Source organism: Gracilinanus agilis, chromosome 2 (assembly GCF_016433145.1).
Source record: "Gracilinanus agilis isolate LMUSP501 chromosome 2, AgileGrace, whole genome shotgun sequence".
NCBI lineage: Eukaryota > Metazoa > Chordata > Mammalia > Didelphimorphia > Didelphidae > Gracilinanus > Gracilinanus agilis.
This window is the reverse complement of record NC_058131.1, coordinates 48,875,412-48,947,500: the sequence shown is the minus strand read 5'-3', so window position 1 is coordinate 48,947,500 and position 72,089 is coordinate 48,875,412. Positions and strand designations below refer to the sequence as shown.

Below are 72,089 nucleotides of genomic sequence, written 5' to 3'. Positions count from 1 at the left end.
TATCTTAGATATGAGACCTTTATCTGAGAAACTCTGCAAAGATATTTCCCCAGTTTCCCACTTTTCTTCTAGTTTTAGCTATATTGGTTTTGTTTTTGCAAAACCATTTGAATTTTATATAATTTTAATTACTTTAAATTACCTATTTAATTTTATGTATTATTCATTTTGCTTCCTATGAACCTCTCTCTTATTTGGTCATAAACTTTTCTCTTATCAATAAATCTGACAGGTAATTTCTTTCATGTTGTTTCTTTCCTTTGTTTCCATCAACCTTATATTTAAATCACATACCCAAATCAAGGCTTATCTTGGTGTATGGTATGAAATGTTGGTCTATAGCTAGTGTCTTCCAGAGCACTTTTTAGTTTTCCCAGTAGTTTTTATTGAATACTGAGTTCTTGCTCCAATCTTCAGATCTTTGAATTTTTCAAATAGTATGTTAACAGTGATCATTTGCTTCTGTATATTAGATCCCAAATCTGTTCCACTGATCAATCTCTCTATTTCTTACCCAGCACTAAATTTTTTTGGACAATTATGGATTTTAGTATAGTTTGAAATCTGGTACTGCTGGGACTCTTTCCTTCCCAGTTTTTTAAACTGCTTCTCTTGATATTTTTGACCTTTTTTTCCTCCAGATGAATATTATTCTTTTTTTCTAAATCTTTGGTAGTTTGTTAAGGCACTAAATAAATTAATTAATTTAGATGGCATTGTCAGTTTTGACACTTATGACATTCTGTATCTAAGATTGGGTTTCTAAAGTATTCTATTTCCTGTTCTGTTAACTGGGAAATTTATATTTTTGTAAATATTCATTCATCTAATTTATATTGTTGATTTTATTGGCACAGTTGATGAAATAGCTCCTAATAATTGCTTTTTTCTTCTTCTTGGTTGTCAATTTACCTTTTTTACTTTTGATGCTGGTGATTTGGTTTTTTCCTTTTTTTTTCAATCATATTAGCCAATGACTTATCTATTTTATTATTTTTCCCTAAGAATACTGGCACTTGAATTATTTAATTTTTTACTTTCAATTTTACTATTCTCTCCTTTAGTTTTCAGAATTCTTATTTTGGTGTTTAATTGGGAATTTTTAATTAGCTGATTTTCTACTTGTTTAGGTTGCATGCCCAATTTGTTGATCTACTCTTTCTTTTATTGATGAAAACATTTAGAGATATAGATTTCTCTCTATTATTTTGGCTACATCTCACAAATTTGGTATATTGTCTCATTGTTTTTATTATTTTTAACGAAATTATTATTTCTGTGGTTTGTTCTTTGACTCATTTATTCTTTAGGATTAAATTATTTGGCATCTAATTAATTTTTAATTGAATTTTTTCAATTACATGTAGAAACAATTTTTGACAACTGTTTTTTGACATTTTGTCATTCAGATTCTCTCCCACCTTCCCCCGTTCCCCCCGAAACAATAAATGACCTGTTACAGGTTATATCGGTGTTTTCATGCAATACATATTTCCATATTTCCCATGCTGTGACAGAAGACACACATCATACATGCAATAAAAAAATCATGAGGGAAATAAATGAAAGATGTCATGCTTTGATCTTCGTTCATGATTCCAATATTTCCTTCTTTCACTTTGAAAAGTGTTTTATTTATTTATTTGTTTTTTTAAAACTCTTAACTTCTGTGTATTGGCTCCTAGGTGGAAGAGGGGTAAGGGTGGGCAATGGGGGTCAAGTGACTTGCCCAGGGTCACATAGCTGGGAAGTGTCTGAGGCCAGATTTGAACCTAGGACCTCCCGTGTCTAGGCCTGACTCTCAATCCACTGAGCTACCCAGCTGCCCCCTGAATAGTTTTTTTTTTAAATCACAAGTTCCTTGGGATTATCTTGGGACCGTGCTTTGTTGATAATAATTTAATCCTTCACAATCGATCATCAACATATTTATGTTACTATATAGATTGTTCTCCTGGGTCTGCTCATTTCACTTTGCCTCAGTTCATATAAGTCTTTGCAGGTTTTTCTGAACTTAACCTGCTCAGCATTCTTTATGGCATAATAGTATTCCATTATAACTATATACTATGATTTGTTCATCCATTCTCCAATTGATGGATATCCCCTCTGTTTCTAGTTCTTTGCCACTACAAAGAAAGCTGCTAAAAATATTTTTGTACAAGTAGGTCTTTTTGTGATAAACATTTGCCCAGGTGAATAAACAACTATTAAAGGTAGTTTAATTTAAGCCAGTCCTTTCACTCAAAACCTACTGAGAGCTCTTCTGTTTTTCTTTCTCATCCACATAAATATGGACTTTTTTGTCACCTTCCTCTCCACTTTGCTGCCTTGGAATTCAGATCCACTAGTGATATTACTGGGTCAAAAGGTCTGCATAGTTTTATGGCCCTTTGAGAGTGGTTCAAAATTGGTCTCCAGAATGGTTGTATCAGTTCACAGTTCCACCAACAGTACTTTAGTGTTCCAATTTTCCACATCCTCTCCAACATTTATCATTTTACTTTTTGGTTATATTAGCTACTCTGATAGGGGAGAGGTGATATCTCAGAGTTATTTTGATGTCCATTTCTCTAATCAATAGTGATTTAGAGCATTTTCTCATATGACTACAGATGGTTTTAATTTCTTCACCTGAGAACTGCCTGTTCATATCCTTTGAAGATTTATCAATTGGAGAATATCCAATTAATTTTTAATCTAAGCTACCAAGGTCTTTTACTGAAGATAATTTTTATTGCATTATTTTTTAAAGATGCATTTTTTTGCTTTTCTGCATTTGTGATATTTTTATGATTTAGTGGTCAATTTATGAAGGTACCATGAATGACTGAAGAATGGGTATATTCCTTTCTATACATATTCAATATTCTCCAGAAATCTATAATATCTAATTTTTCCAAAAAAATCTATTCATATCCTTAACTTTTTTCTTGTTTATTTTATGGTTAGCTTTACCTAATTCTAGAAGGAGGTAAATTGAGATGCCTCACCTGTATAGTTTTGCTGTTTCCTCATTTAACTTCTTCCTTAAAAAATTTAAATGTTATGTATTTTAGCAAAATGTCATTTCCCTGTTTATCTTTTTAATTAGGTTTATTTTTGCTTTTGTTTTGTCTGAGGTTATGATTATTATACTACCTTTTTTACTTCAACTGAAGCACAATAGATTCTGCTCCAGTCCTTTATTTTATAAAGAATATATTGTTGGGGGCAACTAGGTGGCTCAGTGGATTGAGAGCCAGGCCTAGAGATGAGAGGTCCTCGGTTCAAATCTGACCTCAGATATTTCCTAACTGTGTGACCCTGGGCAAGTCACTTGACCCCCATTGCCTAACCCTTACCAGTCTTCTGCCTTGGAACCAATACATAGTATTGACTCTAAGATGGAAGGTAAGGGTTTAAAAAAATTATTTTTAATAAAAATAAAGAAAAGAATATATTGTTGGGAGAAGCTAGGTGACTAAGTGGATAGAGAGCTAGGCCTAGCAATGAAAAGTTCTGGGTTCAAATCTGACCTCATACATTTCCTAGTTGTGTGACTCTGGCCTAGCCCTTGCTACTCTTCTACCTTGGAATTGATACTTAGTATTAATTCTAAGACAAAAAGTAAGGGAGTTTGGAGGAAAAAAAGAATCCATTCTGCTATCTTCCATTTTGTAGGTGAGTTTATTACATTCATATTTACAGTTATAATTACTATGCATTTCCTTACATCTCATTCTCCTATACTTTTCTTTCTCTTTTTGCCCCATCCCTTCTTTAAGAATATGTTTTGCTTCTAACTACTCTCTCTTAATCTATTCTATGTTCCTCCTTTTCCCTAACCCATTTCTTTGATCTCTATTGAATAAGATTAATTTCTGGACCCAAATGGCACATAGTAGTCACTATATAAGTGCTTATTCCTTTCCTTTCCCCCTGTCACATTAACATTGAATCATAAAAGAGTTTCTCTTTAAGGTGGACAACTCAACCAATTCAGAACAATTTATCTAGTTGTATTAAGATCTTGTCCATGTTGCCCCATCTTCTCTACAAGAACAGGACAAAATGCTTTATCAAATGCTTTATTTAAAGTCCAGGTAAATGGTATCTGATTCCTCTGATCCAAAAAAAGAAAAAGAATGGAAAAAATAGAAGAGAACTATAGATCCCTATCTCATTTCTGTCACATATTATCCATGTATCTCATAACCTATTTTTAATGAAGTCACACCAGCTTCTTTGTAATCACCCCAACCCTTCTATATATTTATTATTAATGATGTTGTAGAACTTCCCCAGGAATTAAAATTATACTAGCCAACCTATTTATAGATATTAGGATTAACTCTTTTTGAAAACTGGAGAAAAATGTGCCATTTTTCATATCTGTGGTGTCTTCTCCATGATTTTTGAAATTTCACCGCTGGGTTCTTGAGCTAGTAATCCCAGTACTTTCAGTACTCGAGAATGTCTCTCATTTGGGTCAGGTGGTTTAACTTCATCAAGGGCAGATAGGTTATAGGAGTAACTTGCCACAAAATTCTGTCTGTGCTCCCCTCTCACTCCAGTGCCCCAGATATTTTCTACTTACCTTTTAGGGTTTTCTCTTCTTGAAAGTTGCTTCACTCTGTCTCCCTGTAGGTTCTATCACTCCTGTATTCGTCTTATTTTAAGACTGGTTGGAAAGGATTCTCATGGTGGTTTCGAGCTTCCCTGCTTCTACTCTGCCATCTTGGCTCCGGAACAGGACTTGCCACAAAATTCTAAACTCAATGTAGCTCTCTAATACTGAGTTATCTTGTTCCAACCTTGTCCAGCCTTGAGGGTTGCTTATGTTTATGAAGAGGGAGTCTGTAGGAGAAAAGAAGCCTGGATTTTTGTGTCAGAGGACCTGGTTTTGAGTCTTTGCTCTGCCCCCTCCTGTGTGTCTTTGAACAAATCACATGATCCATTTTGGCCTCAGTTTCCTCATCTGAACTGGTTAAATTAGATAATCTCTACAATTCCTTCCTATTTTAATCCCTGCTAGTTGTGTGACCTTGGGCCAAACCCTTCACTTTTATGAGCCTCAGTTTGCTCATTTGTAAAATTGGGGCAATAATAACCTCCGAGGATTGTTGTAGAAAGTGTTTTATAAATCTTAAAGTGCTGAAGAAATTTAGTATTATTATTATTATTTATTCATTTGTGGAGGGACGTGGGAGCTAAAGATCTATCTCAGAGATAAGAGACAAGGCAAGAGAATTTCCATTTGGCCCATTCCACCTGTATTTGTGTCTGTCCACACTCTGGACGCACTCTTAGATTTCTCCATTTCCTGTAACACTTTAGCTTATGGGCCATACTCACAACTTGCTTCCTCAGCATTCTTGCACTGTTGGGCAGTGACTGTTGTTCTTAATGAGAAACTCAGTTCTGATGCCTGGCCTCCCTTCATCATGGCTGGCAGGTTAGGAGTGTGCAACAAGTAGCAGGAGTCATAGCATCATTACTCAATTTGCCAAGAATTGGAGTAGAGAAAGACTCTGTCCCTCAATGAGATCCTTTTGGGTCCTAACTGGACTTCAAAGTCTTTTCTTCAAAAATTAAAAAAAATTGTTTTTGTTTTGTTTTGTTTTTGCTTTTAAATCAAGCAATACAATCTCTAGTACATAAAAGGTACTTAATAATTATTGACCGTATCACCATTATTTCCCTCCTTTACCCAAAGGATAGTTTCTTTTAACAAAAAAGAAAAATGAAAGCAATTCAGAAAAAACCAACCAACAAACCAATCAAGTGTGAGACAGGAAATGCAATGTTCCATACCCATAGCCCACTCACTTTACAAAGAAGGGAGAAGATGCCTTTTCCTCATTTCTTCTGGGCTATGTATATCTAAGCAATGCTACTTCTGGGACAAAGGCACTTTTAGGCACTTTCTTAGGATTTTTCCAAATTACTTTCTAGAACGATCAGACCATTTTGGAGACCTACTAACAACAGTGTCTTAGTGAGCTTGTAATTGTCATGCACCTCCAGCATTTTTTTACTATTTCCACTTTTTCTCAGCTTTGCTAATTTTCTGAGTGTGAGGTGAAACCTCAAAATGACTTTGATTTGCATTTTTCTTATTATTTAGGATCTGGAGCAGCCTCTCACATGGTTATTAATAATTGGCAAGTCCTCTTTTGGGAACTTTTGAGAACCACTTATCCTATTAGATAATAGCTCTTTGTCTTCTAGAGTTGTGTTTGTTCCCTGTGTAGCTTGAATAGCAGATTCTTATTTGAGATATTGAATGCAAAGATTCTTCCCTCCCCCTAACCCCTAATCACTGAATTCCTTGTTATTCTAGTTGCACTGATTTTGTTCCATCAAAAGATTTTCAGATTTATGAGAAAGAACACTGTCCACATCCAGACAAAGAACTGTGGGAGTAGAAACACAGAAGAAAAACATATGATTGATCATGTGGTTCACTGGGGATATGATTGGGGATGTTAACTTTAAAGGATCACTCTATCACAAATATGAATAATATGGAAATAGGTTTTGAACAATGATACGTGTAAAAACCCAGTGGAATTATTCATTAGCTCTAGGAGGGAAGAGGGAAGAGGGAAGAGAGGAGGGAAGGAATCATGGAATCATGGAAAAATATTCTAAATTAATTAATTTTAAAAATGAATAAAAATAAAATATTATCAATATCATGTCATTGGAATGATCTAATTTATCTTTCATGATCATATCAAATTCTTGTTTGGTCAAAAACTTTTAATCATTTAACATTTGTACAACCCAGTGGAACTGCTTGTCAGCTCTGGGATGGGGGGGGAAGGGGAGGGAAAGAAAATAAATCATGTAAACATGGAAAAATATTTTCAAAATAAATACTTTTTTAAAAAAATAATTTTTAATCATAGCTGTGAAAAGTGCCTGACTTTGTTCTCTTTTCATTTTTTTTTAAACCCTTAATTTTGGTGTATTGTTTCATAGGTGGAAGAGTGGTAAGGGTGGACAATGGGGGTCAAGTGACTTGCCCAGGGTCACACAGCTGGGAAGTGGCTGAGGCCGGGTTTGAATCTAGGACCTCCTGTCTCTAGGCTTGACTCTCACTCCACTGAGTTACCCAGCTGCCCCCTCTTTTCATTTTTAATGGTGCGGTCTCCAATATTCAAGTCACTTATCCATTGGGATGTAGGTGTCAAAATGATGATCTAAACCTAATTTCTGTCAACTATTTTCCAATTTTACTAGCATGTCTCATCAAATATGGAGTTCTTCTCCAAAGAACTGATGTTCCCAGGTCTACTAAACTCTGGTTTATTTTGTTTAATTCTTTCTAACTCTTCCTTATCTGATCTTTTTGCCTAATTTACATTTCTATTTTTTAACCAGTACCAAATAATTTAAGACAACTAGTTGGAACAATGGATAGAGAGCTGGCCCTGGAGTCAGGAGGATCTGAGTTCAAATTCAGTTTTAGACACTTACTAAGACTAAGATTTCACTGAGGACACACTTGGGTCTTCTCTTATCCCCCTGTTTCCCCAGCACTTATTTTCCTGATTATCAGAGGATGGACACCTCTAGTTGGTCCATACATACATAATATATACACTGATCTTGAAAAGACCTTAAAGTTGAATCTGGAATTAAATAGGAAGAAGATGGTGGACTGGATTACCTGTGAGGAAGCGTGTAATGCTTTTAATAACTCCAAGCCTCTCTCAGATCTATAAGCCCATCTTTTTAATGTCCCTCTTCTTCCAGAGATGCTCTAGTAGCAGCGTCTGAAGAATCAAAGCTATGGGTCATCCAAAGGACTGTGGAAGAACATGTGAGTGGCAGGTTCTAATGCCTTGCCAAAGAAGAGATGTTCAAAAGAGTCAGCATAAGGGAGAGATCATCAGAGAAGTAAATGCCAGGAAAGGATGTCAGTAAAAGGAACAACGGATAATCAATGAGGCAGCCTGCACGAAACATTAGTATCCTCTCAATGTCAAGAGAGTTAGAAGAAAGCTTATATAGCACATCGAGGAGGCGGGGTGTGCAGAATTTAAGCTAGAACATGGACAAGAGTCTCAAAGGATGAGGAGGAATAGAAGCAGAGCCATAAGTAACAACTTGAACGAAATCTGGGAGCGGAGCATCACTGAAATTTCTACTTTGTTGCACAACCTCCTGCTGTTAAGGATGACATAATTATGAAGAGAAAATGTTCCCTCTGCTCCTCCCCAACACAAACCAAATGTAGCACAGGTTCAAATCAATCCCATATTCAATCACTTTTATTTACCACCTACTATGTGCCAGGTACTGTGCTAAACACTGGGTATACAAGTAGGAAAATGAAAGACAAATCCTCAAGGAGCTAACAATCTAACTGGTCAGGCAGGAAAGAAGTTGCAGATGGGAGGAGGAAACTTAGATAATTTCTTTTATTGTTTTTTAAAGTTATAATCAGAATTTATTTTCTAAGAATGAAGATAATTTCTGGAACCTCTAAAATTCTCCACCCTGTAGCAAAACTACACTGATGGTCCCACTCTAGTTTGTCTGAAATAGGAGGAAATCCTCACATAGATGGCATTCCCAACACCCAACCCAACAATATACAGAGGAGCTGCAGAATAAATGTTGAATTTGAATTTTTCAGGTTTTCAGGAGCAATGATTTTTGAAATCACTCTTGATTCAGCTTTTTTTAAATTTTATTTTATTTAAAACATTTTTTCCCCACAGTTAAATGATTCTTGTTGTCTCCCTCCCTTCTCTCAAAGTTGACAAGGAATTCCACTAGGTTATACTCACTCAAAGCCTATATCCGTGATATTCATTTTTGTAACAGAGTAATCTTTTAAAACCCAAACCCCAAATCATATACCCATATGAATAAGAGATAAATCATATGTTTTCTTCTGGATTTCTACCCTCATAGTTCTTTCTCTAGATGTGGATAACATTCTTTCTCATAAGTCCCTCAGAATTGTAGTTACTGTGTAGAAGGTTCTCCTGGTTCTGTTCATTTCACCCCACATCAGTTCATGCAATCTTTTCATTTCTTATAGAAATCCACCGATTCATCATTCCTTACAGCACAATAGTGTTCCATCACCACCATATACCACAATTTGTTCAGCCATTCCCCAATCGAGGGACATCCCCTCATTTTCCAATTTTTTGCCATCACAAAAAGTGTAGCTATAATATTTTTGTACAAACAGAACCTTTCACATTTTTTAAATCTCTTTGGGATATTTGGTTCTACTTCTGATTGGAACATTCGTCCCATCTCTGGGCAGTAGGAGAGCCACCAATTAAACTGTTTGTTTAGAAAAGCTTCCATTGGGGAGTTCAGCGTAGCTCTTGGTCCAAAGGACACTCAGGTATGCCACACACTAGGAAGGAAGCTGATAGAAATAAGACACTTAAAACTTGAAATCGTACCTTCTACTGGAAGCCTTTCCTGCTCCTCTCTTACTGCTACTGCCTTTCTTCTATTCATGCTCTCCCATTCATCCTCTCCATATCTCATTTGTTCAGTTATTCTCTTTTACCTGGTTTTGTAGCCCCATCACTTAACTCAGTGCCTGGCACATAAAAGGTGCTTAATAAATATTTATTGACATACGTGTCATGTGATTTCTGATGATGGGAGGCATGGAGGAGGGGACGAGTGGCCAAAAAGGTGATTTTTTTTTTTCATTTTGTTGGTTTGTTAAATGGATCTCCCATCTGACCACTGAAAAGGATCCGAAGTATCTGGGAGGAAATGAGAGCTCTGAATCTCTCTCCAGCTGTGTGTTTACTTAATGACTGCCATTTCACCAGCCCCAGTTTATGTTTAACTATCTGGCTAATGGCTTTAGCACCTCCCCTTAGAGGATGGAGGTGGGTCAGGAATAAGCAGAAAATATAACTGCAGGGTCCTACTCCTGGGGGATGGACTACTTGAGAGGAGGGGGCTACTTTGCATTTATTTAACATCTTTCTCTGGCTCATAAAGCTTCCCCCAGGTGGGAAAGGGAAGCACACAAGTTTTCTGTTCCCTTTACGGCTGGCATTCTGTGCTCAGGCACCCTGCACAAACTTCATGCATTTAATGAGGCTCCTGCAAGGATCCAATTCTACTTCCTCCCCAGAAGCACAGATTTATGATGCTTTCTCCTAGAAGCCCACTCAGAGTCTCAGAACTGGAATCTCAGAGTTGGAGGAGATCCTCAAGGTCAGCTGGTGGCTTTCGGGGGATCCCCCAGAACCCCTCTCTCTCAGGTTGTCACCTAATCTCCATGTAGTTAGCCAGTGAGGATTGGATATAAATGGAAGCTTCAAGGTAGTAAACGCAATTGAGTTGACACGTGTTTATTAAATGTTCACTCTGTGTCAGGCATATAAAATAAGGCAAGAACTCTAACCTTGCCCTCACGGGGCTCACATTCTTATGGAAGAGACAACTCGTGTTGACGGGTATTTTTATACTAGGGACAGATAGAAGATATATACAGACTGGATGGAAGTAATCTGAAAGAGGAAGGCTTTAGCAGTTGAGGGGCTTCAGGAAAAGCCCCCCATAGAAGGTGGGATTTGATTTACAAACCATTAGATTGTAATCTCCTTCATTAAGTTGTAAGCTCTGGAGGGCAGGAGCTGTCTTTTGCCTCTTTTGGCAACCCCAGCACCTACTGTGATGCCTGGCACATAATAGGCGCTTAATAAATGTGTAGTAATTAATTGATTGTCTTGAGTCTTGAGTCTTGAGGGAAATCAGGGCGGGAAAGGGCTCCTGTTATTCTTTACTCTCCAGGCAGTTATTTAACTTTTATTTATTTATTTAAAAACCCTTACCTTCCATTTTATTTTTTTTATTTTAATCTTGAATATTTTCCCATAGTTACATGTTTCATGTCCTTTCCCTATTCCCCTACCCTCCCCCCCCATAGCTGATACACAATTCCACTGGGTTTTACACTTATCATTGATCAAGACCTAATTCCATATTATTGATAGTTGGACTAGAGTTATCATTTAGTGTCTATATACCCAATAATATCCCCATCAGCCCATGTGATCAAGCAGTTGTTTTTCTTCTGTTTCTCCTCCCACAGTTCTTCCTCTGAATGTGGCTCGTTTTCTTTCTCATAAGTCCTTCAGCTTTGCTCTCTTACCTTCCATTTTAGAATTAATACCGTGTATTGGTTCCAAGGCAGAAGGGTAGCAAATGCTAGATAAAGAGGGTTAAGTGACTTGCCCAGAATCGCACAGCTAGCAAGTGTCAAAGCTCACATTTGAACCCAAGATCTCTCATCATGAAGTCTGGCAGTCTATCCACAGTTAACTCTCATTTATTAAGTGCCTACTAAATACTAAGGCATGCAGCACTGAAGATACAAAGAAACCCCAAAACAATCCCTTCTTTTAAAGAGTTCACAGTCTAATAAAGGAGACAACTTATGAATAACTGTGTACAAAAAGATCTACAGCATAAATTGGGGGTCATCTCGGAGTAGGACACTAAGATTAAAGAGGATTTTAACTGAGTCTCTGAGGAAGGGAAGGAAATAACTAATATTTATATAGTGTAATTAAGGATTACAAAGTACTTTACATAAATTCAATCTTTACAAATAACCTTCAAAGCAGGTTTTATTATTAGTATTTTAAAAACCCTTACCTTCTGCCCTAGAATCAACACTTGGTTCTAAGGCAGAAGAGGGGTGAGGGCTGGGCAATGGGGATTAAGTGACTTGCCCAGGGTCGCACAGCTGGGAAGTGTCTGAGGTCACATTTGAACCTAGGACCTCCCATCTCTAGACCTGGTTCTCAATCCACTGGGCTACCCAGCTGCCCCCAGGTGTTATTTATTAATATCCCCATTTTACAAAGGAGGAAACAATCTGAGTAATTAAGAGACTTGCCTAAGGTGACACATCTAGTAAAAACATGAGAGTATTATTTGTTTGGTCATATCTAGTCATCTCTTGTCCCATTGTTGTAGTTGTTGTTTTAGTCATTAACAGCCATGTCCAATGCTTCATGATCCCATTTGTGTTTTTTTTATTATCATTCAAAACACATTTCCATATTGGTCACTATTCTAAAGCACACTCATGCAAAACCAAAACCATTTTGCATTTTCTTGGCAGAGATACTGAAATGGTTTTCCATTTCCTTCTCCAGCTCATTTTACAAATGAGGAAACTGAGGCAAACAGGGTAAAATGATTTGCCCATGGTCACCCAGCTAGGAAGTGTAGGAGTTGAGATTTGAACTCTGGAAATTGAGTCTTGCCTGACTGCAGACCTGGTACTCTAGCCACTAGACCACACAGTGGTATTAGCAAGTACTAGAATTCTGGTTTCCTTGATTGTCAAGTCCAGCATTCTGTCCACTACTCCACCTCACTGCTGGTTCAAGTTTAAATGTACCCTAAATCCATGCAATGACTAACCATGATTCCAGAGAGAAGATCAGTGATGCTCCCTCCTCCTAGGGTGCAGAAAGAGCCCTGCTTTTTGACTGGAGCAACACTGGAATTTGTTTTCCTTGTTTATACTTATTTGTGACAAGGGCTTTGTTTTTCTTTTGAATTTTAAATTGGAGATGGGGAGAGAGGGAGAGAAATTTCATTCTTGCTCATTGAAAAGTAAAGCAAAATGGAAAAAGATGTTACAAACCAAAGATCATTTAAAACTTCATTTCAGCCAATGTTTTCCCCAGAGAGCCATATAGATGAAGGGCTCACTTTTCACTTTCTTTTCTCACGAGACTAATCTCGACACATAGAAACCAGCGTTCACAGGCACCGTAAAGGCTTTCCAGTTTTTAAGCCAACTCTATGAGGGCATAGATCCTGGCTTACCTCCCACTTTCCACATAGTTACTGCTTGTTGAATGAATCCAATTTCTAATTCTAATAATGAATCAAATGAATGAACTCCCCATTTTAAAGAGGGGGGAAAGACTTATGGCAGGGAGCAGTAGGAGCAAAAGGCAACCTTCCCTTCCTTCTATCACCCTTTTCTCTCATTTAGGGAAGGGACATTTTTGGAGAGTTTGCTAGGGCCCTGACCATTGTATTCTTAATAGTCAGAAGATTTAGAGCTGAAAGGACCTTCTCATTTTATAGAGGAGGAACATGAGGCCCCAGAAAAGTGATGTGACTAGTCTAAGGTCACACAGGTAGAATGACTGAGCAGAGGTCAAATCCAACCCTAAAAATCGAAATCCCAGAGAGGCGATCAATTTATTTTATTTTATTTTTTAAATTCTGAACTTAACACCAAATAAAGTTAGCAATTCTGCATCCAAAATAAACTGGGGGAGGCAGGGACAGGGGTAAGGACCTTAAGAGAAACTAGGAATCTCTAGTACATACAGTTTGCTTATAAATAGGAATAGAAAATTAATAATAATGTAAAGAATACAAATTCAATATGCAACTTTCCTTTTTTGTGGTAATATTTTATTTTTTCCCATTTACATGTAGAAACAATTTCTTACACGTTTTCTCACATTTTGAGTTCCAAATCCTCTCCCCTCCCTCCCTTCTCTTCTACCTAAAATGGTATGCAACTTGATATAAGTTATACATGTGCAATCATGCAATACATAACTTTCAAAGATAAACTACTTGTTGGTGATTCTTTCTTTCTTCTGTTACCTTCTGTCTTAGAATCAATACTGTGTACTGGTAAGGGCTAGGAACTCGGGTTGATTTGCCTAGAGTTACACAACTAGGAAATGTCTGAGGTCAAATTTGAACCCAGAACTTGGTTCTCAATCTGAGCCAACTACCTGCCCCCCCCCCCCAGCATTTTTTCAAAAAAATACTTCAATTGAGCCTCTTTTATTTCTTCTATTTTTTTTGTTTGTTTCTTTGGAAACCTTAATCCCGCCCCCTTTTCTCCCTTAACCCTCCCCCAAGGAAAAGAAAACCCTCGTAAATAAATAATATGCATAGTCCCACCAAACAAATTCCCACATTGGCCAAGCGTGAAAACGAAAACGTACGCCTACTCCTCCCAATCGAGTCTATCCCCTCTTGGGCAGGAGGGAGGCAATCTAGTTCGTTATGCTTCAGAAATCACGGCTGGTCCTGATCAGGGTTCTTGGGTCTCTCCAAGTTATCTCTTTAAAGTGATGCTGTTTAATTGGATAAAACTGATCCAATTCTGTTCTCTTAGCTCATAGAAGCCTTCCCAGATTTCTGTGAAACTGTCGCTTCCATCATTTCTTACAGCACCATCCTGCCCTTATTCATATGCTATAACTTGTTCAGTCATTCTTCAGTAGAGAAAACGCTGGCCTTGGGAATAGTTTTAGTCCCTTCTCTGCTACTAACTAGCCATGAGACTGGGCAAATTTCTTAGCTGCGGGTCTCAGTTTACCCTGGCGTCGAATCTTCCTGGCTTCTCCATGGATCACATGACTGACCTTACTTTAGAAACCCGGAGAGCTAGGGATGGTCAGCTTTGAAGTGGCTGGGGATGGGGTAGGGGTGGAGAAGACGCCGGAGCCTCATCAGAGCGGGACCGAGAGCCAACAGAATCCCCGCCGCCTGGCGCGGGATGAATGGGGCTCCTCAGTTTCTTGCTCTCATCCCAGACGTACACACACTTCCCACCCAGGTTTAGCAAGTTACCCTTCAGGAGCCGAGGCTGCGGGGAGCCCGGCGGAGGTCCGAGCATCCCTCTCCGGTCCCTGGCCCAGGAGGGACGGGGGAGCGGCAGCTTTCTAACCCTCGGGTTCCCAGAGACCGGTACTTGGCCCCAGCCCCGGGTCCAACTCCAGGAGCAGGGGCCCCACCTGCGCGCCCCTCTAGCTGGGGGCGGGGCCTCGCAAGGCTGGGCCAATCACGACGCTCCTGGACGCTTACCTGATTCCCTCCTACTCCCCGAGCTCTCACAGGAGCCCGGAGCTGGAGCGAGGGCGTGCGGCGCGCTGCCGGAGTCCTCAGCGGGGAGTCGAGCTGAGTGGAGCCTGAGAGCTGAGCCCTCGGGGTATCTCCGGAGCGCCCGCCGCTCCTCTTCCAGTGCACCATGAGGATCCTTCCACAGGGCTCCTTCTTTCTCGTCCTCCTCCAGGTAGAGAGCTGCTGTCCCCTGGCCCGGCCCGGGGAAGATCTTCCCCTCGTGGGCTGGAGGGCGCTGCCTTCACGGGGGCTCCCTACGCCCAACCGAGGCGCCCCGCTCCCTCAGAAACAGTCTTTGGAGAGAGGTGGGGGATTTGGGCGACTGAGGAAGATCAGGAACCCCTGAGATCTGGGAGGCTTCTTTCCAAACCGGGGGTGGAGGGGATGAGAAGAGTTCATGGGGCACTAGATGATGTTTGGGTTCTGATTTCTCCCTCTCCCCAACGCAGTTTTGCAGGCTTCTTTGCGCGGAGTCCGAGCCATGTCGGGAGGGCTTCCGAGAGACGGAGGTCACCTTCGCTGTTGGACGAATGGGGCTGGAGCCAGGCCAGGAGCTGGGGCAAGGTAAGACCATTCTCCCCCCTCCCCCCAAACCCGCCAACTTCGCCTCGTTCTACACCTAGCGTGGGACCCGGATCTGCCCCCACCCCCACCGGACTCAGTCCGAGACTGGGGGGTAGGGTGTGAATGGGACCTTTTCTAACACCTGGCGCAGGTGCGGGGGGGGGGGGGGGAGAGGGGGGCGGGAAGAAGGTTGATGGCGACTCTTTTCTCAGGCCCTGGATAAAGCCCCTGGGATCCCGCCCCTGGGAGGTGGCTGCTGTCAGCCCCCTCCTGCCCTCCTCGAGGCTCAGGGTTGGTGGAGCGAACGGAGTAATTGCCCGACACGGGGGGGAAGTAAGCCTCTAGCTCCCCACCCCCCCAATAGTAAGATCTGTCTCTAGAAGGGGTCCCTGGAGTCACTGCCTTGCCTCCGACGGTTGAACCCCGGGGGCCCAGCTTTCTCCCCGAACTAGGGAAACCCCGGGGGCGCCCCTACCAGCTTCCAAGCCTTGGAAGCTCTGTGCCCTCTCTCTTCCAGACCCCCTTAAGCTCCCTCAGCCCACCCCCGTCCATGGGTAGCTCTTCTAGTCTTTGGCTCTGTCCCAGGACTGCCTCGCGTGGGCTGAATTGAACCTCCTTGGGCTTTGATCCTCTGTAGAGGAAACGGTTTATCTTTGCCTCGCCCTCGGGGTCTGGCTCGGGCAGCTCTGCCCAACATTCCTTTCACAGCCTCCAGGGGCGGGCGCAGACCCAAAGTGCAGGTGTGGGGATGAGCACAGCCAGGCTCCCCTACTAGGCTCCTAATTGCCACAAATGGGGGCCCGGGCTTTGTGAAATGTGCATTGTGTTTGAAACAGAGGAGGTCTGTTTCTGCTCTCGCACCCCCTCCTTCCCCAGCAGCTGGAATGCACTTTTAACCCTACTCTTGCTGGAGTGACTTCTCACCCACAGCCATAACTGGAAACTTGCAACAAGACACCTTTCTCTGGGTCTGGAGGAGAGCAATTACTCACCCAGCAGACCCCTCCAGTGGCTCTACTTTGGCCATGTTATGTCAATAGCAGAGGGCCTGGAAGGTTTCTGGGGAGGGCTTGTCTGCTAACAGTGGTTAATGTAAAGAAATGGAGATCAAAGAACACCTTTGATCTCCCAGTTACACCATCACTGGGCACCCTAACCTAGTCTAAAGTTGGGTCTGGGGAGGGGGGTGGCAGAAAGCTTGTGGCCTCAGGAGAGGTCAGCCCTGGGGCTGAGAGCCCTCTGAGTTGGGAGCCCCCCAAATCTTGTTTCTGGTTTAGATTTATGGTGGCTGCTTCTTTTGAACCCAGTTAAATCTGTATTCAGAGATTTAAAGCCCGAAGGGACCTTAAGAGGCCATCTCTAGTCCTGTGGCCTTATTTTTACAAAAGAGGAAACCTTTAAGTTGTTGTCTTGACCAAGATCACAGGATACACAGCTGGAATTCGAACCAAGTTCATCTATACCACACTGCCTCGAGTGTTTCCTCTCTCCTTGTCCCAGGGAAGCAACTTGCTTTGAGTTTTCCTAGGATGCAAAAAGCTGGGGAAAGGAGACCCGACCCCAGAAAACATCTAGTATAACAGTGCCTTCATTTTAAAAATAATTTACATTCTGCAATGCTTAAAGGTTTTCAAAGGGTTTCCTCCTTAACCCTGCTGAGGTAGGTTGAGGTACTGGTGGCAGGATGTGTTCCTATTTTGCTGAAAAGGAAACTGAGGTCCAGAAAAGAGAATCAAGCGGCCCAAGGTCACACAGTAGCAAATCTGGTTTGGGGCCACTCTGGTGCTTCTGGCACTCAAATGTGACTGGTTTTGTGGGTGCCCTACGCAGGAGAGATCAGAATGAATATATCCTTTGTCTTCTAAACACTGGACTGCAAGCTTTTTGAGTCTTTGCAAGCCTTTCCCTAAATAACTTAGCAGATTGTCAGAACAATTAACACCCTTGCTAGAAAAGTTCCCTGAGCCCTCTGCTGTGGGGTCTAGAGGAAAGGCATTAAGAGGCCATGCCTCATAAACTTTGAATTCTTGAGTGCTGGCTTATTACTGGCGGGCTAACAAACTGTAACCACGCCAACCTGTAAAATGTTAACTTGGGCAACGTCCCAAATCAAATTCCGGCTCCCCATGGAAGCTTTATTGCTAACCAGTCTAAGGCTTTGCCAAATCCCCGTTCAGAACTGCAGATTGGGTCCTCTTTGTCTTTTTTCGGTCCATAGAAGTACCAGAGAGTGTGCTGGAGTGGCCTAGTGGGAGCCCAAGCTATTATCTCCCCGTCTTATCTTCATTACACTCTCCGGAAGGATTTGAATAACTGTCACCTCAGACAATTTGAAGTTTGGAGAAGGGCCTGGGGAAATCGAGGTGTACGTTTCACACTTGGCTGAGAGAGGCAAGCCGAGGTTTGTGCTGGAGAGCCTCCGCATCACGTCAGGCCTTTTATACCTTTTGAGGAAATACAGTATTCTTAATTGTCTGCTTTATGGTAGTGAAATGGGTACCAGCTGCCAGGAAAATGGCTTCACAATAAAACAAAGACTTGTCCAGCCAGCAAGCTTGATTCACTTCTCACCCGGAACTTGTTCTGGGCACCCACGTCGGGATTCTGGGGAAATTTTGTGTGATCTGAGGAGAACTGCTTTGCCCCAAACTGGCTGTGACCTGGAAACACATTGTATGCTGGGCATTTTGAGAAGAAAAGAACAGTAACTTCTTGGGGTCATTGCATTAGAAAGAAGCTGCTTATTTGGCTAATGGGACAGGATTCTAAGTTTTTTCATCAGTCTCTGGTCCTAGACTACATCTGTTTCTTAGTAGATTAGTCTTTCAGAGTGTCACCGTGTAATCTGGAGGACTCCAAAATCTGGGTTTATTCGGGATCTAGCAACCCCAAGTTTAGTTAGCTTGAAAGATGGAGACCCCAAGTTTGCCCTTTTGTCCGGGGGCGGGGGGGGGGGGGACTTCGCCTCTAGGGAGGTCACAGATTCTGCCAGTTTCAGACTGAATAATAGACCCTAAGGGAAATGATAATCCCAGTTAGGAGTATCTTATTTATGGTCACAGAGCTAGAATCCAGGTAGAGGCAGGATTTGAACCTGAGACTTTGGTTTTCAAGTGCATCACTCCCTCCATTTGGTAGTAGATCCTTGATTAGAGATCCCTCTCATTGCTGAGTTAAGAGATTGATTTGCCCAAATTCATCATTTCACAAATGGGGAGAAATGAAAGCCCTGAAAGAAGTGACTTTCTCAAGGTCAAGCACACAGCCGAAGGGCTAGAACTCTGGTCCCCTGAACTCTATGCCCATGCTCCTTTGCTCCTATTATGCTGCCAACTGGTTAATTAACTGCCCATGTGCCTGTACAGGGACCCACTGTTCGGACAGCCCAGTCCTAGTTGAAAGCGATTATGAAAGCACCCAGAAAGCATGAGTTCCCAATTTGGCTCTGAAAAGCTCACCTGTTACCCTTCTAGCTAGTGAGTAAGAATAAATTCTTTGGTTCCTGGTAGCCTGGAGGCTACACATGCCACCTTTGTTCCACAAATTGAGCTAAAAGCCTTCTCCAGCATAATAATACCTTGCATTTGTGTAGTGTTTCTTATTTTCCAAAGCCCTTTAACTGCTGTGATCCGGTTTTGTTTCTCCCCATCTGCCCCCTCAAAACCTCCTCCCTCCCCCACCAAAAAAAAAAAAAAAAAAAAGCCAAACTAAGGGCAGAGACATAGAAATTAGAATTCAAAGGGCTTAGACTAAATGGGATCTGAAGTCTCTTGTTCCAAATCCCATGCTCCTGCGTCAGGAGTTTAGGGAAACTTCTACTGGCCCACTTACAGATCCCTGAAATTCCTTAATTAAAAGGTTCATTCTTTGGGCATTAATCTTTGTTCTGTTAAAGTAGTAGTTCTCAAACTCTGAGGTCTCAGTTTTACCCTCTTGTACTTAAAAATTATTGAGAACCCTAAAGAGCTTTTGTTTATATGGGCTACATCACTATCTACTCTATTAGAACATAAAGCATACAAACATTTAAAATAGTTATTAATTCCTTTTAAAATAACAACAAACCCATAACATTTCAACCCAAGTAAAATATTTTAAATAAAAATAACTTCCCAATCAAATCAAGTGAGAAGAATGGCATCTTTTAGATATTTTTACAAATCTCCAACACTTGGCTTAGTAGAAGGGCTAGCTGGCTTTTCATTCTCTGCTCCTCTATTCAATCTGCTGTGGGTAGGTGGTTTTGGTTGAAATATAATGAAGAGGGGCAGCTGGGTAGCTCAGTGGATTGAGAGTCAGGCCTAGAGATGGGAGGTCCTAGGTTCAAATTTGCCCTCAGACACTTCCCAGCTGTGTGACCCTGGGCAAGTCATTTGACTCCCATTGCCCACCCTTACCACTCTTTTGCCTTGGAGCCAATACACAGAAGTTAAGGGTTTAAAATAAAAAAAAATTAAAAAAAAAAAAGAAATATAATTAAGAAAATTTAGCCTCCTGCAGTGATGCTGTTTTGGTTGAAGTATATGAAAAAGATTTGGCTTCATAAAAATCTCATTGGAAAAGGGAGGAGTATTTTAATAGGCAAATAAGGTCTTAGCACTATTATGAAAATAGATTTGATCTTGGGACCCATGTTACTGTCTTGGTGGACCACACTTTTTGAGAACCACTAGGTTAAACCACAGAAGCTGGAAGGTTAATACTCTGAACTTTATCAGTCATTGACCACATAGTATAAATGAGTCTGTCTTTTTCTGAAGCCAGGCTGTGGGAGATGGGGGTAATGAAAGAGTCCTGGGATACAAGGACCAGGTACTTGTGTTGGGAAGGAAGGAAGAAAGGACGTTGAAGGTGTATTTTTTTTTCTTTTAACTAAGAAGAGAGTCTCTAGAAATAACACTTTATTAAAAAGGGCTCTCTGCTCTCTTCCTGAAGATGGTATTCTCACTGACCCGGATCAGAAAGTTATAATATTCCTAAGCAGAGGAGGAAGTTGGGAGGTCTAGATTCCACTTGTCCAAATGAAGGCTAAGATGAGGGTCTGGGTTAAATCACCTATAAGAAATGAATAAACTGTCCCAATCCACTGGGGAGTTCCTGAGATTTGGTAGGAGAAGTTAACAACAATGGTCTAGAGCAGTGATTCCCAAAGTGGGCGCCACCGCCCCCTGGTGGGTGCTGCAGCGATCCAGGGAGGCAGTGATGGCCACAGGTGCATTTATCTTTCCTATTAATTGCTATTAAATTAAAAAAAAATTAATTTCCAGGGGGCTAAGTAATATTTTTTCTGGAAAGGGGGTGGTAGGCCAAAAAAGTTTGGGAACCACTGGGCTAGAGGCAAGTACTTGTTTCCACATCAGTTGGGGGACCCACAGAGAACTGAGAGCCTTGAATTCTGGTAAGATTGTCCAGATAGATTTGGAGTGACCCAAGCTATATATTGGAGCCCTTGAAACAAGCCAGAAGGAGGAACGCCAACGTGAATTGATCGGTACTCCGATTGAGTAAAATGTCTTTTGATATTATCTCACCGGGAGAGGGTAAGTCCAGAGAAATTTTTCATAATGACAGTTAAAAAAAAGAAAGGAAGAAAAGCCTTTTATCGATGATGCTGAATCGTGGCTCCTACCCTGACTGGCTGGCCAATATGGGGTTGGTGCATTATCACTAAACACGACTATTTGGCCAGAAGCCTCCAGCCCTAAGAACAGGAAGAGAGCTTCCAAGCGATTCTTCCAAAGCCCCTCTGGAATACGAAGTCTGCCTTCCAGCCTCGGATGGCTTCAAGATGTATTTGCCGCCTAGGCTGGATTTTTAGCTTGAGTAACTGAGCCCTGTAAATCTGCCACGCCGGAGTCGGCACCTTAGCAGGCATCGTTCTGCAGCTTTGCCCTGGGAAAGTCACGCTTTTCAGCCAGCACTGCTGTTGATTACTCTAAACTCCTTCCTGTCTCCTCATTAGATGGGTGCCTCTGGGAGCAGGTCCCAAACCTCTGGTCTTCCTTCCCGCCCTATTGTAGGGTTTCCTGTTTCTAAGCTACGGAGTCCTGGGTGCCTTTCATTTCCCACTGGGAAGAGAAAGGAAGGAGTTTTCTCCGGAACTTCTGGAGCTGGCGACTGAGTAGGTGCCTTCATAAAATGGTAGAATGGGTAGAGTAGGGGCCACCATAGAAATGGGTCCTTGCATTCTGCTTTTACCTCTATGCCAGATAGCGTAGCATCTGGGACTCCCAAATTTCAGTTCTCCTTAGGATGATTTGTGTATCCTGATCTGGGTCATCGAGACCCCACACTCTTTAGGAAGACCTAGCTTTAAATTCCTTATTGGACATTTGACCAATTCTGTGATTCTCAGATGGAGTGAATGGTACCTTTCCACAACCTACCTCCTACGGTTGTCTTGAGGTTCAAAAAAAGAGATTTGCTAAAGCATTTTGCAAACTTTGAACATTTTAACTAAATATTGGTTGCTATTATCATAAGAAGTACATAGGGAGATGCTTCGGGGAGGGCGTTTTCTCTCTTGACATTATTCCATTTCCAGAATATTTGGTACTGAGAACAAATTGTCTCCATTCAGAGAGCCACGGTCTGAATAGCAAAGGATGAATTTTTAATGTTTTTTTCCTATGCACCTCCTGGCCCAGGGCCATATGCTAGGAAGTAGATTTCAGGGTTTCTGTGCCCAGTCTGGCTGTGTAGATCTATTTTCTCCCAATTCTACAAAACATTCTGACTAGGCCTCTCCCCACCCCACCCCCAGCATGTATGTTCACATCCTTGTTTACTGAAGGTTTCTCCTTGTCTCTGGGAGAACTTAACCATTACTTGCCCTTGTGACTAGATACCAAGAACTCCTGGGACTTTTCCTAAAGAAGAAAAGTAATTCTCATTTTCAAGTGGCCTTGGATTTTTTTTCCCCAGGGAAAAACATTTTCCTAAGTGATGCATTATCTGGAGAAGAGGGTGTTTTGTTTTGCTAGTGTTTCTGGGAAGGTCATGATTCTTTCATTCAGCCACTGTAAATGGGAGAAAAGAATTATTTAAATGCTCTGAGACTCTTGTTTCTTAGGGTCCAATTTGGGAGTCAAAAGAAGGGGTTGGGGGGCAACTGGATAGCTCAGTGGATTGAGAGTCAGACCTAGAGATGGGAGGTCCTAGGTTCAAATCTGGCCTCAGACACTTCCCATCTGTGTTACCCTGGGCAAGTCACTTGACCTCCATTGCCTACCTTTACCACTCTTCTGCCTAGGAGCCAATACACAGTATTGACTCCAAGATGGAAAGTAAGGTTTTAAAGAAAAAAAAAAGAAGGGGCTGTTTGAGTTTTTCCTGGATTTGGAACTGGGGTCTCCTCTACTAAATAAGGTCTGGGCAGCCTGTAAAGGACACTAATTCCAGAGACCTGGACTCTAGGCTAAGATTTGTTGCTGACCACCTAGGTGATGTAGGCAGGCCACTCCATTTCCTGGGGTCTCTGTTTCCTTATTTGTGACACTGAGGGTTAGATTAAATCAGAGAGGGGCAGCTAAATGGCTCAGTAGATTAAGAGTGCCAGTCCTGGAGTCAGGAGGATGTCCTGGGACACTTCCTAGCTGTGTGACCCTGGGCAAGTCACTTTGCCTGGTCCTGGCCCTTCTGTCTTAGAGTTGTTACTGAGACAAAAAGTAAGGATTTTTAAAAAGAAAGATAAATCAGGGATTCTTAATGTAGAGTCTGTGAATTTTTTACTTTGATGATTATTTCAACATCATTGGTTTCCTTTATAATTCTATGTATATATTTTATCTTGTGCATTTTAAAATGACTTCCTGAGGATGGACTTCATCAGACTCCTTCCTAAAGGGTTCAGTGTCCCACAAAAAGTGAAAAATCTCCCATCCCTTCTCCCATTAGACAGCGGATATCTAGGGAACATTTTAGCTCTAGAATTCAAAATTTAAATATAAGAACATATTCTTTACTTTGGATTGTTCCTAGCCCACAGCAGCCAGAGCTCCATAGTCAAAAGCTTTGTGGTTTGGACAAGTGGAGAGATTAAACTGCTTCCTGGAGTTATATGCTTTTCCTATACCATCTCTAAAGGATTTTAATAGCGATAAACAGCCTTAATTGTCCCAGGCAGGCTTAACTATTGTTTTTTCTTTACACCCACCCACGAGCTTGTCCCTCACTCCAGGCTAGTGTTTTCCTCCTCCTCTCCCCATTAATCACCTGGCACTACCCATGTCCATGGCAGAGATGCCAAACAAGGGCTCTGGTGCCAGTCCTGTAACTTCAGTTGCTTATAGCACAACGGTTGGGGGGGAGCATCTAAAGTGGAGTCCAGTTTCCCTCATTTTACAAATGAGGAAACTGAGGCTATCAAGATTAACTATAAAGAAAGGGCTGATCTCGTGTGGGTCAAATATTAAGACACACTAGAGAGCTTTGGAGAGTAGAAGGGAAGTTGGGGGAGAATGAAGTCAGAGCATGTTCCCTCTCCAAAGGCAGCTGCAGAAGGTGAGACTATTCTGAAAAGGTTGGAAATGGTTAACTTTTGGCTTGAAATTCTAGCCCTCCTTGGCCCCCTGACTCACATCATATCCCTTCTGCCACTTAAGGCATGAAAGCCCCTGCATTCCAGTTTCTCAAGCCTGGGGACGGGGTTGGGGGCCCCCCGTAGCCATTTTTGTGCTTATCTTGGGAGCCATCAGCAAGAGGGATCGGATTGCTGTTGGGAGCAGGTCATCGGCCATTAACCTGGGGCTTACTGCAGTACCTGGGGAGGAAGGGGTGAGAAGGGTAACTGGGGTGGGAGCTGAGCTGGATCTCACGCCTTGACAACTATTTAAACTTGCATTTGTCATCCATGCCAATATCCTTCCAAAGCACTATGGGAAGGGAACTCCGGGGCTGCCTCCCCCCTTCTCCCCTCCGAGCCCCTTGCCTGAAGGACGCCTCAGAGTTCTTGCTGACATTTGAGGGAAGGAACTTGTTCTTAGGGGCCGGAGTATCGGTACTGGGGAGCCAAGAACAAGTTCATTGTTACTCTGCCAGTCATTTCCCTGGTGGAATATCCATCGGCCCTGGTCTAAGAGGAGCCCCTGATGCTGGGGATGTGGAATCCAATTAAGGATGCTTGGAGAAACCCGAACTTTTATACTTGGTCCAAGACTTGGATGCAACAACATGGCGACTCATCATCACTTCTAAAACTTCACTTTTGTTTCTTGAGGCATCTGTGTGTGAGGTGGGCTTTAACCAAGTCTGTTCCTAGCTGTACCCTCCTAAGGAAATTTAAAAGAGCAAGACCTACGATTAAGTTTTAAACTAAGGAAGTGGAGAGCCTAGTAGATATTGGGTGGCCACGAGCAAATGATATCATTTGAGCCTCAATCTGACCACTTGTAAAATGGGTCTATCACAAAATTGTAATTTGGGGGCCGGAAGGGACTTTATTATTTTTTTCTAGATAATTATTTGTTCCATTTAATTAAAAAAAATTTTTTTACCAATTACATATAATAACTACATGTAATTTCTACACAAGTTTTCCTAAGTTATGTGATCAAACTTACCTCCCTCTTCCCTTCCTCCTGGTGCTGGTAGGAAATTCAATCTGGGTCATACATGTATTATCATGCAAACATATTTCCATATTGTTCATTTTTGTGAGTATTCTTATAAAACCAAAACCCTAAAACAGAAATCCAAATAAACAATTGGAAAATCACTAGAAGGAACTTTTAAAGGCATTGAGTCCAACCCTTTCATTTTATAGATGAAGAAACTGAGGCAGACGAAGTTAAGTGTCTTACCTACTACTACTTAGTGTCTGGGGAAGGATTTTAACCAAATTTTCCTGATTTTAGGTGCAAGGCTTTATAATAATAATAATACTTATTATATTAATATAATAATAATAACTAATATTGTACTTATAATGTGCCAAATTTACAATTATTATCTCATTTCATCCTTGTAACAGGTAGATACTATTATTATCTTCATTTTGACAGAAAAGGAAACTGAGCCAAATGGGTAAAATGACTCACCCAGAATCACAATAAATGTCTAAAGTGCCATTTGAACCGAGGTCTTCCTTTTTTGTCATGTTAGCCAATTTGATTGATGTGAGGTGCTGTCTCAAAATAGTTTTAATTTGCATTTCTCTAATCAATAGAGATTTAAGAGTATTTTTTCATATGATTATAGTTAATTTCTTTATCTGAGAATTGCCATTCATAGCCTTTGACCATTTATCAAATGGGAAATGACTCGTGTTCTTATATATTTGACTTGGTTCAACTGAGGTCTTCTTGATTGCAAGTCCAGAGAGCTGTCAGTATAATAGCACAAGGGGGAGTTTTTGGACCTATAGTCAAGAGAGATTTGTGTTTATTTTCTGGCTCTCAACCTTTCAAGATGGGTGACCCTTGGCAAAGTCCTTCATCTCTTAAGTTTTAGTTACTTCATCTGTAAAATGAGCTTGTGTTTCCTACGTCATTGCAAAGAAAATGCTTTGTCAACCTTAAAATGCCTCAGTCTTAACAAGCAAGTGCGTGTGCCAGGTCCTGTGCTAAGTGCTGAGGCTACCAAGAAAATCGAGAAACAAAAAACATACCACCCTGCTGGTCTGTGCCCTCAAGGAGCTCACAGTGGAATGGGGAGGAGACGATATACAAATAACTATGAAGAGACAACAATAACTAGCACCTCTGTAAATGCTTATAAGTTTGCAAAAAGGTGTGTGTGTATTTGAAGAGTGGGGTGAGGAGAGGGAGAGATAGAAAAAGAGGGGAACTGGAGAGAATTGGGGGGAGAAGAAGAAACACAAGGGTTAGAGGGAAGACACTGAGGAAGGGACCCAGAAAAAATCTCTTACAGAAACTGGAACTTGTTCTGAGTTCCTGAAGGAAGCCGGGAGAGAGTGTAATCTAGGCATGGTCAGAGTCAGGGAAACATGAGGTAGGAGAGTGTAGAAATAGATAAAGGGTTAGAATACTGGAAAATTGGGGGCAGCTGGGTAGCTCAGTGGATTGAGAACCAGGCCTAGAGATGGGAGGTCCTAGGTTCAAATCTGGCTTTAGACACTTCCCAGCTGTGTGACCCTGGGCAAGTCACTTGACCCCCATTGCCTACCCTTACCACTCTTCTGCCTTGGAGCCAATACACAGTATTGACTCCAAGATGGAAGGTAAGGGTTTTTAAAAAAAGAATACTGGAAAATTATGAAAAGGAAGGGCTGGAGACCTAAAGATGGGAGATCCTGGGTTCAAATCTGGCATCAGACACTTACTAGGCTTGTGATCCTGAGCAATTAACCCCCATTGCCTAGCCTTTACCCATCTTCTGCCTTGGAACCAATACACAGTATTGAGTCTAAGATGAAAGGTAATGGTTTGGTTTGGTTTTTAAAGAAAAGCTGGGCTTGTGAATTAAATGCCAGAGGATTTGATCCTCCTGGTAACAAGGAATCCACCCCTGGAGTTCATGCTTTTTGTAGCCCCAGCATTTAGCACTTCGCCTGGCACATAGTAGGCACTTGAGTGAGATACCATTTGAAAAATGCTTAGCACAATGCCTGGCACACAGTAGGCACTCTATAAATGTTAGCTGCCATGATTGAAAAATGTTTATTGAGCTGATTGACCCCTGGGTGGGGATAACACGGGCAGACCTGGGCTTTAGAAGCACTTAGAGAAATGTGAGCTTTTGTTATTACTACTCTGATGTCAGAGCCTCAGTCCTGAAGTGAACGTTTTGGGAAAATTGTTTTTACTTCTCTGGTGCCACTCCTCCCCTTCCCCCCAAATAATCTAAAAGCAACAGTATCTGGTGTCCCCCCACCCCACTGTACCCCCAGGGTGTCATCACCAACTCCCTTTGTAAGCTGGGAGATTCAAAAGGCTTAGAAAATGACCAGGCTTGTTATAAGTCAGGGAAAATGAAGAGGCTTGTATCAGAGCCCCTAGAAAATGACCAGAGAAGCCAAGGAGTGACCCTAATTCCAGCAGCTTCCAGCAGCAGCCTCGGGAGCTTTCCCCTATGGAGATTTTGAGGGTCTTTTCTTGGGTTGCATCCCATGCTTATGACTTAGTCTGTACTCCTCAGCTCCCCTCAGCCTGGATGGACCCCCTGCCCACTCAGGCTTGCCTCTCCCAGTAGGAGAAAAGCTCACTTTGTTTTTTCCAGATTGGACTTCCATCATCCCCCACCGCCATTCTCTGCAGAGGATGCTTCCACTTCGGAGGTGGGGGGCAATGGTTCCTCGAGCTCCTTTGTTTACGACAAAGACTCGGGGACTCCCTCAACCCCTCCGGATGTGTCCATCCAACGGCTCTGATGATTCCCCCCAAACTTGCCATGCCGAGTCAACACAAGAACCATACTTGGAGCTGTCCAATGGAGTGGGGCTTTGAGGGGTTCCCTTAAGGTTTCTGCTAATCTTTTGTTGCCTTGGACTTGGAATTAGGATGACTTGAGTCCAAATCGCACATCAGGCATTTTTTTGACTCTCTGAGTAACTGATCTCAGCCTCCATCTCTTCACCTAGGAAATGGGAATCATAACCTCACAGGGTTGTTAGGAGGACCAAACAATAATATGTACGCCCCTTTACAAACCGTAACTGTTAGTTGTTATTATTATTACTACTAATAATAATATTTTCTCATAGATTATCTCAATCTCCATGTCCAGGGATTGTTGGGAAAATGCAGACAATCAGGGTATAGTTCCATGAAGACTGGCATAGTAGGTGGGGCTGGGGATGAGGGAAAGCCAAGCACTTCCCCTTCATAGATCAAGGAAATTCCGTAGTTCTTCTTACGTTATTATTGCGTAATAGGTGCTTTGGAAAGTGCTACATATACACAAATAAGGCTGCCTTAGGTTTAAATCCCTGTTATTCATAATTAACGAGAAAGCAACGGGCCTGAGAAGTGGGAGAGAGGAAGAGGCTTCTTACTCGTAAGGACTGTCCACGGCAGACTTCTGAAATCTCGGCCAGCATTTCCAGCCTTGCTGCCTGGGTCTGGCCTCAGAGCAGGACCAGTCTCATCATGTTCCTGCAGGCGGGGGGCAAAACCCCCATCAGTCTCTATGGCTCATCCCACGCAGGCAATTAAAGAGAAAAGGCTTCCTTCCTCCACCCTTGCAACAGAGACAGCCAAGGGGAGAATGAAGGTGCCCCAGACCTCTTACACAAGGGGGTCAGGGCTCAAGTGGAAAATTGGACAGATTTCAAGCAGCAGACGGGAACGGTCCGTGGGCTAGAATCTGACTTTGGGTGACTTTCCCTTCTTTTCTGCTTCTTCCCATCTTCTCTTTTCTGGTTCTCCTCCGTTTCCTTGATTTCTCCTCTTCTACTTTCCTCCCCCATTGCCTTCTTTCTCCCCCAAAATACAAGCTCCGTGATTATGTATAAAAAGGAAGTAGCCAACTTTTAAAAGCAGGGCTTGACTTTGCCATTGTATACATTTGGGTTGGCAACCAGACTCAGCTCATCTGCTACATGATAATGTATTGAACAGATACATATAAGGACAGGATTTTAGATCTGGATAAATCTGAGAGATTACCTAGAAATCTTAGATTTTTTTTTCTTTTAAAGTTTCGTTGATGGCTTCTTTTGTTGTTGTTGAGTCATTTTTCAGTAGTGTACAATTCTTTAAGATCCTATTTGGATTTTTTTTTTTAAACCCGTATCTTCCTTCTTGGAGTCAATACTGTGTATTGGCTCCAAGGCAGAAGAGTGGTAAGGGTAGGCAATGGGGGTCAAATGACTTGCCCAGGGTCACACAGCTGGGAAGTGTCTGAGGCCAGATTTGAACCTAGGACCTCCCTTCTCTAGGCCAGGCTCTCGATCCACTGAGCTACCCAGCTGCCCCCCAATTTGGATTTTTAAAAAATGTTATTTTTATTGTCATGCATAACATACTTCCACATTGGTCATTGTTGTAAGAGCAAAGTCATGTATAACTAAAACCCCGAAAGGAAACCAAAAATACACTAATGTGAAAGATGGTTCCAACAGTTCTTTCTCTGCAGGTTGGTAGCATTCCCCATCACGTCTTTCAGGATTATCTATTTGGGGTTTTCTTAGCAAAGATACTGGAGTGGTTTGCCATTTCCTTCTCTAGCTCATCTTACAGATGAGGAAACTGAGGTAAACAGGATTACATGACTTATCCAGGATCACACAGCTAGGAAGTTTGTCTGAGGCTGCATTTGAACACAGGAAGAGTCTTCCTGATTCCAGGCCCAGCTCGGGCCACCTAGCTGCCATTTTGTTTTTACAACATGGTTATTTTTGCATATGACCCATCTGCTCCACATGCCCTAAGGCCCTCCAGTGGTGTTCTCTTATATCAAAGGAATAAAGGTTAAGCAAAACTAATGGAGAAAATCCATCTCATCTGACAGAATATATTGAATTTCATATCTTTGGCCCACCATCTTTCTTTTTTCTTTTCTTTTTTTTTTTTTTTTTAAACCCTTACCTTCTGTCTTAGGATTAGTACTATGTATTGAAGGCAGAAGAGCAGTAAGGGCTAGGCAGTTGGGGGTTAAGTGACTTGCCCAGAGTCATGCATCTAGAAGTGTCTTGAGGTCACATTTGAACCCAGAACCTCCTGTTTTTAGGCCTGGCTCTCAATCCACCGGGCCATCTAGCTTCCCCTCCTCCTTCCAACAAAAAATGCAAACCCCCTTCATTTTACAGAGCCAGGAGGTAGTGTGGTATATAATAGGAGGCTTTGCTTTTGAACTTAGGAGATGGGATTTGAAGCTCTTCCCTGATGTTATTTTTATCCCTGGGTGACCTGGTGCCGAGTTAATTTACCTCTTTTTTTAAACTCTTACCTTCTGTCTTAGCATCAGCTCTTAAGATAGAAGAGCACTAAGGGTTAGGCGATTGGAGTTAAGTGACTTGTCCAGGGTCACGTAGCTAGGAAGGGTCTGAGATCAGATTTGAACCCAAACCTTCCAGATTCCAGGCTGGTGCTCTATCCACTGTGCTATTTAGCTGCCACTAAGTTAATTATCTTCTCCAGTCTTTAGTTTCCTTATCGAGAAAATGAACGTTCTGAAGTAGAACATCTCTAAGTTCCTTTTTGAGCTCTAAATCCTGTGATTCTATAAAATCAGATCAGAGAAGCAAAATCAGGTCAGGGAGTTAGTGAAGCTAGAATTCAAACCCTTTGACACCCCCGCCTCGCCCCGTCTTCTTCCCGATGTGCCCAGCGGCTGCCTCTTGGTGTTTTAAACATCCAGGTACCTAATGAATAGCTCTGCTTCCTCCAGCTTAATGATCCCCAGAAAAGACTAGAGCTTTAGGCTGTGGGTCTTGCATGAGCTCTTAGCAGACTTTGCTCTGAGCTAGGAGATGGCAGCAGTCCCGCAGGGGCTAAGTCTAGCTTCACCTGCAAATCTCAGAGGGCTGATAGTCCATGTGCTCCGTGTCTTCTGTGGTTCCCTTATCCCCAGCAGGGAATAAGAGGGGTGGCCCAGCTCTCTGGGGGTCAGGGAGGGACGGCAGTGAGGAGGGTACCCTGAGGATGCTACTCTGGAGAGAAGGGAATCTTCCCAGGGAAACTACCCTTCTCTTCCTCCTGTTTTTCCTGTGAGTTAACCTAACTGAATTTTCTAACAGTTAAGTTGTAATGCGGAGGAAGTGCTAGGATCCCCTCTCCAGTGAGCCCTGGGTATCTTTCCATCCCTTCTCCCCCCCTCCCCACTCCCAATATAACTTGAGGCACTGATGTGTTTAAATGGATCCATCTGCTTGTTTGGGAACTATGTGTTACATACACAATGTAGCACAGGAGATGAGAGCCAAGACCAAATCTTGACTCAGATGCTCCTGGGATGACTTTGGGGAGCCATACTATCTCAGACCTCAGTTTCCCCATCTGTAAAAATAAGGTAATACTCTTTTGTATCTCATAGGACTGCTCTGAGGAGCAGAGAAGATGGATATACAGGGCTTATTATGTAGAGGTGAGCTCTTCTGCGAAAGGAAGTCCAGTTCTCCCTCATCCTTAAAATATTCCACATTTGCTGGATTTGGCCCGTTGGGCTGTAATGGAAAGATTTGGAAGTTGGGGGTCTAGATGATGACTGAGAGATTTTTAGCAAGTTACTTAATGCCTTCCAGCCTCTGTTGACCTCTCTGCAAAATGAGGGGGGGTTGGATCATTTCTTAGATCCCTTCTTGAAAACCTATTTGTCAGAAGGAACATCCCTTCTTTCCCCTCTCCCTTTTGCCCCAGGGAGGTTGAGCTAGATTGTATGCCCATATTCGAGCTGAGAAGGCAGAGGAAGTGCCCTGTCCAGGATCTCTGACTGGCCAATTTCCTGGCTAGGGAGCAGTTGGGGGTGTTTATGTAATACCAGGATAAAAAATATGTAGCCCCAGAGCAGAGAGTTTGGGTGAGGTCTCGCCCCCTGGTTTTCAGTGCTGCTAAGCCCCCAAGTGCTTGGCACTCCCTTGGGGCTCTTTTCCTCCAGGGATTTGTGCCTTCTTGCCCAAGTTGTGTTCATGGCTCCAGTTCAGGTTGTGGGGCCAAATTTCACTGGATGGGTGAAGGAGCCCTGCATTATTTAGAGGGGAGCTTTGAAAACCATCCAGGGACTTCAAGGTCCTTTGGCTTCCCCTTGTCTGGGTGGATACATACTGCTCTGATTTTTTTTTTTAAGTTCTCCAGGAGAGTTTGTCCTAGGAGTAAGCCCACCAAAGGTTTGTTTGGTTTTTTAAAAATCCTCACCTTCTGCCTTAGAATTAATACTAAGTATTGGTTCCAAGGCAGAAGAATGGTAAGGGTTAGGCAATAGGAGTTAAGTGACTTGCCCAGGGTCACACAGCTGGGAAGTGTCTCGAGTCCTGATCTGAAACTAAGATGTCTGTGGTTCTCTTGTTCACTGAGCCACCTAGCTACCCCTCAACAAAGGGTTTTAAGAAGTTGTCCAAGTATTCAAGTCTTGGGTCACAAAGACCCCCAGCACCAATTACCCTACTTTTACACAGGGTGTCTAATCTCAGGGAGCCCTGAGATCCCTCCAGCTCTAAATTCTATGGTTTTATTTTATAGGATTGTATATTTTTGAGGCAGAAGAGACCACTGAGGTCATCCAATCTAGCCCTGTCATTTTATAGACAAGGAAACTGAGGCCCACTGAAATTAAGGGACTTGCCCAGGGTCACATAGCTAGCAGGATTTGAAATCAGGTCTTCCTAACTCCCACCTCCTCTATGACACTCATAAAAATCCTGTGAGATAGATAGGGCTGGTCCTTATAGCCACATTTTATAGATGGGAAGACTGATGCATCATAATATAATATAAATATATGATATAAACATATTAAACTAAATTTATATATGAATGTAATATATATAAATAATATACTTTATTAATCTATAACTGGATGGTAGATAGAGCAGTGGACTGGGAGTCAAGAAGGGCTGGATATTCCAAGTTCTGCCTCAGTTACCTATGTTAACTGTGTGACCTTGGGCAAATCTTGTGTAACCTTGGTTTGTTTGTTTTTTAGGGGTAGCTAGGGGGCATCATAGTGCCAGACCTGGAGCCAAGAAGACTCATTTCCCAAATCCAAATCTAGCCTCAGACACTTAGCAACTGTGTGGCCCTGGACATGTCACTTAACCTTGTCTGCCTCAGTTTCCTTTTCTCTAAAAATGAGCTAGAGAAGGAAATGACAAACCCTGCCAGTATCTCTGCCAAGAAAACCCCAAGTGGAATCAGAAGAGTCAGCACTTAGCAACTGTGTGGCTGTGGACATGTCACTTAACCTTTTCTGCCTCAGTTTCTCTTCTCTAAAATGAGCTAGAAAAGGAAATGGCAAACCACTCCAGTATCTCTGCCCAGAAAACCCCAAGTGGGATCAGAAGAGTCAGACATGACAGAAATAACTGAATAAAAACAAAAACCCCAGTTGACCCATCTGTGATGTGGGGCTAATAATAGCACTCACCTCCCAGGGTAAGCTTTTTGAGGATAAGGGCTATTTTACTTTTTATTTTTATCTCCAGGGCTTGCACAAAGCCTGGCACTAGAGGAGGTGGGTCCTAAAATGCTTACGGATTGGTTGATTGATTGATTGATTGATTGATAGATAAAGTGACTTGGCTAAGGTCACACAGGTACAACGTGTTTCCCACTTTCCCAGGCAGAAAGGACCAGCCGAACCCCGGGTTCTCCTGCCTTGGCTCCCCGAGGTCTGGCCTTTGATCCCGTGTTCTGTGAATGCTCTTTCTCAGTGGGAAGGCAGGCGGCAGAAGTGGGGCCCCATGACTCCGCTGAGGTTGGTCTGGGCTGACTGGACTTGCTTTTGCCCAAGGCTGCTGGTGAAAATAGACGCCTGGTTTATTCACGGCGTTACATCACTGGCTGATGGGAGAAGAGGGATGAGTGATGCTGAGGGCGGAATTCAGATCAATTCCATCTATAAAGGAATGATGCAATCAGATGACAGGAAATGGAACTGGCACAAAAGGGTAGTAAATTGCCCCTGAGGCTTCGCGTTTACCATCAGCCTGCCTTACCAGTGACTCAGTGGTTGGCCTTCAGGGAAGCAGCTCTTGTTCTTACAAGTGTCTGAGCAAACATCCTGGGCAGGGCTGCTCCTGCTGCTGAAGCAAAGCCTCTCTTGGTCTGTCCTGGCTCCCCTCTTTCCCTTCCCTTAGGACCGTTTTTCTGGGGGCCAAAAAGCAGCTCCAGGATCCTAGGTGTCCCAGAGTTCTAAAAACAAGCCCTCGCTCTTCTCTGGTCCTCCAAAAAGGTAGACTTACTACCTAGGGGCAGGGAGGAGAGGCTCACCATTCACTTATTAAGCACCCACAACTTTTTGGCCAGGTTCTGTGCTAAACGCCCTTGAGGAGAAACACGTCAGCTCCTTGAAGAGCTGCAGTGGGTCGTAATTGAAAGTGAGAACACTGGGTCCCCCAGTTCATTAGGTTTTTAATTTTATTATTTTTTTAAAAATATCTTCTGTTAATAAGGAAAAAGACTTGTCCAAAAATATTTATAGCCACACTTTTTGTGGTGGCAAAAAGTTGGAAGATGAGGGGTGTTCATTGATTGGGGAATGGCTGAACAGTTTGTGGTATATGTTGGTGATGGAATATTATTGTGCTGAAAGGAATTTAAAAATGGAGGAATTTCATGTGAACTGGAACAACCTCCAGGAATTGATGCAGAGCAAAAGGAGCAGAACCAGGAGAACGTTGTACACGGAGACGGATACACTGTGGCACAATCGAACGTAATGGACTTTTTTACCAGTAGCAGTGCAATGACCCAGGACAGTTGAGAGAAACTTAGGAGAAAGAACTGTGGAACCAGAAATGCATTAGAGAAACATATGATCGACCACGGAGTGTGATAGGGATGTGATTAGGGTTTTGATGTTAAAGAATTACTCTACTGCAAATTTGAATAACATGGAAACAGGTTTTGAACAATGATACACGTATAACCCAGTGGAACGGCTTGTTGGCTTTGTGTGTGTGGGGGGGAACAAAGCAGGAGGAGGGGATCATGAATCATGTAACCATGGGAAGATATTCTAAATAAAAATATCTTCTTTCCAGACACTTCTCAGCTATGTGACCCTGGGCAAGTCACTTAACCCCCACAGCCTATCCCTTAATTCTCTTCTGTCTTGGAACCAATACATAGCATTGATTCTAAGACAGGAGGTAAGGGTTTAAATATATATATATATATATATATATATAAAATCTTCTGTCTTAGAATCAATAGTGTGTATTACTTAGAAGAGCAGTAAAGCCAGTAGAACTCCGGGAGAGAGGAGGAAGACAATATGAATCATATAACCTTGGAAAACTTATGTGGAAATTTGTTATTGAAATAAAATAAAGATGAAATTTTAAAAAATAAAAAGCGATAAGGGCTAGGCCAGGCCATGGGGGGTTGTGACTTGCCTAGAGTCACACAGCTAGGAAGGATCTGAGGCCACATTTGAACCTGGAACCTCCCATCTCCAGACCCAGCTCTCAATCCACTAGAGCCACTTAGCTGCCCCCCTCTTTAGGTTTTTCATGCTTGGCTTGGGGGAAGGAAAAAGGATATCGCCCCATCTCACCACTCTCACTTCTCTATCACAGTGGTAACCACTTCTGCCTTGTGGATTCCTTGGACAGTTGTCTGGTATGGTAGATGTCCAGAGATCCAGCCTGACTGACTGTATAAACGAGGATGAGTCCTTTTACCTTCCCTAAGCTGAGTCTGTAGCAACAGGTCTGAGTAAACTGTATCTGTTGCCTTGTTCAGGCTAAGAATGACAGACTTTCCCAGAAGGATTGGGTTCTGCTCTTAATCCATGAACTTTTCCTGGTCTCTCCAAGCTGTAAGAGCCTTCTGCTCTAAGATGACCATCTATCTACTTTTATTTATCTGATTCTTTATCTTCTGGTTTCTCTTTCCTCTCTATCTCTGTCTCTGTCTCTGTCTCTCTGTCTCTGTCTCTCTCACTCTGTCTCTGTCTCTCTCTGACTCTCTGTCTCTTCCTCTCTCCCTCCACCTTAGAACATAAGTTTGAGGGCAGGAAATATTTGTACCTTTTTTGTTTTGGCATCCACAGTGCTTAGCATAGTGCCTGATAAACTGATACTTACTGTAAGGTCTTAATGGTTGGTGCTTGATCAACTGATTTACACGGCAGCGTGAAGGACAGGTGGCTCGGGACCACTTCCTGGAAGAGCTGGTTAATCCACTAACTTTAACTTCCTGCTGGGCTTCTTGAAAAGGCCAGCTTCCCAGTAGTAGATTTAGAGCATCTTAAAAGCTGACTAGACAACCTCTACAAATAGCCGGGGCCAACACATTACTTAGAAAAGAGATGGTTTTAAAGAGGAGGAAGGTAATTAGAACTTTAAGTTGGGGCATCAGGGAACACTGGAAAGAGTCCGAGGAGAGGAGAAAGAGACCCGAGTTCTAGATTCTATCATTAACTAGGTTATAGAGCTATTACTAAGGTGGGGGAGACTGAAGCTTTGTCTCAGGGATCCAATATACGAGGAGAACATGTCCCCCAAGTGGTATACCAAGCTGTTGCACTCAAGCCGCCACCCTCAGGTTCTTTTCTGGGGTAGCCAGTCATACCTCATGCTCTTTGTGCTGGCTCTCTACCCACCTTCCCCAATTGAGTTGGCCCCAAATTCTCAGCTAGTTAGTTTGGGCTAAAGGATTTTCCAGCAAATTCTATATTCTCTCCATTAACAGTTTCCTCATCTAGTTGAAGATTTGTGATCTTCGCAGTAGAAGTACCCCCTTCTCCCTCAGTCCTCACGAGTTGCTTTAGCCAAGAAATTCATTATCCTGTGGCCAACCTGGTGGTAAGCCTTTCCCTAACCTTAGCTAGTTTGGCCCCCTGCCAAGAGGCATTGCCAGCCCCCCCCCCCTCTAGAAACCTTCCCAGCTTGGCATAGAACTTGCCATAACTTGTGTCCTGCTTGGCATAGCCCTTGAGAATCCCGAAGCATCTCCATGCCAAGATGAGGTAACTGAGGGCTTTAATGGAAATCACCCATAAAATGGGGATAATAACAGCTGCTTTGCTTAAGTCAAACATTATAAATAGAGTAAGGCTGGCAGCCTTTCATACATCTGACATTTTTTGGGGGGGTTACTAAGGATCCCGCCTGCGTGGGAACAACTTAGGTTCCAGTGTCCTTACAAATCAGTTGGCCAACAAGGATTTAGCCAGTGCCAGGCACTGTGCCCAACACAAGGAAAGACAAAAAATAGAATCCTTGCCCTCAAGGAGCTCGCCTTCTAATGGGAGAGACAGCATGTAAACAAGTATGTGTATATATAAGATATATACAGTATAAAGGGAAGATAATGTCAGAGAGAAGGCACTAGCAGTAAAGGAGGACCAGGAAAGGCTTCCTGCATAGTGTAGGATTTCATCTGAGACTTGAAGAAGTCCACAAGGGGGAATATTCTAGGCACTGGGGCCAGTCAGCAAAAATGCTCAGAGATGGGAGAGAGGTGGCGTGTTGTGTGAAAAGAACAGCAAAAATGTCAATCGGACCATTTGATATTTGGTCTTGGAGATAGTTGGGAGTTACAGGAACTTATCAAAAAAGGGCATAACATGATCAGATCTCTTCTTTTTCTTTTTTTTTATTTTTAAACCTTTACCTTCCTTTTTAGAATCAATACTATGTACTAGTTCCAAGGCAGAAGAACAGTAAGGGCTAGGCAATGGGAGTTAAGTGACTTACCCAGGGTCACACAACTACGAAGTGTTTAAACCAGATTTGAACTCAGGTTTTCCCTTCTTTAGGCTTGGATCTCTATCCACTGAGCCACCTATCTGTCTATTCTTTAAGGAAGAACTATTTAGTGGAAATTGGATTAAAGTGGGGAAAAGATTTGAGGCAGAAACCAACTGAAGACTTGCAATAGTCTAGCCCTGAGATGAAGTGGTCTATTAGGGTGGACACAACATTAGAAGAGAGAAAGGGACAGATATATACAAAGTGGAACAAAGAGGAAATCGCTACAGATCGACTATGGGGATATGAGGAGAACTGAATTGAGGATGACCCCTAGCTTTTATACCTGGCTGACAACTCTAATAGGAAAGTTTGGAAGTGGGGAGGGTTGGGAGGAAAGATGAGTTCAGTTTTGGACATATTGAATTTTAAGATGTCTATGAAACATTTCATTTCAGATGTCTAATAAGTAGTGTGAGTCTGAGGGTTTGAAAGAGAACCCAGAGAGAGGGGTGTCCAGAAATCCTAGAGAGAAAGGATTATCGAGGCGAAAAGTGTGAACAATACTGTCAAAGGCAGCAAAGAAGTCAAGAAGGATAAGGATTGGGGAAAGGGCATTAGATTTTGGCAATCGAGGACTTTGGAGAGCAGTTTCAGTCTCTTGAAGAGTTGAAAGTGAGAGGAAAAGAAGTGGCATCTGTGCAGACAGCCTTCCCAAGGACTTCACCCACCAAAAGAAGGGGGGCTATGGGACAGTGGCTAAAAGGGATGGATGGATGGATGATGGATGGATGGTGTGAGTGAGTGAGAGATTTTTGCAGATGGGGAGACATAGGTGTGTTTTGAAGCAGCCAGGAGACAGGGAAAGATTGAAGATGAGTGATAGTAGAGATGATAGAAGGGGTAATCTGTTAGAAAAGACAGGATAAATGGGATCACTTGTGCTTATAGAGAATTCTGTCTTGGCAAGAAGGGCTGCCTGCCCATTCATGTTAGACAAGGGCGAAGGAAGAAATAGTGACAGGAGGCACCTGAGTGAAAGGAGATGAGGAAAAAGAGACAAGAAGGAACTCAGTGAATGGCCTCACTTTTTCCAGTTTTTCCAGTGAAATACGGGGAGAGGGAACCACTGGAAGTTTGAGGGATGAAAAGATGTGGACCAGCCTCTGGTCAGTAGGATGGCGAGCCAATGAAGGAGGTGTAAAGGAAATGCCTTGCCCCTTTTGGTAAGGGCCCTTTTGAGATTTTGTAACATCCATTTGGAGCCAGTCTGCACAGTTTTATGGAATTTTTTTCTGGCTTCATTCAATAGCAAATGAATAGCCAAAGAATAGAATGAATAAACAAGGGTGGGACTTAGAAGACCAAGTAGGTGAATGGATGAAGGGGCAAAAGATTTGAGGAGAAGAAAATAGAGAAGTAAACTTGTTCACCAAAAGGACTAGATGGAAAAGAATGAGAGCATAGCCAGCACAGGGCTGATGGTCAGGGAAAGAACTGAAGGATGATAGGAGTAGAAATCTTGATGAGGGTAAAAAAAATGGGTTAGGGTGCTTAAATTAGAGGAAATGAGACTTAAAAAGCACTGAGGATAACTAGGAAAGTGTTATTGTCCTCATTTTACAGATAAGAAAACAGAGGCTCAGAGGGATAGTGATTTGCCCAAGTAAGTGTTGGAGCTGGGACCCAAACTTGTGCCTTGATCCTTAAGACTAGTGCTGTGTCCTATCAAGTGTAAACTCCAAGGAAAACGTCCCAAAAAACTCCAAACTTCCTGGTTGATCTATGGGTAGAGAACAGAAGGAAGCCTGCATCTTATAATGGTAGCTCTCTTTCAAGTACCTGCTTCCAGCCTAGCCACCATGACCTGCTGGGACAAGCAGACTCCTCCCCAGGCTAAACTTAGCCCAGGTCTAGTTTTCCCCTCCCCACTGCTATTTGTCACAACCTGGCACTCCCTACCAAGGGGGATGTCGTCATGGAGGCAAAACTGGTTTCTAGGCGATCATCTCTTTCCCAGAGGCTCATTCCAACCTTTTCACCCAAAGATCTCACGTGCTTTGTTGCACGTGTGAGCCTGTGGTGTTTTCTAAGCTGTGCCTAGGACTCACAGGGGGCACCATGGGTGTTTTGGGTATTTCCCATCCAGTCTTCTCTCCCCTCCTTACTCCATCCCCAGAAATACACATCCTCTGTGGTTCTTCCCTTTCTGTCTTCTCTTCTGTGTGAGCCAGATGAACTCAGTAAGTGATGGCAGACTTTACCAGTTCCTTTTAGTTTCAGTGGCACCTCCTAACTCCAGAAACAACCTGTGTCTCTGCTCATGAGGAAAGGCAGGGTAAAACACCTTACTGTGGATGGCAGCAAAGAAATGGAGGGCAGATATCTCGTATCAGCAATCAGAAAACTTGGCATTAGATCTTGGTGCTACTACTCATTTCTTTTATGAGCCTGTTTTCGCTGCTATTAAATGAGGGTTAAGTTGGGCTGGCTGGATTGGATTCTAAGGTCCATCCCAGTTATAAATCTTGAAGATCTGACCCCAGACACTTCCTAGCTGTGTGACCCTGGGCAAATCTCTTAACCCCTAATTTGCCTGGCCCTTTCTGCTCTTCTGCCTTGGAACCAAAACATAGAATTGATTCTAAGATTAAAGGTAAGCATTTTAAAAAAGACAGGAGACTCCGGAACTCAGGTTTGGATCAACCAACTCCAGAACTAAGCAAAGATCACATCAAGATTCAGGTAACACCATTAAGAAGGCCAGTAAACCAATACCATATAACTGCCCCTTAGTCCCTGGTCTTAATTACTAAGCAGAGACTTAACTAGGGTATGGTAAGTTGTATGTTGTCCAGGGTGAGTCATATTAGAAGGCTCACATTAAGAGTGTGCTTAACACTCTCTTTCCTTCTTGCTCTTCTCTGTCTCCCTCTCTTTCTCTGTCTTTCCTTCTCGATCTTTCTTCTCTCCTCTCCCTCTCTGTCTCTCTCTTTCTGTCTGTCTGTCTATCTGTCTCTCTCTCTCCTACTTTGATCCTTCCATGGAGAGACCTACTTTCCAACCCCCAAGAACTGTGTGTGTGTAGAAGAGAGAATTTTCCAAGTCAAATTTACAAGAATACAAGCCATTCCCCAACTGTCTGAGGATATGAACAAGCAATTTTCAGATGAAGAAATTACAGCCATCAATAATCATATGAAAAATGTTCTCAAAAGAGAGAACCTTCCAAATGAGACAGCTAAACAAAGCCAGTTTGCCACATACCCTGGTTAAGTCTATATCGCTGTGGAGGTGAGTTGTGCAGCTCTTAGCTTATGAGATATTTTCCCAGAAGTACCTCCTCCCTTTTGTATTTTTGTTTTTGAATTTTCTTTTCTGTTATAAAATTAATCCACAAATAGGAGCTTCATGGAGAACCAAAAAGAGTATTATATGGGGAAACCCTGAGTTCTTGTCATCTAGCATTTGGTGGGTTTATTAAATTTAATATGCCAACGACAAAATTGCACAGTTTGTCTTCCTGTCTGGACATTTTGGATTTCCGTTGTTATCACCCCTTTTCCTGACATCCCTTTTCTCCTTCCTCTCCCAGTGGCATTGATCAAGTGCCCTGGACAGGTACCGGAACTGCTGAGCACAGATGATCATTTCACCGTGATGAGCGATGGGACGATCTTGGTGAAGCATCCATTGTCCCTACCGGACAGGAGAACCTTCTCTGTCTATGTCAGAGACTCGACTGGCCAGGAAGCCTCTGTCAAAGTGACAGTAATGAGGGGGCAGAACCCCTCTGATGAGGTAATTGGAGCACTCTCTGTTATTCCAAAATGGTGTGAAAGGAAGTCTTCAATAGCAAGGACTTGTGCAAATAAATACACACACACAAAGGCTAAAGACTTAGCATTTGAGTTGTAGGATGGGCTATATCTGAGTTCTGACTGGCTCTTAGCAGGATGGGCCAGTGGGAAGAGCAGCTAAGTGGAATACTAGCTAGAGGGCTGGACCTGGAATCAGGAAGACCTGAGTTCAAATTTGAACTCAGGCACTTATTAGTTGTATAACTCTGGGAAAGTCACTTAACTTCTGTGCCTTCCTCAGTTTCCTCATCTGTAAAAATGGGTATAATAATAGCACTTGCCTCCCAGAGTTGTGAAGATTAAATGAGATAATATTTGCAAAGTGCTTGGAACAGTGCTTGGCACATAATAGGCGCCATATAAATGTGGGCTATTATTATAGAACTTTGCAAACCTTCACGACACTATAGGAATGCTAATAATAAGTTTGTTTTTATTAACCAGGTGTCAGGACAGAACTCTGCCTTGTAGGTGAATAAATAAGCAGGAATAACTTTCCATTTTTCCTCTTCTCTGGTTCCTGACCTTTTAATTCTAGGGTTGGCCAGAGAATTTCAGGTCAGAGCTCCTTGTGCCTCCAGGGAACTGGCTTTCCGGGATACTTTAGGCTTCGTGCATCCTGCTAAAAACTGACTTCTGCAGTCAAAATGATTGGAGAGATTTGGCCCAGCAGACCAGAATCCCTAATATAAGCCAGATTTTGGGGGTGACTATCTCCCTGTTTCCTTAATTCAGAAGCCCTCAAAGCACTCCTACAGCTTCTAAGCTCGCTCTCCCATCATCTACTACTACCACTGACTAGCTGGCATTTATATAGTGACTACTGTGTGCCAGACACTCTTTGAAGCCCTTTACATCTATGATCTCCTTTGATCCTTACAGTAATCCTGGAAAGTAGGTCCTTTTATTATTCCCATTTTTGAAGATGAAGAAACTGAAGCAAACCAGGTGACTAGGAAGGGTTATTTATGCAAGTAACTGGGAAGAGCCTTCAGGACAAAGAATGTCAGAGCTAGGAGGGCCCCTTAGAACAGAGAATGTCAGAGGGGCAGCTGGGTAGCTCAGTGGATTGAGAGTCAGGCCTAGAGATGGGAGGTCCTAGGTTCAAATCCGGCCCCAGACACTTCTCAGCTGTGTGACCCTGGGCAAGTCACTTGACCCCCATTGCCCACCCTTACCAGTCTTCCACCTAAGAGCCAATACACAGAAGTTCAGGGTTAAAAAAAAAACCAACAACCAAAAAAAAAAAGAACAGAGAATATCAGAGCTGGAAGGGACTTTAGAACATAGAATGTCAGAACTGGGAGGAATTCTAGAGCATGGAACATCAGAGCTGAGAATACAGAAGAGGGTCTTTAGAATATAGAATGTCAGAACTGGGAGGGATCCTAGAACACAGCCTGTTTACAAAATAAGAATAAAATTTATGGTCCCTCTTGATCTTTTTACCTCTTGGAGCTGCTGAGAATAAACAAAATGATTTATACCTTTCAGAAAAAAGCCTTAAAGCTCTTGGAGAAAGGTTTGAGGTTCTCAATTTTATTTGTGGAGTTTACAGGCTTGCTTCAAACCCTATCTTTGCCCTGGATCCCATATAGATACATAGCCAACTTTATTTATCTCCTTTCTCCTTCCTATTGTACTTTTTCCATCTGGAAGAGAAGAAAGTCCATTAGTTGCTCAGTGGTGGGTGGGTGGGTGTGTACACCAGCTATTTTCATGTGTTTATAATAAAGAATCATTACTTCTTCTCTTAGGAAAAGCAAGTCTTGAAGTCTTCCTCATCCAGACACAGCCTACGGAGACGGAAGAGGGAATGGGTTGTACCTCCCATATCTGTTTCTGAAAATGGGAAGGGTCCTTTCCCCCAGAAGCTCAATCAGGTATGGATCTATCTTTTCTGCTGGTGCTCAAAGCTCCTGAGACTTCGACGTTTTCCTGTACCACATCCTAATCCTCCTGTGATTTCTACCTCCTCTTCTAGGTCTTTACTTAGCTTTTGGTTCCATGCTTCATATATCTGATATGGCAACATCTATTAAAAACATCATTCTCGCATTTTTATTCTCAGAATTATATGTTGGTGATTTAAGGCAGCAGTTTGGTCTGGTTGCATATTGCTTACTGGTTGAGTTCTCCAGGATGTTTATGTTTGTAGTAAGCAGGGTAATTTGTTATCTGGCCATCCTTGAAAGATGGAGAGGTTCTGCTTCAAGCCACCAGGTCACACCTTGCTAGGTATTTGGCAGGTGCTGCATTTTTACCACCAGTAGTGATGTATTATAATGCTTCTTTATATATTTGCCTTTGATTACAAAGTCTGGGCTTCTTAAGGGTAATCCTTCTGTAGTTTCTGGTGGCACCAATTGGGTACTGGATGGTTATCATACATCCCTTCGTTTCTGCCAACAAATTAGAATGACAGGCATTCATTTGATGCTTCTTAGTCTGCTCATTGTTGGCCTGACTTCCCGTGGATTTAATCCTTGATTCCATTCTTGCATCATGGCCATTTCCTAGGTTCCATCGAGAGGTTGGGTACAATAGACATCTCCAGTGGTGTATTCTTGTTTGCAGCCTTGATGGTGGCTCTGAAAAGCACCATGTCTTGCCTTTGACCTTTTTGGCATATTCCCCAAGGCCAGTCACTTAACATATCCTTTTCAGCTCTCTAGGAGTTCCCTACTAAAAGGGATTGTGGGAAGATGGTGGAATATTAGGATCTAGAGGAGCCCAGCTCCCCACCAAATATCCCAGGAAAACTTTGAAGCAGTTAAGAAAGGAATAAGGAGAATCAATTCTCCACTCAGCCCAGGGCTACATAGAAGGATAGCTGGAATCCTGCAGAAATCCTGAAGTTGAGAAGCCTGAGGAGGAGGAAGGAGTTTTGTGTTGCAGAGATTAAAATTAATATGCAAAAGCTAAATATTATATTTTATGAAGTTTTATTAATAATAAACTAACATAAAAAACTAGAGTGAGAAAGTGCTAAATAAACTTCAGCCATGCTCATGAGGAAGAGAGGAAGAAAGGAAGATGGAGGAGTTTCAGAACTTTTAAACCAATAAGTGAAGATGCAAATGTACATGAAGGGAAAAGCATTCTAGGTAATACAGAAAGGAATTTTGGGTAATGTAGTTTTAGGGGTTCAAGGTATTTCTAACTATTCAGTGTCAACTGGAGAGGAGCTCTAAGCAAAGCCTAATAAGAGAGTGGTCCTAGAGGCCAACAATGGGCTCCAAGACCCCAGGAAGAGCTCAATAATGGGAGCAAAGACCCCAGGCAGTGCCCCAAGGCAAAAGGAACATGGTAGAATCTTGCATGAGGAAAACCCTAGAGTTCTGTGGTAAGAGCCTAGTGAGAGGACAACTTGGAGACTTGTAGAAGCCAGTGGGAAGAGAAAAGGCAGAGGCCAGTGAGGAGACAGACCTAAGCCCCAGAATGAGAGAGGGACTGCCTGTTGTGGGAGTGGTCTGGGGGGTCTTTGTAGCAGCAGGAGAAGCCTCAATGGCAGAGCCAATTGGAGCCCTAATCGCAGAAGAATACTTCCCTGAGTATGAACCAGGCAGCTCTGGCCTAATCTAGGATCAGACAGCCTAAGCCACAACAGGAAAGTTGGGCAAACAATTCCTGTAGAAAGTGGAACCATCAACACTCAAGACCAAGCAGAGCCTACTCACACTATTCAGGCACATAGGAATGGAAATTAATCCATGCCGTGAAACTGCTGAGATGAGAGAACCAAAGAAAACACCAAACATGATGAAGAAGGAACTTCTCCAGAGAGGAACCAAAGGGGAAGATCTTGAAGGGAGCAGTCCTGCATCAAGTACAAGTAGAGCCTTACAGGAAAAATGCCGGCCACTGGGATTACAAGAGTACCTGAAAGAAATGAAACTAGATACAAAACGGATTAGCCAGGAAAGAAAGCATGACAAGGAGAATTGACACCACAGATCGGGTGATGGGAAATCTTATTCACCCGAGGGCCAGGAAAATGAGAGTGGGCCAGATAGAAAACAGCTCCATGAGAGGGGATTAAAGTTCTCTCTCTTCCTATACTTGGCAGGTCATGGTTCACTAGCCTTGGTCCCTGCCCCGAGTGCCTTCTCAGGGGACAGAAATGTTCTGAGCTAGGAGGTGGACCCTTTCCCTCAGGATTAATAGAGTTTCTTCTCTCCCCTCCCGTGTTCTTTGTTCCCCAATTCTCTGGCTGAGTTCTGTTTTGGCATGGATCACTGACACACTGTAATCACAGCTTGAACAAGCTTCTGCTCTGTGGATTTTCAAGACGGTGGAAGGAAGGGACATAGAGTTGAATTCCGCTGCCTCTGAGTCATCTTGTGTAGCCCAGAGGATGAGCAGTTGGGAATGGGGTGCTGAATCACAGGTTATAAGGATTATTGATTGGCTTTCTCCATTAAGTTTATTGTGTTTTTATCTTATTTTGGTTCTCGGTGTCCTAAACCATGGAGACTGCTAAAATTGCTTTATCTCTTGGGCATAGTTGCTTTTCTTTTTAACCCTAAAACAACCCTTAGAGTTATGTTTTGTTTGTTTTTGTTTTTAACACTAAGAGTGGCAAAGGCTAGACAATTGGGGTGACTTTCCCAGGATCAAATCTGAGACAGATTTTAACTCAAGGTCTTCTTGACTCCAAGCCTGGCACTCTATCCACTGTCCTACCTAGCTGCCTCTGGGCATAGTTTCTATTTTGGAGAGGTTGTGAGAGTCAGGGGAAATGTCTAATCCTTGATCTTGTTGGTCATGTAACCTGGAAGTGTCATTAAGGGGTAGTTTTCATTTTAATGGTCTTAGGAGAGTCAGAAATGGGAGGGATAGTAGACTGTACTGGGGAAGAAAGGAAGAAGGAGAGAAAAATCATTATTACATAATAGAGGTGCAAAAGATGAGGAATATTTAAATATGGAGGAAAGGAGGGGAATCCCATGAACTTTACTTCCATCTGAGCAATACATTACTTTCAGAAGAAAAATAGAGGTCAGGGATGAGAAAGGCAAATAGAAGAGAGAGGCAGGAATAGCTAAGGGAATAGTCATAAGCAAAATAAACTTGTTGGAAATAGGAATGTGAAAGGGTGTGTTAAGAGGAAATGAAGAAAGAGTCAAGTCTTGGGATTAGGGGCAGGGCAAAGGGAAAAGAAGAGCTATAGCTGAAAAAGGAAACATTTTCATTTCATTTATAGCTCCTACCTGTCAGGCAACTCCTCTTTTCCACTTTATTTGTAAAGAAGCGGGTGGGAAGCAAAGGGAAGAGACAGTACAAAAGTACGGATGGGATGGGCCAAATTAGGGAGACAACATACTGAAGATAATGAACTTAATAGCCTCATGTCAGATAAGGGCAAAGGGTAAAATTTCACTATTGATGAAAACTGGAAAACTATCTGGCAGAATTTAGGTATAGAACAACATCTTATACCACATATGGAAATAAACTCCAAATGGATACAAGATTTAGATATAAAAAAGGAAATTAGAAGCAAAATAGAAAAGCAGAGGAGAAATTACCTTTCAAATCTATGGATAGGGGAAGAATTCGTGACCAAACAAGGGACAAAAATGATGAACACTTTTGATTACATAAGTCGTAGAAAGATTTTATCTAAATAAAACTAATGCAGTTAAGATGGGAAAGGAAATTGGTAACTGGGGGAGATCTTTGCATTAAATGTCTTTGATAAAAGTCTCGTAGCAAAGCTATAGAAGGAACTGATTAAAGTTTATAAGAATAAGAGCTATTCTCTAGTAGATATATCATCCAAGGATATGATCAGGCAATTTGAAAAAATCTGAGTTATTAACAACAATGTGAAAATGTTCAAAACCACTAATGATGAAGAGAAATACAAATTAATTCAACTGTAAGGCTGGTTCATCTCACATCAATTAGAGTGGCAAAAAATGACCAATTAAATAAAATAAAATATTGGAGGGGCAACAGGAAAACAGGAACACTGATGCCCTACTGGTAGAGATGAAAATTGATCCAGTGACTCTAGAAAGCATTTTTGAACTATATCCCCCAAAGTCATAATGTTGTATTCACTCCACCAACAGGATGTGTCTGACATGAGACCCTACCATTTAAACTTCCTTAAAACTACATTTACTCAGAACTATGACTAAAAGGTTGCTGAACATCCATACCCTTTGACTCACCATGAGATCTATCCCCTAAAGAGTTCAAAGTACTGATAGAGGCCCTTTCTGTAGAAACAAATACCTGGAAACTAAGAGGGGATACCTACCCATCAACTGAGAAATAGCAGAACACATTGTGCTCTTTGAATGTAATAGAAAATTATTGCACTATTAAGAAAGGATTAAGAGGGTGAGTGACATCGAGAATCCTGGAAAGATTTCTATAAGCTGATGCAGTGAAATAAGTACAACCCAAGGAACAATTTACACAATGACAACATTTTACTTTTTTAAAAGCATTTTATTTTCTGAAGACACATAATAACGATTTTCAACATAAAATTTCCAAAATTGTAAAATCCAAATTGTCTCTCTCCTTCCTTTCCCTATTCTTCCTGAAGCTGGGAAACAATTTGATCTGGATTATTATACATGTATGATCATGCAAAACATTTCCATATTGGTCATTGAACAATATATTTTTTTTAAACCCTTACCTTCCATCTTGGAGTCAATACTGTGTATTGGCTCCAAGGCAGAAGAGTGGTTAAGGGCTAGGCAATGGGGTTTAAGTGACTTGCCCAGGGACACACATCTAGGAAGTGTCTGAGGCTGGATTTGAACCTAGGACCTCCCTTTTCTAGGTCTGGCTCTCAATCCACTGAGCCTTCCAGCTGCCCCCTGAACAACAATGTTTTAAAGAAAAAAGATTTTGAAAAAATTTAGAACTCTGATCAGTGTAGTGATAAATTCTGGGTCCAAAGTTTGAAGATGAAGTGTGCTCTCCACCAGAGGTACCCAACCTTCCAGCATTTGAATATTATTATTATTTATCCTCCCATTTTACCAATGGAAAAACTGGTGGTTGAGTCGGTAAGTGGAAGAACTAGTGTTAGAATCCAAGATAGTTTTACAGTGATAGCAATCCATCATTTTAGTGCATTATTTCCAGTGCTTGGTCTATACAGTTCCTGGAGTCTGGCACCGTTTCTGTTTAGTTTCTGTCCTGGCTCTGCCATTTACTAGGTCTGTGACTGCCATTAATTAGCTGATGCTTTCTTCACCTCTGTTTTCTCATCTTAAAAATGGGGTAATGCTAAATCTTTCGGTGCCATGTCAATGGGAATAATGACTCTCCTACTCCATTTCAATTTCTCTTTTGTGTCCAGCTCAAATCCAACAAGGACAAGGCCACCAAGATCTTTTACAGCATCACGGGTCCAGGAGCCGATAGCCCCCCTGAAGGAGTCTTCACCATTGAGAAGGAGACAGGATGGTTGCTGGTGAACCAACCGCTGGACCGTGAGAAAATCGCCAAGTATGAGGTAGGTTACCTGGTGGATCTCAAAAATACCCCAACTAGAGGAATGGAAATGAAGAACATCTTGAATAGAGGTCCTTGGAATCTGTATCCCAGGGCTGATCTCCAGCCAAACTGCTCTTCCACTTGTTGCTAGTACCTAGAATTCCATCTCTTAAGCCCGTGCTTTTGTATGCTCTTCTGCATGTGTGCAATGCCTCCCCTCTTCATGTCTGCCTTGGGACCCCTAGATTCTACCAACTCATGTGCCACCTTCTACATAAGATTCTCAGTTGTTGGTGTCTCTTTCCACCCTCCACCAGAAATCCCTTTGTATTTACTATTTACCTACTCGTTACTGAATGTGCTACACCCTTCTCATCCCCTGAAATATGTCAAATCCTTGAGGCTAAAGACTATTTCTGTGGAATATAGAAAGTGATTAATAAATATTTTTTGGAATGAACTTATGGTGATTTTAATCTCAAGATTAGAGTAGCAGTTCTCAAACTTTTCAGTTTTAAACTCTTAAAAATGTTGGAGAACTCCTTTTCCACAAAGATCTTTTATTTATGTGAGTTATATCTGATTGTATTAGAAATTAAAATAATATGAAAATAATTTTGACTTCACAGACTCCCCTGAAAGGGTCTCCGGGATCACACTTTGATGGCTTTGTTGTTCAGTTGTGTCCAACTCTTCATGACCCCATTTGGAGTTTTCTTGACAAAGATATTAGAGTGGCTTACCAGTTCCTTCTCCAGCGAATTTTACAGATGAGGTACTAGGGCAATCAGAGTTAAATAACTTGCCAAGGATCTTGTAGCTAGTTTTTGAAGTCAGATTTAAACTTGGGAAAATGAGTCTTCCTGACTCCAGTCCTAGCACTGTACCACTGAATTAGGCAATGGAAGAGCTGGAAGAGTCCTCAGTGACCATCTATTCCAGGACCTTATTTCCCAGATGAGGAAGTGATCATGTTTCTTCTTACCCCACAGTTGTTTGGACATGCAGTGTCTGAGAATGGTGCCTCCGTGGAAGAGCCCATGAACATCTCCATTGTTGTGATTGACCAGAATGACAACAAGCCCCAGTTCACCCAGGAGGTTTTTAAGGGGAGCGTCACCGAAGGAGCCATGCCTGGTAAGAGAGAGAAGGGGAAACAACCTGGAGCATACCATTGATTCCCCAAGTTAGCAACACTAATAAGAATTGTGTTCCCTGCCTAAAAATAGGGAGATGAGATTAGGTAGAAGGATCCCTGGTAGCCTGTTCTTTCTCTCTCCATCTTTCTCCCCCCAGTCCCCCATTAAATGATTTACTAGCCTAGAAATGAAGTCCCCCCCCCCAGGAAAGGCAGCATCAGAACCTATTTCTCTTTCTCCTCCAGGTACCTCTGTGATGCAAGTATCAGCCACAGATGCAGATGATCCTAACACTCACAATGGAGCCATTGCTTACTTTATTCTGGACCAGAATCCCAAGGACCCTCACGACCACATGTTTACCATCCATCGAGAGACTGGGGCCATTAGCGTGATTGCCAGTGGCTTGGACAGAGAGGTCAGTCGTGGTGGCTCTGGACCCTTAAAACATCAAGTTTTTTCCTAAAGAAACTTAGCCCCCAAACCTAGAAGTGCATTGACTTTCCTACCAAGGAATGAGGATGTTTATACCATTTTCTAGTGTTTCCCAGGGGCAGTTAGTTGATATAGTTGATAAAGTGCTAGACCTAGAGTCAGAAAAACATCTTTCCAAGTTCAAATCCAGCTTCAAACACTTTCTAGCTGTGTGACCTTGGGCACATCACTTAACTCTGCCTCAGTTTCCCAGTCTATAAAATGAACTGGAGAAGGAAATAGCAGGCCATTTCAGTATCTGCCAAAAACAAAACAAGTAGTCATTAAGAGTCAGACACAACTGAAATAACTAAACAGAAGTATTTCCCAAACTCTCTAGGCTCTCAGTTGATTGGATATAGGCTTTCTGGAGAAAAAGTACTAGCTGCCTAACATAGCTCCTTCCCAGCCTAATTAGTCTGCTGCTAAATGAGCCCTCCAAAATTCTTCATCTTCAGAAGAGGAAACTGAAGAGAATGCATGTGGTATTTTCCCCTTGGGCATTCTAATTGCCACCCCCAGCTCCAATGAATGACTACCATAGCACAGCTCGATTCATTGGTTTGTCCTAAATGAATGACTAGATATAATTGCTCTGAGAATACTATTGCCCCTCTGTCTTCCAATACTATAGTCTAGTCTTGGACCAGAAGCCAGTGGCCGATCTGTCTTCAGGGCAGGTCAAGGATGAACTGTTTCTAGTTGTAGGTCAGCCCTTATTTAGAGAGGAGAAGAAACCATGAGGGCAGCTCTCATGGCGGGGTATGAAGGCTGTAGCCACAAGGATCCAGGATTTGGGGAAAGGAGGGTGATGGGATGACTCTATCCTTGTACTGGGTCTGGCCCAGCCCAAGGAGAAGACAAGGAAAGGAGTTAGAGGGCAGGCCCTTGGTGGCCCTTGGATTTATAGAGGGATGAGAAATGGGAGGGAGAAGTACCAGATAAGTCATAAGAGGTGCAACTAAGGACCAAGAGGAAAGGGCTTGGGATTTGGAAACAGGCCCTGAGTTAGAGTCCTGGATTTGATATTTATGGCCATGCAACCTCAGGCAAATGAAGTAAACAAGTCTTTATTAAGCATCAGGCTCTGGAAATAGAAAGAAAAGCAAATGACAGCCCTTGATCTCAAGGAGCTTCCAGTCTAATGGAGGAGACAGTGTGCAAACAATTTGGTGCAAGCATGATAAATCTAGAGTAAGTTGGAGCTGTAATCACCAGATGGAAGGCTCTTTTATTCAGGGGATGGAAAGGGCTTTCTTGAAGATGATGAGATTTTAGCTGAGACTTGAAGGAAGGCAGGGAAATCTGGAGGCACAGATGAGGTGGAAGATTGTTCCAAGGCTGGGGTACAGCCGGAGAAAATGGTTGTAGTCATCAGAAGATGGAGTGTCTCATCCAAAGAACAACAAGGAGACCAGTGTCCCTGGATTGCAGAATATGTTGGGGACAGTAAGAGTAAGGGCAAACCATGGCACCTCTGTGGGCCTCAGTTTCCAAACCTGTAAACTGTGGGGGTTCAGCTTGAGAGCCTACCTGGATGGCCCTTCCAGCCTATGAACTCTTAAGAGAGCTTCCTCAAACCAAACTGTAGAACTGGACTTTATAGTTCCTTTTCTCTGCCAACAGAGAGTGGCTGAGTATACGCTGACCATCCAGGCTGCAGACATGGAAGGAGAAGGCTTATCCACCACAGCATCAGCAGTGGTGGAGATTGCAGATGCCAATGATAACGCACCTATATTTGACCCTCAAAAGGTAATCTCCTTCCTTCTTTCTCACCAGGGAGTAGAGGATTGAAGTTTTCCTAACCAGCCTCCTTCCAGCTCACGGTTCTGGAATAACCATATTCACATACTAGGCAGTGCAGGCTAGTCTGCTGAAGAGAGCCCTTAATTAGGAGTCTTTGTTGCCTGGACTTGGACCCTGGCTCTTCTGTTTGTGATCTGTGTGACCCTGGATTTAATGACCACTAATGTCAATCCTGGGAGTGACAACTATGAGGTACCTTTGACTTATTCTGAGCCAATGACCTTGAATCTCTTCATGCCTACACTGGATTTCTCTTAGACCATAAGGTGGCATGTAGTCATGGATAGAATGGATGGCTTGGAGTTAGGAAGACCTTGGTTCAAATCCTACCTCAAGGGTAGCTCGGTAGCTCGGTAGATAGACCTAGGCCTGGAGATAGGAGATTTTCGGTTCAAATCTGGTCTCAGATCCTTCCTAGTTGTGTGACCTTGAGCAAGGAACTTAATCTCATTTGCCTAGTCCTTGTCTGCCATTGAGTTATTACCAAGAGAAAACGTAAGGGTTTAAAGGGGTGAGGGGGGGGAAGAAGCAAAGTAGGATAGTGAATAGAGTGCCAGTTCTGGAGTTGGGAGGACCTGAGTTCAAATCTGGCCTCAGACATTTCCTAGCAGTGTGACCTAGGCAAATCATTTAATCCCAATTACCTAGTCCTTACTGCTCTTCTGCATTGATTCTAAGAAAGAAGGTAAGGATTTAAAAGAGGGGGGGAAACATTTTCTACCTCAAATACTTGCTTTTTGAATGACCCTAGCCACCTAACCTTAGCCTCAGTTTCCTTTGTAAAATAAAGGCTTTGGTCTTAATAGTTTCTAAGGACCCTTCCATTTCTCTGCCTATGATCCTTCAGATGGCTTCTAATGCCAGAAGGATGCCATTAATATCTACTTTTCCTTCTCAACCCTCCCCTCTACCACCATTTTGTCTTGTACTTTTAGCTTTACATTGGGTTGGGTAGGAGAGATCGCAGTTGACTAGAGAGTAGACCTCAAGCTCCCAGCAGTAGGCACAGAAGGCTTTTGATATTCTGGACCAATGACTGTTTTACTACATGGAGTATTTAGTATATGAGATATCTATAGATCTTTAGCTAGATCTATTTATAGACCAATATGGGGTCTTCTGGACCAATGACCTTCTTATTTTATGGGGTATTTCTATATAAGTCTATTTATCTTTATAGAGTATTTCTATCCCAGCAGGTTCATGGTCTTCTAGACCAAGGACCTTCTTACTTTATGGAGTATTTCTATATAAGTATTCTTCTTTATGGAGTATTTCTATCCCAGCAGGCTCATGGTCTTCTGGACCAATGACCCTCTTATTTTATGGGATATTTATATCCTGGAAGGCTCTCATGGTTTTCTAGACCAAAGACCCTCTTACTTTATGGAGTATTTATATCCTAGGAGGTTCATAGTCTTATGGGCCAATGACCACATACTTTATGGGGTATTTGTATCCTGGAAGGTTCTTGGTCTTCTGGACCAGTAACTCCTACCATATGGTGGGGTATCTGTATCCCAAGGGGCTCTTGGCGTTTCAGTTCAGTGGCCCTCCCACCATGTTAGATATCTGAATCCCTTTAGGAATTCAGGCCATTTGTGGCTCCATCCTGATGGGGCAGAGGAGCAATGCTCTAGAAAGTGTGATGAGGACAAGAGCCGTGGCTTCCTTATGGGTAGTGGCCACACTCAGTGGGTCACCAGTCTGAATCTTGCTACTTCTAACTGCTTGTTCTTGGCAGTATACAGCTGAGGTGCCCGAGAACAAGGTTGGGGTTGAAGTTCAACGATTAACTGTGACAGACCTGGATGCTCCCAACACACCAGCATGGAGAGCAGTTTACCAGATCACACAAGGGGATGAGGGGGGCCACTTTGCCATAGCCACAGACCCAGAGAACAACCAGGGCATCTTAACAACCAAGAAGGTAAGTATGCCTGGTTGGGAGCCACCAGTTAAAGGTCCTTTTTCTCCCCCAAAGCCAGGTGAACCTGTGCTCAGACCATTCCCCAAAGAGTGTAATTTTAAGATATCTGCCCTCTTTCATCCTCCTTTTCAATTGAGGGTCTATAGGAATGGAATGTGTAAATAATATGAGATTTTTTTTCATTGCAGTGATTGGTTCTGCTAAATTCTTTTTTTTTCTCTTCCTTAAAAAAAAAAATAAAGATACATTATAGAGACAGATAGGTGGCTCAGTGGATAGAGAGCCAGATCTGGAGTCAGGAGATCCTGGGTTCAAATTTGGTCTCAAGCACTTCCTTGCTATGTGACCCTGGGCAAGCCCCTTAATTCTCATTGCCTAGCCCTTACCACTTTTCTGCCTTGATACCAATACTTAGTATTGATTCTAAGGCAGAAGGTAAGGGTTTAAAAAAAAATATTTATTATAAGGGATGTCCAGCACAAAGTAGGTGCTTAATAAATGTTGACTCAAAAAAATTATCTAGACTAGTAGTTTCCAGTCTGGTCCATGAGGACTTTACATGCATTATCCTTAGGGAGAAGCGCAATTTCTTTGAAGAACAAAGAAAGAGCATCAGCAGGGGCCTCTGCGGTCCATTGATCTCAAAGACGTGACTGCTCTATTTCTCCCCCAACCATGGAGCATTGGCAGATGTTAACGTTTAAACTGTGGCTTCATTCCCTGGGTAGAAGCCTTATCGGAGGGCATCTCCTCCAGGTTGAAGACCTTTTGTATCTCTCCTCAGGGCTTGGACTTCGAGACCAAGAACCAGTTCACCCTTTACGTCGTAGTGTCCAATGAGGCTCCTTTTGTGGTGAAGCTTCCCACGTCCACGGCCACAGTCACGGTCAACGTGGCAGATGTGAATGAAGCCCCTGCCTTCCTCCCTCCCACTAAAGTAGTAGATGTCTACGAGGGTGTTCCTATGGGGGAGAAGATCTACACCTACACTGCCCAGGACCCTGACAGGCAGCAAAACCAGAAGCTCAGGTACCCCGGAATCATCCTTTGCCCCGAGTCTGCTGGTAGCTTCCTCCCAGACTGAGAAGTTATCCTGGCTCTACATATATTCCTTAGATTGCACTGAGTCCCATTCCTTACGTTCCCGGGTCCTGATGGGGAAGGGAATAGAACATTCTGGGCATCCCTGTTTGGCATTTAGGACCGACCTATCTTTCCTAAGTTATTTCCCATCACGCTCCCTTTCACATAATATGTTTCAGCCGAACCGTCTAGCTTCCTATATTATTCTCTGTGCAAAAGGCACTTGATAAATGGTTTTTCATTCATTTATTCTTTCATAACATTCCATATCCCTTTGCACAGGCTTTCCCCATGTCTAGGATTCTTTCTTTGTCACTTCTACCTCCTGGAATTTCTTAAATCTTAGATGAGGCTTTAACTGATTTTCCTCCATTCCCACTTCAAAATTATTTTTTTTCCTCCTGGTGATTTAATTGATTCTTGAAACTCCGTCTGCCAGTGCATTTGGAGCACCAGTTTCCAATCTTACAGTGACTTGAGCACACTTGGAAGTTAAGTGACTGGTCCAGAGTCACAAAGCCAGTGTGTGGCAAGAGATGAGCTTTGGATTCTACTTTTCCTGACTCTGAGGCCAAGTTTCTACCTACTATGGAACTCTGTATTTGCATTTACTTATTGTGTGGATATGTTTGTTCTCTTCTCTCCCAGCCCTCACTGAACGCTCGCACTGTTGGCAGTTTTATTTTTGTAACCCCAGTTGAGTGTTTGGTGCATATTAAGTGCTTAATTAAAGCACAATGTCCATTCCATTGTAAACTCCTTGAGGACAGGGACTCTTTTTGCCTGTCTTTCTTTATAGCCCTGGAGCTTAACACCGCTGCTAGTGTTTAGTGCAAGCTTGTTGACTTGACTTGCTAAATGTTTATTGAATGAACAGAATTGAGCTGAATCAAATCCCTGAATTAATTTTGTTTTTTTCTGTCCCAACTTGGGAACAGGGAGGGTAGAGTTGCTAGGTATGTGGGAGGGCATGGTATTTGACCAGGTTGTGCCTTTTGGACTCTTCTGTTGGAGCTTCCACCTCTTCCACTCTCAAACAATCAAGTAGCCTGAGCTGCTCTCCAGGAATATTCTCTCACCTGTCTTTATGCTTTCATTTTCCAGCTATCAAATTGTAAGTGACCCTGCAGAGTGGCTAATGATTCACCCAGAGAGTGGAGATATCACTGCCAAGGGCCTCCTAGACAGGGAAAATGAACACTTTGTCAGCAATAATACCTACAAGGTCACAGTCTTGGCCATTGATGATGGTAAGAATTCCTAGCGACATAATTCTCTCCTTTTCTCTCCTCTCCTCTTCACTTTTCTCCTCTCCTCTTCTCTTTTCTTCTTTCTCCCTCTCTTTCTCTCTCCCCCTCCCTCTTCCTCTCTCCTCCCTCTCTTTACTCTCCTTTCCTCTCTAGCTCTCTACCTGCCTCTTTCTCTCTACTCTCTCTATTTCTATCTGCCTTTCTCACTCTCCTTCCTTCTCTCTCCCTCCTCTTTCTCTCCCTCTCTCCCTCTCCCCCTCTTCCTCTCCTTTCTTGTTTTTCTTTCTCTGAAATAGGTATATGGTAAGAAAATGGGGATCCTGGATCAGTAAATAATCCATTTCATTTCTGTTCATAAATGGCCACAGTAAATATTTCTGGGATTTTCCAAAGTCTAATTTTGTATACCCAGGATGGATGGGGCATGGGGGTATGGCAATTGGTTATGCCAACATGAGCAGGATCTTCTCACGGATCATCCTGGCATCCTGAGTAGGATTAGCTCCTTATCTCATCTTGTAAGTGCCAGAGCGAGGATAAGGAGGGTATCTGAGTGATGCCAGTGCTATTGATGGGAAGGGAAGGGGACCTTCTTCTGGAGGCCAAAGACTGATGTAAGTTTTCCTGGCAGTGAGGATCCAAACCCAGAAACTCGACTCACTATGAAACAAGTGGGAAGATAGGTTGACCCAAAGGTATAGATCACTAAAAGTCACTCGTGTGTATGTAACCAGGAAACCCTCCTGCCACGGGCACTGGTACCCTCCTGCTGACCCTCGTGGATGTGAATGACCACGGTCCCATCCCGGAGCCTCTCCAAATCACCATCTGCAACCAAAAGACTGTGCCTCAGGTGCTAAACATCACTGACAAGGACCTGCCCCCCCACACCAGTCCCTTCCGGGCTCAGCTCACTCACGATTCTGATATTTACTGGAATGCAGAAATGAATGAGAGAGGTAACTTGATGATCTGGATTCACGTAGATACTGGTATTACTGGTATTCACAGGGAGGTCACGGCCATCCCTGAGACTGAGCTCCAAACTAGAGCAACACTGAAGGCTTTTCTTCCCAGCGTAGCCACTTTCTACTTGAGTTAGTCACTTGGCTTTCCACTTCGGCATCTCTAAAAAGGGGGCAACAATACTTGTGCTAGCTAGGAGTCTCATGAGTAGGAGAAGGTGTTTTGTGACTAGAAAATGCTACAAATTCAGGGTTTGAAGGGCTCTCGGGGACGATCTGGTTCAACCTATATCTGAACCCAAGAACCCCCTCCATAGCATCCTTGACAAATGACCATTCAGCTTTTGCTTGGGGAAGCCCCAAGGAACTAGAAGCCTTCACCTCTCCTCTCCAGGTAGCCCTGTTCCATTTTTTGGACAGCTCTCATTGGGAGGAAGTATTTCTGGCTATCAAGTCTAGATCCACCATCCCCAAAGCATTTAGCCTGTCTCCATGCAGCAGGATCTTGAGGCCCTTCACTCTCCTGGTTGTCCTTCTCCTAGATGCCCTCTAGCTTCTCATTACCCACACTGTGGGTATCTGAGCCATCTGTCTATGTATGGAAGAGAACCATCCATCAGTAAGCACGATGTCTCCCTACAGGAGATGCTGTGGCCTTGTCCCTGAAGAAATTCCTAAAGAGTGACGATTATGAAATCTATCTTAGTCTGTATGACAACCACAACAAAGACCAGCTGACCGTGATCAAGGCAAAAGTGTGTGACTGTGAGGGCCACGTGTCCATCTGTCCAGGGGCCTGGAAGGGTGGCTTTGTCCTGCCTGTCCTGGGAGCTGTTTTAGCTTTGTTGAGTGAGTACTGCTATGTGCAATTTTTTTCCTTTTTATTTTTTTAAAAAACTCTTTTATCTTCTGTCTTGGAATCCATATTAAAGTATTGGCTCCAAGGCAGAAGAGAGGTATGGGCTAGGCAATTGGGGCTAAGTGACTTGGCCAGGGTCACACAGCTAGAAAGTGTTTGAGATCATATTTGAATCCAAGTCTTCTCAACTCTGGGTCTGATGCTTTCTCCACTGAGCCACCTGTATGTTGTACCCCTGTATACAATTTGTGAGGGGATGGTGTCTGAAAGTCAGGGAACATTCTACTCCCAAATTATATTGATTTTTGAATGAGTTTTATGCTTTATTTATTTTAATCAGTCAATAAGCATTTATTAAACATTCACTGTGTTTCACTTCATCCTGTTTGCCTCAGTTTCCTCATCTATAAAATAAGCTAGAGAAGGAAATGGCAAACTACTCCAGTATCTTTACCAAAAACCCCAAACCCAAATGAAGTCACAGAAAGTCAGACACAACTGAAAAACAACTGAACAGTCAAGTGGTGTGACCCTGAACAAGTCACTTAACCCTGTTTGCCTCAGTTTCCTCATCTGTAAATGAGCTGGAGAAAGAAATGGCAAACCACTCCAGTTATCTGCCAAGAAAACCCCAAATGGGGTCATGAAAAGTCTGACATAACTGAAAAATGCCTGAACAAGAGTAATGTTCTAGTCTCTGTGCTAGGCGCTGGGGATATCATTTGATATTTAATTATGAGGCAGCCATCAGAGCTTAGGAGCCTTGGATTCACATCTTGTCTCCAACAACTGCTGCCTGTGTGACCCTGGGCAAGACCCTTGGTCTTCTAGCTGCCTTTCTGCTTTTCTTTCTCATCTGTAAAGTGGGGACAATATCACCTAGCTCCTGGGGTCATGAGGAGCAAATGATTGAAAAGTGCCTGGCACATAGTAAATGCTATATAAATGTTAGCTCAAATGATTATCCTTATGGGATTCATAGTCATGTGTTCCGTCCCTTCAGTCCTCCTGCTTGCCCTCCTATTGTTGGTGAGAAGAAAGAGGAAAATCAAGGAGCCCCTCCTGCTTCCAGAGGATGACACCCGGGATAACGTGTTCTACTATGGCGAGGAGGGAGGCGGTGAAGAGGACCAGGTTGGGGATTCTGTTGTTTGGGGAGGTGGGATTGGGGAAGGAGCCCTCCCTGCCTCAGCCACCCTCTCACCACCCCCAGTGCTACTCAGTGACACCCCCTATTATGTCTCTGGAATATCTCTGGGGGGGTCCTTCTTGTCTGTGAGGGGCTCCTGAATTCATTGGTTGTGCCCCATAGAGATTATTCCCATCTAACACAAAGGTGGCTAAGCCTTCCCTGTCTCTGCCAGCCCCAAAGGTCAGCTTTTTGGCCTCTGCTTGCCCATCCCAAGGTCTCTTCTGTTGTGTATATGGCGGAGGTATGACCAGGAGCTTCAGAAATACCAGACCCCCAAAGTGAGCTTCACTGCATAACCCAACAGGTAGGCAGCCCAGTCTATGGGTCTTGGCTTCATCTGCTCTCTTTCCCCATCCCTTCCAAGGACTACGACATTACTCAGCTTCATAGAGGCCTGGATGCCCGACCAGAAGTGATTCTCCGGAACGATGTGGTGCCCACCTTCATCCCTCCCCCCCTGTACCGACCCCGTCCAGCCAACCCAGATGAGATTGGCAATTTCATCATTGAGGTGAGGAAGGGGCTTACCCGACTTCCCCCAGATTGTCCATCAGTGGGTCTGCAGCTTTTCTTCTTTTTTTTTAATTATTGGTATCTTTTATCTTTATTGCCTACATTTCCCAGCGTCTTTCTTCTTCCCCTCCCAGAGAGCCTCCATCCTTTATAATAAAGATCTAGGACTTGATGACTCTCTCTCTCGAGGTCCCTCCTAGATTTTTATAGTCTTTGACACTCCAGTTTTCTAATTTTTGCAAAGTGGACACTTTAATCTTTGCTACAAAGGGCAAGTAGGGAGCAGGGAGCCATGACGTCAGAGTGAGAAAATGGCTGGCCCCTTGACCCTCTGAGAGGAAGTGGTTCACAACCTGTATAATATCAGGAGGTGAAGACCCCAGGGGAATGGCCGGAGCCCTTTTCCCCAGGAAAATACCTAACTCTTTTGTTTTGTGGGGCCACCACCTGCCTCATGACCCCCCCTGGTTCCTACTCAGTAACATCCCTTGATCCCAACTCAGCTGTACACGTATCTTTGTATCCCCTACATTGGGAAAACAGAAAACAAACAAACAAAAAAAAAAACAAATGACATAACATTTGGGACAGAGCTTTGGAGGAGCCTTAAAAGCTTCATCAGTCATCATCTATCTTTCATTTGATAAGAGGAAATGGAACATTCAACTGCTCCCAACCAAAAAGCATTCATGGGACTTACCTTTTATGAATCCGGCATTAGAAAGCCACTTCTCTCTGGCTCATCTTATCAGAGCGAGTGTGTCTCAGTTTCCCCCTCTCCTTGCTCTCCCACAGAGGCATATATTATAATATTATACCATTGTAATATAGAATATATATTATCTAGATTTGTATATATTCTACCTGTATTTGGTTTCAGTTTGACTTTCTGGGTCCAATCTAGGAAAGGGTTTGGGGGTGACCTCTTCTGCTGTGATGATTCACAATTTAAATAGCCATTCTCTGGGCAGTGGGTAGATGACTTCTCTGATCGCTTCCAGCTGATGCCTCTGGTCTTCCCTGGGAAATAGTGATGGGCAGAGGCTGGGGTCAATGATTTGGGCTCAATAACTCCCCGGATGCTCTTGTGTTCTGCAGAACCTGAAGGCAGCCAACAGTGACCCCACAGCTCCTCCGTATGACTCGCTGCTGGTGTTCGACTATGAAGGAAGTGGTTCGGACGCCGCCTCCCTGAGCTCCCTGACATCTTCCAACTCGGACCAGAACCAGGATTATGACTATCTGAACGAATGGGGCAGCCGATTTAAGAAGCTGGCCGACATGTACGGCGGAGGGGAAGATGACTAGCAGGGGCTTTGCTCGCCTTGGACAGAATTCATTCCTTGCTCTCTGGACCCCACTCCCAGGAGGAGCATATAGTCGTACCTCAGAGATAACGTGACTCTTCTGCCCTAAGAGCAGACTCGATGCATCATTTGGCCCGGAGATATTTCAGATCTTCTGACTTTGTCAAGAAAGTGACTTTACTATGAGTGCTTTGCTCTCAAGAATCTGGATGAATCTGATGGAAATTCGGAACGATCTAGACAGCAGATCTGCTGGGATTCTTCTTCTTTGAGTCTGTAGATAATCTACACCCCTGCCTACTAAAAATCCCTGGCCATCATCGCCTCCCGGCCATTTGTCTGACCTCTACACGCTCTGAGTGGCACTTATTCACCCAGTGTCTGTTAACACTCTCCATTCTCTTCTGCCCCATGTTTGGAGACAGCAGCCAAACGGTGCCCAGAGAGAAGCTGGGCGTCTTTTATTTCTTCAATTTCTTTCTTTATTTGGAGAAAGGAGATGCAGCTCAGAAGCCGATGAATCATCCCCAAAATTGTAGCCATGGGAAGTTGTGTGGTTTGGTTTTTTTTTCCCGCCAAGACAATGACAGCATTTTTTATATAGAATATCCATGGGCTACTTTTCTGTTTTGTTTTTTTTTTATTATATATATCTGTGTGTGCGTGTGTATGTGTGTGTGAAGTAGATGAAGTGTCATGCTAAATGATGACAATCATGTAAACGTACCAAGACTTTTTATTAAAGAAACTTAACAAAAGTGATGGTAGGAAGTGGTCAAATCATCTAAGGGGAACTTTTCTTTCTCACGGTAGTTCTGGATAAGTAAGGAAGAGAAGAGAGTCTAAGGAAGTGAATCTTTCCTGTGGAACTGAGAAGATTCTCTATTTACAAAGCTTTGCTTATGAAATACAATACAGGAAGCAGGTGATACTGTATGATTCCCCTTCTATTGGTCATTCAGTCATATCCAACTCTTCGTGACCCTATGGACTGTTTTGTCCAAGGGATTTTCTTGGCAGAGTTATTGGAGTGGCTTCCCATTTCCTTCTCCAGTGGATTAAGGCAGACAGGCTAAATGATTTCTCCAAGGGGGAAGCTAGGTGGCTCAGTGGATTGAGAGCCAACTCTAGAGACGGGTTCAAATTTGACTTCAGATAGTTCCTAGCTGTGTGACCCTAGGCAAGTCACTTAACCCCCATTGCCTAGCCCTTACTGCTCTTCTGCCTTGGAACCAATACACAGTATTGATTCCAAGACAGAAGGTAAGAGTTATTTAAAAATAACTTGTCCAGGGTCATACAGCTAGTGAGTAAGGGTATGTGTAAGGCCTGATTTCAACTTGGGTTCTCCTGACGCCAAGCCCAGCTCTATTCACTGAGCAGTCTAACCTCCATTCCCACTTCTACAGATAAGGAAACTGAGTCTTAATGAGATGTTAAGGGGCTTTCTAATAAGGATTAGACAGATTCCTTAACCTCTCTCTGGGTTTCTGTTAAAACTCATTGGTTAAATCAGGGGAGGAGTTGGGCTTGATAATAATGTATGTGCTCATATCACCATAGATTTTTATGTTTGTTATTAACTTACTTGATCCTCTCACAACAAAGAATGGATCGGTAGGTACTAACTCTGGATTCAGGGGGCCTGAGTTCAAATCCTGATTCCGATGCTTTCTACTGCTGTTGTGATCTTGCAGAAGTCACTTAGCATCCCATAGCCTTAGTTTTGTCACCCTGAGGACCTTTGCTAATTGGCTTCTGAGGCCCCTTCCATTTCTAAATCTGTGGTCCTGAGAAAGCAACACATTTTTCCCTTTTCTAACAAGTGAGGAAATCGAGGCTCAGTGATGTTCTCAGGCTCATACAGCTAGTGAGTCTCTGAGACAGGATTTGAATCCTGACCCCTACATCCATTACTCCACCATGTTTTTTCCTTTCCCCTGCTATGTCCCTCTGAACCTCAGAAATTCACTAACTTGGGTTTTGGTGTTTGGTTTTTTTGGAGGGTAGAGATGGGAATTGGGTTGTCATGGGAGAGGGGTGGTAACACCCTTTTAGGAGCTTGTACTCTGGCCCCTTCAGCCTGAGGAGGGGCTACAGCTCACCCCCACTCTCCTACAATATATTCTTCTAGTCTACACTCCGCCACCTGTCTGCCTCTTGGTACCAGGGTATTACTGATAAGATTCCACTCCTGGAAATCTCCCACCTCTAGGGCTTCCGATAAGATAAGGGAGGGATTAGGTGTCTTTTCTGGGGATTTCTGGGACTGCTCTTTTCACAGTCTTTTAACACCTGCATCCCCTTATCTTGGGTTCTTCCCTCCCTTTTCCCCAAACCAGAGCAAAGGAAGAAACTCGATCTTCCCCTGTACAAACTGACACTCAGTAACTTGAGTTCCAAGTCTGGAGGAGATAAGGAAAACCTCAGCTGTGCTTGAAGCTGGCCTCTAACCGTACAGATATTTGGAGTATTTGGAGGTGGAGGCCAGGGTGGAATTGAGTGAGGAAAAGGAGCTGTTCTTGTTCCAAACTCTAATCTGATTCTCTGTGGATTACTCTGAGAAGGTACTAAGTGAATAAATGATTAAAAGTCAAGTCTAGCATTTAGTGTGTCCCTACTATGTGCCAGGCACTAAACTCAACTAAATCCAGCTTGGTTTGGAATTATGATATGAGGGCAGTGAAGGTAGCACAGTGGATAGAGTCTGGAGTCAAGAAGACTCATTTTCATGGGTTCAAATCTGGTCTGATACTCGATCACTCTGTGACCTTGGCCAAAGCACTTGTTTGCCTCAGTTTTTTCTTGTGTCAAATTAACTGAAGAAGGACATGGCAAACCACTCCAGTATCTTTGCTAAGAAGATCCTATATGGGTTCACAAAGAGTTGGATATGATGAAACGACTGAGCAACAAAGAGAGAAAGACACAGAGACAGAGAGAAAGAGAGATAGAGAGAGACAGACACACACACACAAGATGAAAGGGGAAGATATGAGTAGAGGGATGGGGATCTTAGTTCTGTGTTCCCCAAACTAATTTGGTCACAAGAATACTTTCAAGATTGTGTGTCCTGGGGGCAGCTGGGTAGAGAACCAGGCCAAAAGATGGGAGATCCTGGGTTCAAATGTGACCTCAAGATACTTCCTAGCTGTTTGACCCTGGACAAGTCACTTGACTCTCATTGTCTAGCCCTTACCACTCTTCTGCCTTAGAACCAATACAGAATATTGCTTCTTAGATGAAAAGTGAGGGTTTGAAAAAAAGATTGTGTATCCTGATGGCACCCATCAGCCCTGCTTGAGTCTCCCTCTAGCATTAAGGCAGACGGGAGGGTGAGAAAAGTTTTGGAGCCAAATCTTGGAAGATAATTTTCATGCTGAAAAATCGCCACACCTCATTAGACGGAACCATGGAAACCTTGTTGCCACCATGTAGAATTTCAATCTAATGATTAGTGGGTTGGAACCTCCTTCCCAGCTACCATCATGATGTGGGTCTCTTGCATTCTTACATGGTGTTTCATGATTCCCAGCTACATAGAGCTTTAGCAGGTAAGTGGTTCTGTTCTAAAAAGGGTGCTTTGGCCACCTCCAATCAATTTCCCAAGTGACACCCAGACTTTGGTGAGTTTGGTGCCTACCAAAGCATATTTGTATCCGTGGACCAGCTCAGTTGGCTGCCTTTATGACTTCATGTCCTAATCTGAGTAACAGGCATTTATTTTTAACCCTTACCTTTCATCTTAGAATCAATACTACGTATTGGTTCCAAGGCAGAAGAGCGGTAAGGGCTGGGTGATAAGAGGCATTTCAAAAAAATTGATTTGTTTTCCTGTGTGGTTGGTTATGTCAAGCTGGCCCATGAGATCGATAATGTTCAACAGTGTTTGAATAATGTCTTATTTGGGGGGAGGCATTTTGTATCAGAATTGACACTTTCCAGAAAGAACTTACTTCTCTAAAATACCTTCTATAAACGGTTAAACAGAACCTTTTGGACAATGGTGTAGTATAAGCATGTCATAGTGGCTGACCTCAAAGACCTGAGTTCAAGTTTCCCTCTGCCACATACTTGTTTTGTAACCCTGGGTAAGTCATTTAATACCTTAATGGTTCTGCTCTTTACAAACTGCAGAGAAAGTCCTGATCTGCCTGGGGGAGTTAGGTCCAGTCTCCATCCCTGCCCTCCCAAATGTGCTGGGAGAAACTACCACACAGCAATGGGTATCAGGCTAAAAGCTATAGACGAGTATGTGGTGGTGAATGTTTATCACTTGAGTACTTTGGGCCTTTTAGCAATCCTATTTTTAAAAATAATTTTAACAATTTTCTGAGAGATCTTAAATAGATATACTTTAAAATAGATTTTATGATAGATTTTAAAATATATCAAAAGTAAATTATTAAACAAAAATATATTTACATAAAATCACTTTCCAATATACATTCCAACCTCTTACCTAGAGCCTTCCTTTGCAATAGAGAAAATCAGTTATGAGAAAGCCAAGCCAGCTGGGGTAAAGCAACATCCCACACCCAGAATCCCTTACATCTTTTCCTGAGGGGAGGGAAGTGTTTTCCTTCCCCTGGTGAACGACCCTATTGAGGAGATCGCTAACATGGTGTATTCTAAAAGGTGGCTTGCACTAAGACTTATGGGACATGATGTTTTGGGGCCAGAGGGAAAGAGACCTAAAACAGTGTGTGATCCAAGAAGGATTCTCTCTTCCCCACGGATGAATTCTCCATTGAGAAACCCTTCCAATTCCATGAGGGATCCAACCCACCAGAATGAGCCAGGCCTTATACTCTCTAACTGCCAAGGAAGGGGGGCCCAACAGGGCAACAGTCAGGGGAGAAACATTTTTATTGCTGCTTTCTCAGCCTCCACATCCATGTCTTCAGAGGTCCAAAGGACTAGATGTTTCTTTTCTCTTCATTAAACAGATTGTGAGTGTGGGATCTCTGATCCATTATTTAGAAATTCTGGAAAGTGAAGCCCCCCCCCCCTTTCTATTTTTTGGTTTCAGAAACTTCCTCTATTCAACACTCAACCTAGAGGCTTCATTGGCTCCTCCCAGGTTTAAAAACAAACAACAAAGAAAAGAAAATCCAAGTCCTCTCCGCTCCCATCACCCTTCTTCATTCCTGGACCCTTCCCAAAAAGGGCTTTCCTGGCCAGGAATCTCTACCATTTTCTCCAGGCACACAGGCCTTCTAAGCATGTCAATCCCCAAAGCCCCATAAATGATGTTTCTCTATTTCCCCTTTCCCCAACTCTTAAGCACAGGGCCTGGCACCCAGGAAGCACTCAATAAATTCCTGGTGATTTAGTAGCCCCGTCATGCCCTCATCAGTCTGACCAGTAGAGGGCAGAAGAGGGCAATTCACCATAGCAGCATCCAGGTAGGTGCTCCAGGAGAAAAGGATTCCTGAGAGTGACAGGTTGCTAGAGATCTCTGAGGTCCTTCCCCCTGGGGGGGAGGGGGGTCTGTGGAGAGGAAGTCCTCAATGTCAATGTCAGTATCACTGGGGGAGGGGAAATATGTATATATACTTAAATCTAAATTAAATAAAAATAGATAAATATAATAAACACAAAATATATTTGAAATATATAACATGTGTTTAGAATATATTTTAAAATATATCAAATTCTAAATATACATATTTGATCTTTTAATATATTTAATATGTATTTAGAACATATTTTAACTGTTTAATATACTTAAATTATATATTAAATCTACATTTAATATATTTTATCTATATTCTAAATATATTTAGTATATTTAAAATACACATATTAAATGTTTCTTATATATATTAAATGAACATTTAATATTTCATCTATATTCTAAATATATTCAACATTTAAAATATGCATATTAAATGTTTCTTTTATATATTAAATGTACATTTAATATTTCATCTATATTCTAAATATATTTAACATATTTTAATATATTTACTGTTTTAAATATGTTGAATATATTTAAAATATACATATTAACCGTTTCTTAACTACATATTAAATGTATATGTAATATATTTTCATCTATATTCTAAATATATTTACTGTTTTAAATGTTTAATATATTTGAAATACACATATTAAATGTTTCTTATATATTAAATGTACATTTATTATATTTTATCTATATTCTAAATATATTTACATTTTAAATATGTTTACTATATTTAAAATATACATGTTAAATGTTTCTTAAATATATATTAAATATACATTAAACATATTTTAATTTATGTTTTAAATATACTTAATATGTTTTAATATATTTAATTTTTCCTGAGTATATTATATTTAAAATGTATATTAAATGTTTCTTAAATATATTAAATATATTTTAATTTATAATTTAAACATATTTAATATGTTCTAATATATTCAATGTTTCCTAAATATATATTTAATGTTTTAGAGTATATTAACATTTTCATATATATTGAATGTGCATTTAATATATTTAATGTTTTTAAGTATATATTTAATGTTTTAACATATATATTTAAAATGTATATTAAATGTTTCTTAAATATATTTAAAATATATTTAATATGTTTTAAATATATATATTTAATATACTTTAAATATATATCTTATTTGTTGCCAACCTTGAACTGAATTATAGTATATTCTTCAACTGATTTTATGCCTTTAACAATATCTCTCTTGGGGCAGCTAGCTGGCTCAGTGGATTGAGAGCCAAGCCCAGAGATGGGAGTCCCGGTTTCAAATGTGGTCCTGTTGTATGACCCTAGGCAAGTCACTTAACCCCCATTGCCTAGCCCTTACCACCCTTCTGCCTTAGAACCAACACTCAGTATTGATTCTAAGACAGAAAATAAGGTTGTTTTTTTAAAAAAACAACAACAACAACAATATTCTCTGAGGAGGGGTCCGGGACCCAAAAAAAGGTTAAGAACCCCTCTTCTTGAATCTTCATTTTACAAATAAAAACCCCAAAGCCCAGAGGGAGGGAGCCACTTGCTCCAAGTCCCATAGTTTGGGCTCACTTCTCCCTACCACGTGGCTTCTGCTAGAAGAGGAAGGGAAAGGGAGAGGTGGAGGCTACAATATATAATTAAGTCCCTTCCAGCCACCCCAGACCAGAGGGGCAACATTAGGGATTGCTCTGAGGGTTCCCAAAAGAGGCCCCAGAGTCGGTCTCGGGTCCTCTAGGCTTGAAGATTCTGCAACCTCTGCTCTAGTTCAGAAGTTGTGAAATTAGATCCCTCCTCAACCTTGTTTATATTTGAATCCGGCTTCTGAAACCCTGAAAGCCAACAACCTGGGCTTGTAGAGACCTGCTTGCTTTACCTCCTTCGAGAAAGAAGTGAGACGGGACTGGCAGGGAGTCGAGGATTTGGGGTGTTTATGGAAGGAGTTACAGGGCTCCTTCTCCCAGACAGCTGCTGGGGTGGAAGGAAGGGCCCCCAGTTCCAGTCCTGGGTCTCTGGCCCCATTTTGGAGACGGGAGCCTGTACACACTCCTGATCTGTGGCAGGCATGTCTGCAAAGAACCAGTCAGGGGACTGTCAAGAATGACCATCTGGTGGTACAAGGGGGTTGGGGGATGGATCTGTAGTTAGGAAGATCTGAGTTCAAATCTAGCCATAGATACTTATTAGGTGTAGGACCCTGGGCAAGTCCCTTAACCTCTGTTTATCTCAGTTTCCTCATCTGTAAAAGAGGGGGTTGGGGAACTAAGAGCACCTTCTTCCCGGGTTGTTGTGAGGATCAAATGAGGTAATATTTGTAAGGTGTTTAGCACAGTGCCTGCCACACATGCAGTATGTGCTATAGGAATACTGACTGTGATTATTATTGATATTCAATTTCCATCTGCCCTGGGTACCAGCCAGACCTTGGGCAGTGGAAAGAATGCTCTATTTGTAATCAGAACACCTAGATTTGAATTCATTACAAATTAGTACTTGGTGGCTACTCTCTCAGTTTCCCCAGTGGTAAAATGAGGAAATTGAACTAGATAATCTCTAAAATGGTTGTCTTTACAATGAAAACTCCTTAAGGGACAGGGACTCTCTCAGGTGTCTGGACAGTTCATTAATAAACATTAATTAAGTTACACTTATTATTAAATGGGAAGGCACTGTGCTAAGAGCTGAAGATACAAAAAGAAGCAAAAAACAGTCCCTGACCTTAAGGAGTTTATAATCTAATGGGGGAGAAAAATGCAAACAAATATAGACAAAGCAATTCATTTGCAGAGTAAATAACATAATAATATATTTTTTACAATGTACAATTATCTCATTTGATCCTAACAACCCCATTTTACAGACTGGGAAAGGGAGGCAAACAGAGGCTGACTTGTCCAGGGTTTATATCTAGTAACTTTCTGAGGTCAAATTTGAACTCAGGTCTCCCTGACCCCAGGACCAGTACATCACCTAGCAGAGCCTGCAAAGTCTTTACAGGTACTAGAATTAACACATAGTAAGTGCTTAATAAATGCTCTATTTATGATTCTAATGCTAGAAGAGACCTTGAAGATTATCTAGTCCAACCCCTTCATTTTACAGATGATGAAGCTGAGGTGGAGGGACATTGAATAAGCCCAAAGCCATGGATATTACAAGACAGAATTGTCTAGAGAGCTCAGGGCAAGGATGGAAGGTCAAATAACTCAAACACTTTTCAAACACTTATAATAACTAGGTAGGTCCCAGGATTCCACTGATGTCACCTGTCTAGACTAAATATTGGTTCCAAGGCAAGAGAGATAAGCACTAGGCAACTAGGGTGAAGTGACTTGCCAAATGGTCACATAGCTAGGAAGTATTTGAAGCCACATTTGAACCCAGTTCCTTTTGTGGGCTCTATCCACTGAGCCACCTAGCTGCCCCCTAAAAACCTTACATTCTAAGAGGAGATGACACCTATAAGGGAGTGGTGGCCAGAGAAAGGAGTTTTTTTCTGGAGAGTCACAGTTGACTATCATGCCCTCCTTTCCTAGTGTTAGGATAATTTTTTTTTATTATTGTTTCAAATTTTTTTATTCTTTATATATTTTGTCTTTTACACTGTCTAAATTTTCCCTGTATCATTCCCTTTCTCCCCAGAACCATTCCATATAACAAAGGATTTTTTTAAAAGGAAAAAACTGTCAACAAAATCCATTAACACTGAAAAAAAGATCTGAAAATGTATATAATATTTTACACTTGTGGTTATTAAGTATTATCTCTTTTTGGGAGTAATATGTAATTTAATAACTGCTTTTTTATTGTTTCATGGTGGTTGTTCTTTTCATATACATTGGTGTCATTTTGAACACTGTTCCCTTGTCTTTGCTTCCTTAATTTGCATCAGTTATTGCTGTATCCATGCTTCTCTAATTCATCACATTATTTTCTTGTAGCATAATATATTCTAATTACCATTATATACCATAATTTGTTTAGCCATTTCCCAAAACATGGGCAGCTACTTCATTACAACTTCTTGGACCCACAAAAAGTGCAGCCATAATTATTTAATGGAGGGGTGTCTTTCTTTTTACCTTTTTGGGTAAGTACTTAGTGGAATCTCTTGAGTCAAAGGTATAAACATTTTAGTCATTTCATTTGTGTCATTCCAATTTGCTTTCCAGAATGGTCATTCACAAGACCACATTAGTGTGCCCTTCTTCCCATAACCCCACTAATACTGACGATCCCATCTTTTGTCATCTTTGCCAATTTGCCATGCCCTTTCAAGAAGCAACAGCAGGGACAGCTAGCTGACTTGGTGGAGAGAAAGTCAAGCCTAGAGAATAGGAGGTCCTAGGTTCAAATTTGAATTCAAACACTTCCTAGCTCTGTGACCCTGGGTAAGTCACTTAACACCAATTGTCTATCCCGTACCACTCTAATACTTCATATCAATTCTAAGACAGAAAGTAAAGGTTTATTGAAAGAAAGAAAAAAAAAGCAGCAGCAGCAGCAATGGTAATAACAATAATAAATAGCAGTTATATAATGCCTTAAGGTTTGCAAAGGGCTCCATAGATATTATCTCATTTGATCTTACATTTGCTAATATCACCCCCATTTTACAGATGAGGAAAATGAGACACCATTTAAGTGACTTGAGGTTGGATTTGACTTTAGGTCTCCCTGACTCTAAAACCAGCTCTCTCTATACCACAACCTCTAACTGCTTACAAAGACAAGGCAGTTTCAAAATGGAATGGGTTACCTCATCCAGGAAGGGAGAGAGCGGCACACAGAGAGTGAGATGTCTCAAGTTGTTCAGAGGCTGAAGGATGGAGCAATTAAGCTAAGATCTTAGGAAATGTCTGATCAGAAAAGAAGGCCAGCCAGGCACTTGGCCAAGACTATGGCAAAGCATCCATGGACCATCTTTGTACCCAAGAAATGTTTTGGTGTTTTGTTTTTTAACACAGAAAAATCTCCAACGATATGGCCAGATTTTTTTATGTGGACGTGTGTCATGGCTTTTATGGGCATCTTCCTGAGTTCAAATCTGTCCTCAGATACTTTCTAG

General features: G+C 42.4%; 1 protein-coding gene across 1 annotated transcript; it reads left to right on the top strand.

Annotated features, from left to right (window-relative positions):
* Window positions 1-15,013: 15,013 nt before the first annotated feature.
* On the top strand, window positions 15,014-62,311 carry CDH3 (cadherin 3). The gene is made up of 16 exons (XM_044663157.1): window positions 15,014-15,058; window positions 15,336-15,450; window positions 41,298-41,503; window positions 43,320-43,445; window positions 48,896-49,051; window positions 50,025-50,169; window positions 50,417-50,589; window positions 52,272-52,400; window positions 54,199-54,384; window positions 55,169-55,413; window positions 56,572-56,717; window positions 57,452-57,676; window positions 58,325-58,531; window positions 59,545-59,675; window positions 60,098-60,244; window positions 61,345-62,311. The coding sequence occupies exons 1-16, from the start codon at window positions 15,014-15,016 to the stop codon at window positions 61,552-61,554; spliced, it is 2,592 nt and encodes an 863-aa protein (XP_044519092.1). The 3' UTR covers window positions 61,555-62,311.
* The last annotated feature ends 9,778 nt before the right edge of the window (window positions 62,312-72,089 follow it).

Excerpts from the sequence above, each read along its gene's own strand:
- CDH3 (XM_044663157.1), top strand. The coding sequence starts at position 15,014 with ATGAGGATCCTTCCACAGGGCTCCTTCTTTCTCGTCCTCCTCCAG. Across the intron at positions 43,446-48,895 it reads TCCCCCAGAAGCTCAATCAG|CTCAAATCCAACAAGGACAA; the intron begins GTATGGATCTAT and ends TTTTGTGTCCAG. Across the intron at positions 58,532-59,544 it reads AGCTGTTTTAGCTTTGTTGA|TCCTCCTGCTTGCCCTCCTA; the intron begins GTGAGTACTGCT and ends CCGTCCCTTCAG.